The sequence below is a fragment of the Lynx canadensis genome, chromosome B2, assembly GCF_007474595.2.
Source record: "Lynx canadensis isolate LIC74 chromosome B2, mLynCan4.pri.v2, whole genome shotgun sequence".
NCBI lineage: Eukaryota > Metazoa > Chordata > Mammalia > Carnivora > Felidae > Lynx > Lynx canadensis.
This window is the reverse complement of record NC_044307.1, coordinates 139085577-139157665: the sequence shown is the minus strand read 5'-3', so window position 1 is coordinate 139157665 and position 72089 is coordinate 139085577.

Below are 72089 nucleotides of genomic sequence, written 5' to 3'. Positions count from 1 at the left end.
TATGCCCCTAATGAGAATTCATACTCACCTTCTTGCTTGGAAATAGACCAAAACAGAGGTCAAATCCTAGCATAGCTTGATGAGATGTTCTGGGCCTGCTAAGGGAAGACAGGGGCTATTCACCAGTAGACCTGCCAGATCTGCTAATACATACGAGGAGGAGCTGAAAGAGTTTGTATGGGAAAGGATACCAGTGATATTGGATCAAGTGGTAACCTATAAATATAGGACATTCTTCTCTGATATAGGTTTTATCACCCCAAGGACTCTGAGACATGGCCCTTATTAATTTTTTAAAAAGTGATGTCTCACATTAAATGCAGTGGAGATGATAGAACTATCAGGATTGATAAAGAAAAAAAGGATCAATAGACTCAGAAAAGTGATGTACAAGGGTAGGTATATCAGGTTGGAAAACCCACTTGCCTACTAAGTTCTACAGAGGACATCTCATTTACTAAAGATGCTGTGCCGGTGAGAGGGGCATTACCATCATTGAGAAGGTCTGTGGCTAGAGCAGGGATGCAGAACTGGACTCCCTGAAATAAGACAGATCAGGTGAGGTGTTTAACTACCAGAAGCATGGAGGGGGTAGCACAGTTACTGCAATGAGTAGAAGGACCAAAATTGTATCTAGAGAGTCTCAATCCACAAGGAACTATGGAGGTGGTCATAGAAACTGAGTTTAGGGGCAAGGTAGATGGGACACTAACAAGAGTATTGCTTAATGCTATAACCAAAGGAAATCAACCGAAGGGTTAGATGATTAGATGTCTGGATGCAATCGCCAGATTCTGAACCTGAGATTGTTTAAGAATTGGAATCCCTCTACTGAAGGAGAGGCCAGGTCTCTAATAGGAAAGAATCTATAATACTGTGACAAGCATAGTCAGCAGGATTTCCTTTACTCGTCCCCAAGGGGGAAGATCCCCAAAGGGATCTCTAGCTATTTATACAGGTAATTAAGCATTGGGAAAAGGGCAATACCCTCCTGTGTCTGGGATTGTGAGAGTCTAAATTGACATTGAGGCCCAAGTACACAAATACTGCTTTAGCCCCCCTGTTTGAGTGAAGGGAAGGCATGGAGAAGCCAGGTTATAAACAGATTCCTGGCCCTGGGTTTACAGACCTTCTTGGTCTTAATACATAGTCCCTGAGTTTACAATTGGAATGGATATAGTTGGTAGCTGTTGTTGTCTTGACCCAGGGCTGGGGGTGGAAATGGTGTGAAAGCACTATTATAGTGGCTTGCAGATGACCTGCTTTCCAAGTAAAATAGCAAATCAAAACGAACATTACATCCCAAGAGGAATGACAGAAATCAGTAATATTTTCATTGATAATGAAATTTATATTTCATATAATAGGTCACTGTTATATCCTCATTTAAATTCGCTGATCTGGCTTCTATTAAGACTGGGTGGATAATGGCAGTTTACAATGGACAACCATAAATTTCAACACATAGTTGCAGCTGCTGTGTGAGATGTGGTAACTTTACTAGAATAGATAAAGACAGCATCTCTTGGAGATGCATTCTTTTCTATTATGTCAGAAAGAAGATTTACAATCTCTGCTAATGTCCTGGCTAGTTGGTCTGGAGCCTGAAAAGAGAAAGATTAGAAGCCCTGGACAAGATGGTCAGAGGAAGAGGCACATGAATGGACATATAGGGGTGGGCACAGAACACGAAGATCTCTGTATCACAGTTCACAGATCACAGTGGCCATCAGAGGAATTAAAATACCAAGACCTCCAAAGTACTAGTCACTTGTTCATCTGGAGCAGTGGTATATGCTGAAAAGCAATGACATATGGACCAGTATCTATCAACTGGCCACAGAGCTGGCCATATGGACACATAAATGGAGTAGCCATGGTGGCAGAAATGGTATCTAAAACCCAACAGCATGGACATTCACTCAACAAGGATGATTTTGCCATGACTGCTGCAAAAAGTCCAATTTGCAAGTAGCAGGCAAATTATTTAGCCCTCAGTATGGCCCATTCCTCCACGGTAAGCTAACTCACTAAAAAGTTGGCTGCATTGGATATCTTTCACTCTTGAAGAGGCAGTAATCCATCCTTAATGGGTTTGACACATAGTTTGGAGTTGGGTTTTCTTTTCCTATAGCAGGACCTTGATACGCATCACTATTAAAGATTTCTAGACATTGATATGCTAACATGGGACCCTGCTTAACCACTCTTTACATCAAGTGAACTAGATTGTAACACAGTTATATACAGACACTGCAGTGCACACAGGACCAAGACTTCCACTTTTTTTTACAACACGTGCTGTAGACTGGATGGTATGTTCCCCTCCCTGCCAAAATCCATATATTGAAACCTAATTCCCGATGTTATGGCATTAGGAAATGAGGCCTTTGGGAGGTGATTATGATATGAGTGTGGAGCCTTTATGAATGGCATTAGTGCTCTTAAAAAAATACCCCAGAAAGTTCCCCCATCCCTCTCATCATGTGAGAACATAGAGAGAAAATGGTCATTTTGAGCTAGGAATCAGATCTGCTGGCCCCTTTAGCTTGGATTTTCCAGCCTCCATAACTGTGAGAAATAAATTGCTTATAAGATGCCAAGTCTATGGTATTGTATTATATCAGCCTGAATGGACGAAGACTGGTGGTTCTCATAAACCAGAAGCTGTCAGTCTGATATATCAGTGGAATGGTGCTTTAAACATGCAACCGAGGTGCCAGCTTGAAAATCACACCTTATAAAGATGGAGTGCCATATCTCAGGACATGGTATACATTGAAAATTAAGGACTATCTTATTGTACTCTGTGTGCTAGAATTCATGGGACTGGGAACCAAAGCATGGAGTTAGAAATGATGTCACTTACCAACACTCCCAGTTTTTCTCTAGGGCATTTGTGATTTCTGTCACAACAGTTTTAGGCTCTGTGGGTCTAAAGATCATGGTTCTCAAATATGTAATGATTTCACCAGGAGAGACAATAAAGTCCCACTAGATTTTAAGATATGTCTTCCAACTGTGGTCTTCTCATAACGAGGGGCTAGCAGTGAAAGAAAGGAGTGAGCAGTGACAGGGGCAGCTGGCTCAGACCGGCAGGAGCAGGTAAGGCTGCTGCTACATGATGAGGAAGGGTAGAATGTGTTTTGAGCTCAGGTGACCTACTAAAGTCATCCAATGTTGGGATTAAATGCATAAGTACAGTAGCCATTATCTGAGAAGGACATGGTAACTACTAGGACTCAGACCTCTCAGGGATGAGGGGCTCAGTCACCCCACCAGGTGAGCCATCAGCTAGCCCAATAGAGGAGTTGGCCAGGGGGAAAGGGGATCTGGCATGAGTCCTGGAGGAGAAGATGATGGGTATCGGTTACAGCCTTGAGATCAAGGACAACAACCCAGCTTGGGTTTCTTTCCATTTATTTTTGAGCTCCCCAACCAACACCCTGGGAAAGCTCTTTCCACACAGGGAAACTCCCTACAAACAGCAAATGAATCTGACAGTGGTTCTTCACTCACAGACCTTCTTCGGGGCTGGTGTGCTCCTCCCCCAGCAGGTGGAAATACGAACTGCTGATAGGTCAAAGCTGTGTCCTTCACTGGGAATTGTCTTCAGGCACAAGGATTGCTCAAGCCGTTTCCAGTGGGCAGCTTGTGACTAGTGACCGGCTCTTGTGAGGATACAAACAATGGACCGTTTCTACCACTTGGGACTGGTCTGAAGGACTATCCTAGCACCAGAACTCCCCTTAGATGGGCAGATGCCTCAGTGGGAACCACACTGCTGGTTGGCTTCTCCTTTGCCCAGCCCAGCCTTCTATACTTCCTTATGGATGTAACCCAAGAATGTGCCTCCTTAAACCCCCTGGCTTCAGTTTACCTTCTTTTATGGACGGAACACTTTTGTTCTCCTAAAATTTATGTGTTGAAGCTGTAACCCCTAGTGTAGCTGAATTTGGGGACGGGGCCTCTAAGGAAGTAATTAAGATTCAATGAGTTCATAAGGGTGGTGCTCTGATCCGATGATTAGTGTCCTTTTAAGTCCTTTTAAGAGACAACAGAGAACTTGCTCTCATTCTCTGCACACATGCACCGAGGAAAAGCCATGTGAGCATGTGACTAAGAAGGTGGTTATCTACAAGCAGGAAGAGAGCCTTCATGAGAGATGGAATTGGCAGGTACTTTGATCGTGGGCTTTTAGCCTCTAGAACTATGAGAAAGTAAATTTCTGTTTTTTACGTCACCCAGTCTGTGGTATTCTGTTATGGCAGCCCTAGAGAACTAAGGTAGTATCTCAGGCTATTACCAGGAAACATCACCTAAGCACCCACTAAAATGTGCCCAGAGGCCATTAGCTCTCTGAGTCTAGAGTTCACAAGACGATTTTTGGCTGTAAAGTTTTGGATATTGTTCTGGACCAAAGAATTCTGGTAATATTTTTTAAAGGATCTGGCTTTTAAAAGTGTACTTGGTGACCCTTTATTTGAAGAGGAAAGAGGAGCCTATAAATGATTTTTAAAATAAATACTTTTCTCGGCAAAGGCTTTACTTCGGCAGCTTTACAGCTACCATGGTAAGACTTCCAAAGAACAATTTTGGCCATACAGTGAGCTGCCTTTTATAAAATTGCTTGACACATGTTTAGTTCAATGTAATGTATAAAACACGTGGGGGTTGAACAGAAGTTATGCAAAAGGATCATGTTCCCTTTAACTTGACCCCCTATAAACTCTCCAACCCACGGAATGAACCATTATTAGGGTCTTAAAGGTAGAGGAAGAGAAGAGAGGTAGAGTAAAGCAGAAGGAGGTACTGAAGGGAAAATTAAATCTAAAAAATGAGATAAAGGGATATGGTAGCAAAGAAGATTTAAAAAGAATCTAAGGTGGACATGAAAGAAATATTGTATTATAGAGCATCTGCTCACATACCAGGGAGAAAGGCCACACATACACTGAAGACTTCTGGCAAGAACACACCCACCCGCCCACGTATGCACGCCCATGCCTGCGCACACATGCACCAATAACTCAATCCTTCTATTTCAACAACTGTATCCCTTAGGATATGTTAACATATCCAGTTTGAAGCCAAAACAAGGGAAACCACTCTACTTTCTTTTCCCTCATATTTCTGAACATAGAATCGGATACAACATGGGTTTTGATGGGTGCATACAAACACTATGCCCTCAGCAAGCCCCTAAGGAAATAGGTCCCCTAACAGAAGTGGCGGTCAGGGTCTCTTTCTGCAATAGGAAATCCCTCCCTCTTATATTAGTTCATTCTATAATTCAATATTGATTTGGGGGGACCATCTCAATATTGATGGAGGAAATTTTCTTCCAAGTCAAAAATGTCCCTTTATGTTTCCCCCTACAATGAATTCAAATTACACTGAGTGAGAAAAGCTGCAGAAAGTGAGTCCAGTTTAAACAATGTTCCATTGCGTGCAAAACCTTTCCTCTTCATCCATAAAATTCATTCTTCACAGACAAGGTAGCTTAGTTCTCCTTGTCGCTACTCCCAAATAATGGATACCGGGTTTAACAGTTTTTCGCTTGCTTTGGATTTAAAAGAGTTATTATGTTTTCTTTTTCCATAATCTTGTTTACGCATTTTAGGGTACAAAGTATGTTGCATCCAAATAGAGTTTCTGAGTCACTATTTTAATGGAAGCCTGTGGTTTCAGATTTACCTGGTTCATGCTTCAGGAGACACAGCTACCTTTAGCATCTCAGAGTTTTCCGTCTGTTAGGATGTGCCTTACATCTGGAGCAATTATACTTCACCTATAAGATCCTTCAGGCAAAGACTTGATTATGTTTCTTTCTCCCTAGAACATAATATGCTGATAAGCGCATAACAGCTACTTTTGCAATTGGAACTGATTGCTTTTTTTTTCTACAATCATTTATTTTCCAATGTCTAATATAACATGTGCCTGGATAATGTCCCACTCTTGCTGCCCTTCTGTTTTTTCTGTATGTTGTGGCACATTTTTCCCTCTGTGAATTCCGAAATCATTCCAGAGTTCAACCTGAAGTCGCCTTAAGCTGTTCCCAGCTTTTAAGACATATTTCATAGTTATTCTTTCTTATTTTCACAAAATTAGTTTGGCCTCAATCTACTCCATGACAATGAGCCAACTATTAAATATTTATCGAGCAGTTTCTAAATGGATAGCAGCACACTAGATGACATATTTAAAATGGAAATTTTTTGTATTTTAAAATTATTGCACAGCCAGAGAGGTTCACATTGTATATTTTTCCTACAGCGGTTTTCTCATCCTGGCTATGGACACGCATTAGTTTCTTAGGTTGGCGGTGGTTCAAATACATTTTTTTCTACTAAATAGTCACTTCTTGAGGCAATTTTTTTTTTTTTACAAAAAATAAGTAAATGCATCGAGCCTGTCCTGCAAACCTCATCACCTTACTTGTGAAGGAAAACTTATATGCATTCAGAATTTTCTTCTCCATGATCACAGATTAAATTCCCTTGAAAACACTTCATATATTGAAACTGAAAATGTTTTCTTTCTCTGAAGGGTCTTGTGCTGCTGTGAGGTCATGGCTCACGGTAATTTCCTTTGACTGTACATATGTCTCCAGGCCACCTTCTGATTCACACACTGGAACCTTCCACCGGGGATTTAGGTCATCTTATTTGTACAGGAATAGAGCCTCATTCTGGAAAGGCTGATATATTCTTAAGTTCTCCTGCAGGTAATATAATTTGCTGGAAGAGGAAAAAAATGGGGAGTAAATACAAATACACACAAGTGCAAAGGGTTTGTGTTTTTTCCCGTGAGTCTGGTACTTAAGATGAGACATTAGCTACTACACAACTTGCCAGTGTCCCTGATTCCACTGCTGCCACTCTAACGCGACCTACTTCACGTTTGTAAAATTAAATCAGAGAACATCACCTAACATTTTTGGGTAGAAAGGTTATTTTCACTGATATTCAATGTGAAATAATGATAAAATGAGCCCTGTGACTGACAGTTCTCCAGCATGGAAAACCTTACTAGTACTTTCTATAGGCGGACAATAAGGAGATTAAAAGAGGTGGAGTACTGACATTAACAAATACTGGGGTCATGAGTAAACATTTTTCCAAGGAAGACATGCTAACAGACATATGAAAAGATACTCAACATCACTCATCACCACGGAAATACAAATCAAAACCACGATGAGATGATGAGATGCCACCTCACAACTGTCAGAATGGCTGAAGTCAGCAACACAGGAAACAACAGATGTTGGCTAGGCTGTGGAGAAGGGGGGACCTTCTTGCACTGTTGGTGAGAATGAAAACTGGCACATCCACTCTGGAAAACAGTATGGAGGTTCCTCAAAGAGCTAAAAATAAAATTTGACCCAGTAATTACACTGCTAGGTATTTGTGCAAAGGTACAAAAATACTGACTCAAAGGGGCACATGCACCCCAATGTTTATAGCAGCATTATCAACAATAGCCAAATTATGGAAAGACCCCAAATGTCCATCCATTGATGAATGGATAAAGAAGATGTGGTTTATATATGCACAATGGAATATTACTCAGCCATCAAAAATAATGAAATCTTGCCACTTACAACAGTGTAGATGGAACTAGAAAGTATTATGCCAAGCAAAATCAGTCAGTCAGAGAAAGACAAATACCACATATGGAATTTAGGAAAACAGGTGCACATATGGGAAGGGGAAGAAAGAGAGGGAAGCAAACCATACGAGACTCTTAATGATAGAGAACAAAATGAGGGTTGACTGGTTTGGTGGGGAGGGAGTTGGTTGGGGGTTGGGCTAACTGGGTGATGGGCATTAAGGAGGGCACTCGTTGTGATGAGCACTGAGTGTTGTATGTAAGTGATGAACCACTAAATTCTACTCCTGAAACTAATATGATACTATATGTTAACTAACCAAAATTTAAACAAAAGCTTGAAACATTAAGAAAAAATACTGGGGTCATTGGCCCTGAGTCCCTGTGCTGTTTCCACTGTGTGGCTATTACTGGACAGCACCCGAAGTCAAGCAATATACTTCCCCTGATGTAGAAAGCAAATTAGAAAGTATCCTGAAACGTGGCAGGGTTCCTTCAGTGTCTCAGCAATGTAAGGTCACCCAGATAGCATTCCTTAGTCTCTCGGAATAGTATTTGCTTTAACTTTACTTTCTCCAAACACACTTACTCTGCAAAGAGGAATAAAAATTTTTAACAGAATTACCATTCTCCTCTCACTTAGCATCTTGCTGTAAAGCGGTATCCAGTCCCTTAGGCTTGTATTTGAAGTGGCTCAAAACAGGTCCTTTATGATTGATGACTTCATGTCTATAGACTTTTTGAATAGCCTACTTTATGCTAAAATTTATTCCTCTAAAACCTAAAACATTCTATCTTGGTGTCAGGAAAAGAATCTTTGATAGTGTCAGTATGGAATAAAGTCTCCTAGCTTGACATCTTGTTGAATAGAATAGGAAGAGGTCAAAGATACTTTGGGGACTTTGAGCCTCCATGCTGGAGAGGAAGGCCACATTTAGAGGGACAATAATAAAAATGAATTTATATTTTTAGGCAGCATACTTAAAAGAGAATGTTGGATGTGCAGTGACAGCCAAAATTTGAAAAAAAATCCTCTGGCCTCTTTGCTAAGCTGCTTTCCTCACCCTTCCATTCTGTGCATCCCCAGGTTATGGGACACATGCATTTGGCAGGAGAAAACAACAGCAACATCTTGCTCCCCCCAAACACCATTTCATTTCTTGTCATAGGTTTATATGGGAACTACTCTATAAATTTAACATATTTTGGACACCATCCATGTTCTAATTTCCATATTAGTCACACCTACATTATTTTGTTTAATTTTTCAAAATAGCTCTATGAAGGAGGCATCATAACCCTATGAAGGAGGCAGTTGCAAAAACCAGGTCGGAGAGAGCTTGGGGAAACTCATTTGAAGTTATAAAACCATTCAGTGGTTGAACCAATGTTTGATTCCAAGTCTCTCCAGGAAATTCTGTGTTGTCTCCATTATCAGTTGTTGCTTTTTGCTCAACTAATTGGTACATCCACAGTTCACCATGTTAGTATTTCTACCTTAGGTTCCATTGATCTCAGTGTGCGTTGCGTGCTTACTTACTGCCGTAGTCTCAAATACCATTGCTCAGTGGGTGTATACTGAGAAAACAGATATCTGGCCTTAGCATCTGCACACTGCTTTCTATTATTCATTTCATGATCCTGTCTCTGATGCTGCAGGTTCATATATCCATCAAGTAGCAATCCGAATTCTTTTTTTTTTATGTTTACTTATTTCTGAGAGAGAGTAACTGGGAAGGGGAGGGGCAGAGACAGAGAGGGAGACAGAAGATCCAAAGTGGGTTCTGCGCTGACAGCAGAGAGCCTGATGCGGGGCTTGAACTCAAGAACTGTGAGATCATGACCTGAGCTGAAGTTGGACACTTAACTGACTGAGCCACCCAAGCACCCCTAGCAATCCTACTTCTAAGGAGCCATTTGAAAAACACTCAGAATCCTCTGTCACAGATGCAATCAGTCATAGAATAGGGCTTTACAAGTGATTTCTCTTGTGATAATATGATACCATAAGAGGGAAAGACACTGAGTATAAGTCATTGCTCTGTTCCCCCTAGAGAGCAATCAGTATTTCAGAGTGGTGGAGGGTGTTATTGAAAATTTTGTACAGGGTCAGCCACCCCTTCTGATATACACACCATTACTCTCTCTAAACCTGATTTTTCCTGTCAGCAGGGATGTGGGTGTATATGTCAGGTGCTGGGCCAGATAGGGAGAAATGAGGTAGAATAGAGTCCCAAGAGGTCAAGTGAAAGACCCAGTTTACTGATTCTGCACAGACTTGGCCTCCCATAAGCCAAGAGAGAGGTAAGAAGAGTAGACATTCTCAAGTTCATATCTTTTTCTCCCTTTCCTTCCATTACTTCCTAGTACGTGGCCTTAATCTTGTCTCTTCCATACTGTTACAATTGCTTGAAAACTGTTCTCTCTGCCTTATGTGTCATCCCATCCAATTACTGAAACATGTTATAATGTTGCTCCTCTGTCTAAAATTCTTTATTAGCTTCCGCTTCTCATATGATACAATCCAAGTGCCTTAAGGGAGTAAACAAGGACTTACATGATCTGGCTTCTGCTTACCATTAGCATTGCCTCCAGCCACACACAAGCGTGGTTGCCATACTGTAACTGTCTCATTTTGTTTTATTTTTCTCTATGCATAAACCTGCTTCATGGTCAGTGGATTTTCTCATGCTGGGTCTTACTTTTTCTGAGCTAGCTCTTCTGATAACTTCCTATTCATACTTCAAGGATCAGCCTTAGTGTCAAACACTTCTTGTTTGAGGTGTTCCTTGATCGCCTCATTGACAATTGCACATGAACTTCTCCACCCTTCTCCCAGGATACTTAGACACATTTTTTGCACCTTTTTCATACTTTATTCACATGTATCTTTATATAGGCTTGATTCTACCCTTAGTCTTTCAGTTTTTCAAAAAGCAAGAACTGTATTTTATTCATCCAATGTGGATGATTTTGTTTCCGAATAAGAAAAACCCCAAGTGAAACTAGCCTGGTGCGGAAATGTGTATAGAGTGGGGGAATGTATATTAGTACATACCTTTCAGAAATGTAAAGGGTAGGGGAAGGATCTAGCTTCTTGCAAAGAGGATTCACGTTTCAGACAATTTTGTGCATTCTTATCTTTTCATCTCCTTTTCCATCTCCATCTTTATCTCTGTATCTCTTGGATCTGTTTGTCTTTGTTGGATTTACCCACAGTCAGACTCGCCTTGAGTTCATGTCACCTTTAAGACTTAAACAACAGAGGAAAAGAGAGGCTTTCTTCTTCCAGATGTTTCCAGGTAAATGGCATGGACAGATTTCGATTGACCAGGGCCAGGTTCTGTGTCTATTCCCATTGCTAAGGTTTGAGTATTGTATTATTATTATTTTTAATGTTTATTTATTTTGAGAGAGAGAGAGATCAGTGGAGGGGCAGAGAGACAGAGGGAGACACAGAATCCAAAGCAGGCTCCAGGCTCTGAGCTGTCAGCACAGAGCCTGACGCGGGGCTCAAACCCACGAACCATGAGATCATGACCTGAGCTGAAGTAGGATGCTTAACCGACTGAGCCACCCAGGCATCCTGCGTATTGCATTATTTAATTATTCCTCTGAACTACATGGATTGGGAAAGTGGCAGTTTTCCAAAGAAGGAGAAACTGAGCAAGAAAATAGAAAACTACTGCAATTGACCTTTGAAGAACATAAGGTTGCAAACGTTTTACAGTACTGAACTGTCAATCTATTTTCTCTTACAATTTTTTAAATTTAATTTATTTTTTTAAATATACGTCCAAGTGAATTAGCATATAGTGCAACAATGATTTCAAGAGTAGATTCCTTAATGCCCCTTACCTATTTAGCCCATCCCCCTTCCCACAACCCTTCCAGTAACCTTCTGTTTGTTCTCATCAAAATAAAAAGCTTCTGTTACAATTTTATTAACAACATTTTCCTTTTTCTGGCTTATTTGATTATAGGAATACAGTGTATAATACATATACAAAATGTGTATTAATCAACTACTTATATTATTGGTAAGGCTTCTGATCAATAGTAGGCTATTAATAGTTAAGTTTATAGGGGGTCAAAAGTTATATGCAGATTTTTACCTGCATGGGGGTGTCAGTACCCCTAACCCTTGCATTGTTCAAGGGCCAGCTGTATACACAAGAAATCTGCAAGGTAAAGGATTTGTTAGATGAATGAATCATTGGATAAAGGTAAGTGTTAGTCTGACACAGAGAAGCATATGGATTAACAAAAGGCGGTCAGGGAATGAAGAAGAGGAGAGATGTTTCCTGGAAGGATTAGACACAGTCTGTGAGTTATATGATTATTGTTAATATTATGATATTATTATTTTTTACAACTCAGTGGTTTTCAGTATATCACAAACCTATACAACCATCACCATTAATTCCAGTATATTTTCATCATCTCAAAGGAAACCCCATAGCCAGAGTGTAGTGTATATATTTCATAATGATATCTTAAAATGCATGCTTGTCTAACTTGCACCACCAGAAAATGGGTAGTGTAAGCAATGAGAAATCATTAATCAAAACAAATGGGGGGAAATGGAATGATTTGGTTGTTTGTGCCTTACTTCTCACTGGACTCCAAGGAACATGGTTATGTGAATGACTAACTTTGGTAAAAATGAAGAAGTCCCATTTCCCTTCAAAGGCTGACTCAACTTCTTCAGGATTCATCTTCCTGTACTTGGATGTTCTTAGACCATATTTCTCTGTAAGGTTGATAGAAAAGGAAAATTCAAACCTCAAAATACATCTTAATCATATCATAATCAGCATATATTTTTATGCCAATCAATTAAAAAATTAGCATCTTGATATAATTTATTAGTGTTCTATAATGAATAGCTATAGTTTTAGACAGTGAAAAGTGTTACAGCAAATAGCATGTTCTCTTGCTGGGGTGCAAAGAAACACTGAGTCTTTCATAAGACCCAGAGTCTGTTTCTGTAGATGCAAAGGTCACCTCTAGTTGTTATTCTAGATTACTGCTCTCCTGATGATTCTTACCTTCCTTTTCATGAGAATTGGATCCAACAATTCAACTTCCACTTGGCTGCTACCACTAATTCTAAGCTCAAGGACACAACCGCCAGTGGAGAAACAGAATTTTAGTTTGAAATACATAAAGAGAAGGAAAGGGAAATGAGAATTGCATTTCAGCATCGACAAAAGAAATTCTGCTCAAACATAGAGTATGGGTTCCAACAGTAGATAATTTAGCCATAGTTCCTTATTTAATATCATCTACTCTGTTTTAAAAACTTGAAACATTAGAATAATTCAACAAGCACTGTTCAAGAGTTGGAGGAAAGTCAATACATGAAAAAGCAGAATATTGTGTCATGTAAGAGAGAGAAGTTGTTTTAATGCTGCCAGTAAGTAGCTTTGTGATTTTTAGCAAACCACTTGATTTTTTTTTTGGCCGTGCTTGTGAAGGGACACAGTCATATGGAAAGAAAATTAGAACTTTCCTGTGCTTCCCCAGAAGGCAGTCAAAATGTACCAGCTGGAAGTTATAGGGAGCCCATGGTGGACACTCAATATATTGCTTTGAATTATGGGGAAACATAAAAAAGACCTACTTAATAATTAGAATTGTTTAACAAAATAAAACAAGAACGTCTCAATCCTTATAAATGTTGCAGTAGAGTTTATATGACTGTCAAGCCTATTTAGAAGGAGAAATTATTGCTAGGAGATGTTACTAGAGAGAAGAGTTTGAATAAGCAATCTCAAAATCACTCTTTAACTTTAAGGTTATAGGGTGCCTGGGTGGCTCAGTCATTTAAGCTTCTGACTCTTGATTTCAGCTCTGGTCATGATCTCACAGTTAGCAGGATACAGCCCTCTGTTGGCCAATGCCAACAGTGTGGAGTCTGCTTGGTATTCTCTCTCTCCCTCTCTCTCTCTGCCCCTTACTCACCTGAGAATAAATAAATAAACTGAAATTTTTTTCAAAAAAAAGTTACCACATATAATAATTATATCAAGAGAATGCCCATGAATCCATAAATATGCTTTTCAGATAATAATTATATCAAGAGAATGCCTATGAATCCATAAATATGCTTTTCAGATGAAGGGGGTCTTATTTTCATGAATGAGTCAGATGTTATTTAGTGCCTACAGAACGATCATTTTTCTTCACAATTTCCTTGTAAAGAGAGCACTAATATTCTTTTGACCCTGGACAGCCAAATGCTTCATCTTGATTTCTCAAAGGTGATCATATGAATTCCAGCCACCTGACAGTAATTGGCCTGGTAATGGACAAGGGATACCATTATGTCCAGTAAGATATGAAGAAAACTTATCTAGGAAGATTCATTGCTGTTAAGAATGGATCATGAGAGGGGCACCTGGGTGGCTCCGTTGGTTAAGTGTCTGACTTTGGCTTAGGTCATGATCTCATGGTTTGTGAATTCAGGCCCCGCATTGGACTCTCTTCTGTCAGCACAGAGCATGCTTCGGGTCTTCTGTCCCACCCTGTCTCTCTGCCCCTCCCCTGCTCACACACACGCTCTTGCTCTTGCTCTTTCTCTTTCTCTTTCTCTTTCTCTTTCTCAAAATAACATAAAATGAAAAAAAAGAATGGATCATGAGAAAAGGATATACATTCCTTAATTTAGGCTTTTGTAAATGAGTGAGGAACTGATGCCTGGAGTCTGTTGCAGCCTATCTCATTATTTCCGTAATATGGGTGTTGTGATAGTTAAGTTTATGTGTCAACTTGACTAGGCCATGGGGTGCCTAAATATTTGGTCAAAAATTATTTGGGCTGATTTCGTGAGAATGTTTTTGGACGCACTTAATATTTGAGTCAGTAGACTGAGTGAAACATTGCCCTCCCTAATGTACATGGGCCTCTTCAATCAACTGAAGACCTGAATAGGACAAAAGACGAACGGTGAGTAGGAGAGAATTCTGCCTGCTGGTCTTTGGTCTGGGACGTTGGCTTATTCTGGCTCTGTAGCAGCTTCTGGTTTTTGAACTTAGCTGGAACATCAGCTCTGCAGATTTTGGACTTGTCTGCTTTCATGATCATGTGAGCCAAATAAATCTCTTTGTCTCTATGTACACAACCTATAGGTTCTTTTTCTGTGTAAATCCCTGACTAATAATATAGGTCATATATCATACAAGGATGATGAACAAAATGTAGAGGATGCCTGGTTTTTTGATGACTTCATCGGCAAATTGATTAATCAACCCTGGTACCAGATTACTGGCATATTTCTTGTTATGTCATAGAGACAGTGTAGGAGAGATCTTTTGTGTTTGGCTCATTTGAAATTGGATCTTCTGTTACTTGTTACTTTAGCCAAAAACATATCCTGACTATTAAGTCATGGAAACTTTATACTGAGTGTTCTCTATGGTTCCTTCTTGCTCTAAAATTTTACGATTTATCTGGTTTGTTCACCTCACAGTGTCATGAAAAGAAAATGAGACATTTTTATGGGAAAATTCACTGAAATGTATAAAGTATGATGCAGTTGTCGACAACTATTAGCATTTCTTTTACGATGACTAAAATATGTCCCTTGGCTCCTGAGTTGACAAATCTTCATGGGTTTTTTAAGAAAACATCAAATATCTGTAGTAACAAAATAATGCAGGCACAAATGAAGAACAAGATGGATTGAAATTCAGCAAAACTACATTAGAAAAACCTATTCTTTGACATTAGTGAGGTAGAATCTTCAACTAAAAGGGAGAGAAATTCCATGAAGGGAAAAATCCCATGAAGATTATCTTGTCACTAAAGACCTAGGTCATGTCAGTGGGAAAAGGGCTACAGTAGGGAGAGTGGAGAAATGTAACAATAAATGCACCATAAATTCTGTCATTGATGAAAACAACAACAACAACAACCAAGCCAAAAAAACCCTGTACCGCTGAACCTTTCCTCTAAGCTTGTTCTCTCTCAATGGTGCTGATTTTTTTTTTTCACAAGTTGAAGTGAACTCTAAAATGATCCTTAGCTATTCATGCACCATAAAATAAAACCATCTCTGATGTTATTAGGTGCTAGGTTAGCCAATAGCTCTTAATTCTGCAATCTTCCTGTATCTTTATTTCTGCTGCATTAAGCGCATTTCCCCCTACACTTTCTGCTCTGAAGCTTCCGTTAAGTATCCATAAGCTTCCTCCATATCCATAAGTATTTCCAGTTGCTCTCCACTGGCTCATAGTTGTTCCCAGATACAAACAGAAAGAGCCCATGTAATTCAGTTTTTATCTTGCTCAGTTATGAATATTGACAGAACTGCAGTCACACTTAAACTATCCCACTGACAAAATCTGGGCAATGAAATGGCAGGGTATTTATTCCCTCACGCCGAGTTGATTGGGCGTGGTCTTTCAACATTCATGGTTTTCAAAGAAATGCAATGTCAACATCAAATACTTTTCAAAGATATTTTGTGAAGCTTCACAGATTAAAAATGTGCTTCAGAGTTGAACGCTTTATGTGAGAATATGTAGAGTTAATTATGCAGAAAGGGCACACCAGTCACAGTTGAATAAAACCTATAATGTACTCTATTAAAAATGCAGGAACAGCTAACATTCATAGAGACCTTATTCCATGTGTATCGCTCACTGGGTACCAACGTGTACCAGTTAGCATTGAGTCAGTGGACAGAAATCACACCGACACTTTCAGCACAGATAAATTCATACAAAGAACTGCAAAGTAGAAATTTAAAAAAAAGAACTAGCAATAATGGAAGCCTTAGCATGAAGGTAGGAACTGTAAGAAGAAGCTATCATTCCTAGGGCTGAGAGAACAAAGGGACAGGTGTTGAAATGATGAAAACATCGAAGTTTGAAGGTGGAACACTGGACTTGAAACTTTGACCTCTGAGGAGGGTTTTTTTCTCTGCAGGTAGCACCTGTGAGGGGAACACGAAGAATTTGGTTCTGTAGGGGTTAGAAAACTTCCAATCTGAAATCAATCGTTGCTGCTGAAATAAATTGTCATTATCCAATTGAAGATAATTTGCGAGGCTGATTCTGACAGGTACAACCAACAGAAAAATAACAGGAAAGAACCAGGAAGGAGTTGTCCTTCTCTCTCTCTGGTGCCCTCTCCCAGCTAAAAGCCTAACAGAAAGCCACGGGGACAGCTTGTCACCACAACACAAAGGGTGAAGGGTGGGTTTGAAGCTGAGAGACCATGTCTTAGTAAGTGACACATAGAGAATTAAAGATTAATCGATATTTACTTTGTCCTCAAAGAGTCCTCATTTTAGTAGGAGATGAGGTAATCTAATCTAAATCTAATCTAAAAATAGGTAATCTAATATTGTACAAAGAATATAAAAAATCTACATAGAAGAGATCCATAGGTGTTCATTTTGAATAACAAACATGAAAATATATGTAAGTTTGTTAATACTTATATTGGTATATTTCTTCTTCATGGGAAAATATATAACTACATAATAATTATAGAGGTTATATCTAGACCAACCCATAAGAAATAATTTGACCCTCTTCCAAATCTTCATTTAGATAAGGGGTTTTTGATATGATTTACCTCAGATACAGTGATGAGCTTGCTTAGGGTCACTTAGACGGTAGAGTGGGGAAAGCGAGCTAGAACTCCACTCTGCCTCACAGCACAGAGTGCCTCTGTGCCTCTGAAGTCAGACAGAAAATAACAACTTTATGTCAATTTTTAATTTAAAAATCACTGCTACCACCAAATATTTCTAACACAGTGCGATATTACATACAAATAAAAGTGTTGTAAGCTGGACAGCTAGCGCTGTTTATTTTTAAATCTTTTTGTCTCTTTGACAGGATCATTCTAGAAGTGCCAATCTGATGATGCTTATATCACCCCGACCTGCTATCCTTTTTTAGTTTAAGTCTGTCTGTATCTGAAAGAAATGCGTAGCTAGAACACATCAACAAATGTATAATGATCTTGCCTAAAGGTATGCCCTAGAATATTTTATCATAAGGGTGCCTGGGTGGCTCAGCTGTTAAACATCTGACTTCGGCTCAGGTCATGATCTCACCGTTCATGGGTTCGAGCCCCTCATCAGGTTCCGTGCTGACTGCTTAGAGCCTGGAGTCTGCTTCAGATTCTGTGTCTCCCTCTGTCTCTGCCCCTCCCCTGCTTGAACTCTGTCTCTCAAAAATAAATAATAAACATTAAAAAAATTTAAAAAAGAATATTTTATCATAAAGCATCAATTGCTAATGTATATGTGTATATGTGTGTGTATATTTGCATGTATACAGGTATCTATATACATATATGTATACAGATACAGTGAAGAGCCAATATTCTATGTCTTTTTCTTTTCCTATCACAGTTCCTTAAATATTATATCATTCATATTTGAGAGACTGGATATTGGTAGCACCAGACATCTAGCTAGAACTCACTAGCTCTTGTAGAATATGTCAATTGCCCAAAGCTTGTAAATATCATATAAAGATATTGCTTCAGTTATTCAAGTTTTTCTTCTAGTCAGCTGTTTAGTTCACTTATATATGTCTATTTATTTAATTTTAATGATAATATAGACGTTTGATATTCCTCGAAATTCAGATGAATGAATCTATTTATTAATGGAATAAAGTTGAATTCTTACTTTTCTGTTACTGGATTACTTCTTTTCTGGGTGTTCAGCATGTATTTAGAATTAGTATTAGGGGTGCCTGGGTGGCTCAGTCAGTTAAGCGTCCGACTTCGGCTCAGGTCATGATCTCACAGTTTGTGAGTTTGAGTCCCACGTCGGGCTCTGTGCTGACAGCTTAGAGCCTGGAGCCTGCTTCGGATTCTGTGTCTCCCTCTCTCTCTGCTCCTCCCCTGCTCATGCTCTGTCTCTCTCTCTCCTTCAAAAATAAAATAAAAACATTAAAAAAATTTAGAATTAGAATTCAAAATTCCCATAAAAACAATAAAATGAAGCACAGTACAATTTTGGAGTTGACCAAATGCCTTTTTGCAAGGAGACGGATTGAGACTTTTAATGACTTTATTCTAATGTCCTCACCTTCAGTTCTGTCTATGGAAGGTAGGAAGTGGAGACATGTCAGAAGGCTGTCTAGCATCTCTAGTTTCTGGTGGCAACTCTGGGGCCTAGGCAGAGAGAGCATGCATCTGGTATTAGATACGGAGATACTCTCAAAAAGGACCACACGTATTTCTTAGCTGAGAAAAGAGAAATAGTGAGGACTACGTCTGGGAACATATTCTCCAGGAAAGTTTTAGTGATTCCAAAAGAATAGGAAAAGGGGAACCATATAGAACTTAACCATGTACCAAGCACTATTTTAAGAATTTTGTGTTTATAACTCATTTAATCTTCATACAAATCCTGTGACGTTGGTATTACTGACATCACCTTTATTTTACACATAAAGGAACTGAGACTCAGAGGTTAAAACACAGTTGGCTATAGGAGAGACAGGATTGAAACCCCAGAGGCTTGGTTCCAGTATTTGTGTACTTGACCACATACACTACTGTTTTCCAAATACTAGAAAAATAAATAAGCATTTCCTACTTTTCAGGTCCTGTGCCGATTCGTCTAATATGTTAACTTATTTGTTTCCTGACATTTAAAGTAATATAATTAGACACTATAAGTAATATTCTCATCTCCATTTCACAGGTGGGGAAATAGAAGAACAAGGAAACCAAGTGAGATTCCCAAGATTCCAGGACTAGTAAAGCTGGAACATCAGGACAGATCCCTATGTCCAGAAGTGTTGAGTCCGAATTTCTGGTGGCAAAACTTAGGGTTGGCATTTTCTCCAGCATTCTGAGCAGTTTTTGTAGATGCTAAAGTTTGAAAATCACTGCTCAAAGGCCAAGATGCCTCTAATTTAGAATTGGTATGAATCTTTTTATTTTACATTAGAATAGCACCATTTACGTACACAGACTACTTTTAATCAACAGTTAATTAACTCAAGATACTTTTAATGAACTCCTGCCATGTCTCAAGCACTAGGCTAAATTCTTAAGCTAGGAAATTGAGTAAGAAATTGCCCTTGCTCTCAAGGTCATAGGAAAATAGTAGGAGAGCAAGATAGAAAAAAATATGTACTTATAACGTAATATGGAAAGCATTATAATGGAGATTCAATTAAAATGCTGTATCATTAGAGAGAAGGGAATAGAGAGAAGGGAGTGTCCAGGAAAATTCACAATGAAAATCACATATAAACTGAATCTTTAAGAATTCATAGGAGATGCGGGGCGCCTGGGTGGCGCAGTCGGTTAAGCGTCCGACTTCAGCCAGGTCACGATCTCGCGGTCCGTGAGTTCGAGCCCCGCGTCGGGCTCTGGGCTGATGGCTCAGAGCCTGGAGCCTGTTTCTGATACTGTGTCTCCTCTCTCTCTGCCCCTCCCCCGTTCATGCTCTGTCTCTCTCTGTCCCAAAAATAAATACACGTTGAAAAAAAAAAATTTTAAAAAATAAAAAAAAAGAATTCATAGGAGATGAAAGAAAACAAAAGGCTTTCCAGAGAGAGTGCAAATCAGGTGTCAAAGTATAGAAATATGAAAGGATGCAGTGTGTTTAAGTTGCTGTGGCATATTGAACAAGGATAGGTGCATAGGTGTGTGAATGAGAGCACAGAAGATGTAACTGATGTAGGGATGCAGGACTGAAGGCATTTTTCCTGGGGCCATTGTTGTATTTGGTGCCAGCAAACTTTTGCTGCAGAGAATGAAACACACAACTCAAATTGACCTATTGATGGTAAAGGTGTTTATTATTTCCTAAATCTGAAAATTCTATATTGAGTGTTGACTGGTTCATGGCCCAACAGTGTCATTGACGTCCCAGTTTCTGTGTCTTCACTGTCCCATCTGGTGTTTGTTTCATCCCAAGTCTGGTTTTTCTTCTCATGATCGTACCTAATCATGATCAGTGTTACAATCTCCTACATAGTGAAGTGAGTATTTCTATCTTGACGGGCCAGGAAATCATCCTAAGATTCATACTTGTTAGGTTGGCTATTAGGTACAGTATTAGCTCTCTGTTACCCTGTAACAAATAAACTCAAAACTTAGCATCTTAAAACAATAAATATTAATCATCTTGCATAGGTTGTATGAGTTAGGAATACGTGAGTGGCATAGCTCAGAGGTTCTGGCTTGAGATCTTTCATGAAGTTGCAATCAAGATGTCAGTTGGAGCTCTGAACATCTGAAGACCTACCTAGCTGGGTAAGAGGCTCAGATTCCAAGATGGCTCATTTGCATGGAGAGCAAGTTGATGTGAGCTGTTAGCAGGAGGGTTCATCTTTCCAATGGTCTAATTGAATGTCTTGAGTGAATGAGAGCAAGGAAGAAGCCCCAATGTCTTTTATTACCTGGCCTATAAAGTCACACTCTCATTTCTACAATACACTATTGGTTATACAGATTATCTCTATTCAGTGTGGGAGACTACATTTCACAATTTATTGCAAATGCCTTCTTGTGTCTTGAAATTTACTTTATGAAAATTATTTTAATGACAATATTGTATTAATATCATAAAGATACACCAATTGTAACCAATTTTCTATTGCTAGGTATTATAGGTTACTATTGTGATTATTATTATAAATCAAATAATCATTGCTGATAAATATATGTCCACAGTCTTAATCTTTTTCTTTAGGTTAATTTTCTAAGTTTTTTTTTGAAAAAATTTTGATATGTATGCTTGATTGTCTTTCAAGATGATTTTTTAAAATCAATTTCAGATCTACACATAGCCCTAGATATTATCATTTGTAAGTACCACCAATATCATAAAACTTTGTTTTCATTTTATTTTTTCATTATTGGTGAGGATAAATATTTTTCATATGGTTAATGTACATTTGTCTTTCTTCTATTATTAGCTATTCATGTTCACATCCTTGGTTCTTTTTTTATTGGGGGTATTAGTTATTTTCTTTCTTCTTAATTATTTCAAAGAGAACTTTTTATTAAAAGACTAGATATTTTTGCCATTTATTCTGCATTTTAAAACAAATTTTTCATTTGCCTTTTATGTGTATTTATGAAATTTTTAATAAACGAATATTTAATTCTAATTTATCATAACATAGTTACACTTTCCATTATGATATTTTTGCACTGGCTCACATGCACGTTTGACTAGATTTTTAACTAAATCAGTTAACATTTATCTGCCTTTTTACATTTAACTCAACATTCCAATGGGAATTTATTTTGGTGTACAACGTGAGTTAAGGACCTATGTTTTTCCAAACATAGATAAATTGATAAAATGTAGAAAAGTAAGTTTGTATAAGCTTTTTTTAAGTAATAGAAAAATTCTGAGTCAGTAATCCTGCTTCTTTGTCTTCTTACTCCTGGCCATTGTAATCCTATGTATATAGTTTTATTTTAGGGAAGTAACACATGCAACCAAGATATACACACAAAAATATGCATAACATTATTTATTAATAGCAAAACTTAGAAGCAACATAAATATACAACAATAACATTAAATAGTTGGTAAGTTAAAAATTATAATAAGAACTATGTAACGACTGAAATCAGGTATTTGAACAACATTTAATTATCTTGGAAAACTTCTTAAGATATAATCTTAAGTAGAAACAGCAGGCCACAGAGGTGTTTTTGCAGTATAATCTACCTTCCATAGATTACATTCAAATTAAATTATATATATTTATGTATATATATATATTTTTTTGTTTGTTTGTTTTGTTTGTTTTTGAGAGAGAGAGAGAGAGAGCATGAGCACGGCGGAGGGGGGGGGGTGGCAGAGAGAGAGAGAGACACACACACACACACAGAATACAAAGCAGGCTCCAGGTTCTGAGCTGTCAGCACAGAGCCCGACGCGGGGCTTGAACTCGCAAACCTCGAGATCAGGACCTGAGCCGAAGTCAGATGCTTAACCAACTGAGCCACCCAGGTGCCCCTACATTCAAATTATATTTTATTTGAGATATGTCCTGTGACATTTAGTTTTTCAACATGACTATTGCTACACCAAATTTAAAATGTGATGATGATTTTTGAAAAATAAATATATAATTATAAAAGAAAAAGAAATAACTTTTTCCTTTTGGATATAACTTTGTAATGATTAATTTGAACTTGTTTCTGATTTTGGGTAGCCTCAAGTGTACATTCCTGCGTTTAGTCACTGTAATAAGCAAACAAGCATGTCTTGTAATTGTAATGACAGAAGTATTTATTAACTCATTAAGATTTATGATGAAACATAGTCAGCGGTAATTTAAGAAATGATTCCTGAAGCTGTTTCAAGCAGCAAAACAACAGAAACTTTTATATTGGAAGCTTCTCTAAAAAAAGAAGAAGAAGAAGAAGATAATATCTGGTTAGCACTGGAAAGCAGGATTGTTCTCAGGTTCAAGTACACTCTATAACTGAATTAAATTTGCTTTCATCTGATCTGCTTCTCTTTTTTTAAATTTTTTTTAACGTTTATTTATTTTTGACACAGAGAGAGAGAGAGAGAGAGAGAGAGAGAGAGCATGAATTGGGGAGGGTCAGAGAGAGGGAGACATAGAATCCGAAGCAGGCTCCAGGCTCTGAGCTGTCAGCACAGAGCCCGCCGCGGGGCTCGATCTCACGAACCTCGAGATCATGACCTGAGCCGAGGTCAGATGCTTAACCGGCTGAGCCACCCAGGCGCCCCAATCTGCTTTGCTTTTCATGGAATATTTTTTTATAAAGGTACTTTTAAATATTGTTTTAATTGTTTCTTTCCTTGTATAGTCATTGCCTTACATGTTACATAACATCAGTTGTATGTGTAATCAAAACACATGTCAATTCTTTTATCTACTGGCACAATGACCTACACATAACAAGTAGGAAGTAAATGTTAATGAGTTAGATTTTAAACATATATGATTGTATTCAGAGCCAGCTTCAGAGGCAGCTGCACAGACTCCTGCCCTTGGAGGGATCCCACCCTTGGTTTCAGGCCATGCTGTTGGGGTGTTAAGATTTTAATAATTTTTGGAAAAGGACTCTGCATTTTACTTGTGCACTCAATGCTACCAATCATGTAGGTGATCCTGACAGTATAGGTTGGGAATTTTTTGGAGTAAGCAACAATAATGTCACAACTGTAACTACAACTAATCTAAGCCGAAAGAGGAAATTTGGGGAGGGGCATATATCAAATGTTTTCAGAGTGGATAACTTCAGGTGACACCTTATGCAAGGCTCACACTGTGGGGATCAGTTTCTGCTACCTCCAGGCTGGCTTTGTTCTCAGACCCACCAGTACACAGGTTTTGGAAACTAGATTACTACCAGCAGCTTCTGGGACTGCATGGTCTATTTTCTTTGCCAGGGGGGAAGACTATCTCTTCTCCAGGTCTTTAACTCAAAGTTCTGGATTTCACTCTGGTTAGCTTAACTGAGTCTACTACTAAAAAGATCAGAAATCACTAAGACAAGGAAAGGTAGCGTGTTGCTATCTGGCTCAGGTCTGAATCATAGGAATGCCTCTAAAGATAGTATTGGGTTGTCTGTTCCTGAAGTTGCAGGACATAGGAATGAATGACATCGGGAAACTCTTACCAATAAAAGAGAAGATGGGTGCCAGATGGATAAAATTTGTTTGGATGACTTTATAGAGAAATTCAAATTTTATTGACAAAAAGAAAAATCCATGTCACTAATTTAATTTCATTTGGGAGAACTGTTTGAGAGAGTGGGAAAAGGTATGTTATTGTCTGCGATGTAGCTGAAATGCAAATATGTGATGGTTGGCTGACCAACGTGGATTCAATAAGCTGGAATGAGATACTTTTACATATTAACAATACAGTAAGAATAGCATGCTCCCTTGCTACACAGAGATAAAATGATCCATTGAAAGAACAGAATATATATAAGGCATCTGCTAGCACTAGGGCAAGGTATTTCGGGATTTAGGGTATCTGTAACTTACCATAACTAAAGGCATGTCATACAGTCTTTTATTTTGTACAAAGCAATGAGGAGCCACAATGTTGGAGCATTCTTCTTGCAAACTATAATTAGAAGACTTTCTTCTTTCAATGAAACTAAATGCTGTATGATTTGTAAGTCAGGCTTACAACATTATTCTTACTGTACAAGGTGTAATAATTTTCCTTTTCCAGTGACATTAATTTGCTTAACTAACAAGTTAGATTATTGTTTTTTATTATTATTTAAAGATTTTTTATTTTAGAGAAAAAGCGAGAGAGTGAGAGAGAGAGAGTGAGAGAGAGAAAGAGGGAGAATCTCAAGCAGGCTTCATGCTGAGTAGAGGCTGATGTGGGGCTCAAACCCATGACCCTGGGGTCATGACCTGAGCTGATCCCACACTTAATCAACCGAACCACTCAGGAGCCCCAAAGGTATTTTATTTCTAGTGGAATGGTCAAAGTGAGGAAAAAGAAGTTAACAGGAGGGTGAAAAAGAGATATCAATCACATAGATAACTTCATATTGGAGAAAAATCAAGAGCTCTGGGAAGCATGTCTTAAATGGGTGAACAGACTCTAGAAGGGAGAAAATTATCCCTTCCCAGGTGTACAATGGAAATGAGACCCAAAGCTTAATTTTCTCCTTTCAATGCCATTGTATGCACAGATATACCCTGATCTTTCTTACACTTTCTGTTTTCTTTATTTGAAACGTACTCAGTCCACGTTAATACCTTCTGGAGATGATGGAAGTGCCAACATTTAGTTTTGATTATCATCTCAAAATTGAAGCCCTATAATAATCACCAGGTGCTTGAGATTTTGAGGTCCATAGCATAGGAACTGAAGGGTATTTAGCTAAGGGACAAAATGGATATGAAATTGTACAGAAAAAGAAAGCAGTATGTGCGTTTCTTAGCCATTCATTCCATAGGCACTTCGAGGATACATGATCTGTCCCAGGCATTGTGTTAAGACAAGTAGAGTTTCCATCCCTAAAGAACCTTGAGATTACAAGAGGGAAACAGTCATGTAAACAAGTCTAAAGTAAATATAGATGGAATTAATATAGATTTTAGTAGATAACAAAACAGATCTGCTCATTTATATTAGAAGTAAAGAAGAAAAGGTTTCAAGGAGGTTGCCATGATTATATTTTGGGGGTTGTCTTGGGTAACTGAGAATTTGAAGACAAGACAAATGTTCTCTGCCCCATTCATTACTATTCGGCAACTAGTGGTATTAGTGTCAGCCACAGAAAGAAAAGGTCTAAGTTAAGGGGATTCAGATACTACCTAAAAATGTGCTTTTACCCACCTAGTACATCACATGGCACACAGAGGACACCCATGGTTGATAAATGTGGGATAAATGAAGGAACGAATAAATAAATGGAATGCCCTTGCTTTCCATGAGCTCAGGGTCTCTAAAGGAAATATGAATCAGGTCTTGTATGTAAGGCTGTCCGAGAAGTAGAGCTAACTGGCACAGGTGAAGGTAAGATTTCACAGAAGAGAGTGAATTCCCAAGGATGAGTTGGAGTTTATCAGGTGGAGGGGGAAGAGGACTTTTTGAGGCTGAGGGAATCATTGCAGAGTCTTGGAAGAGAGGGAGGACTTGGTGTGTTGGGGGGTTGGGGTGGCGAGGTACAAAAGTGCATGAGGGAAGAGCAGCTTGGTGATGCCATTGACTAGGTGGGTAGAGAAGGAGTTTATTTGTATGCAATAGCAAGAATGAAATGAAGGCCAAAGAGAAGCTTTTAAAAGGAGGGATGTTCTTGGAAGTTTTTATGGCTCTCAGTCTTCAGGCTCTAACTGTGTACTCCTGAACCCTTTGCTTTTTGGTTTATATGCATTATCTCATTCAAATACCTCCCCCCGACAATAAGCTGGGAAAGTAATTCTCTTATCCTTAATTTACTAATGGGTAAACTAAAGACTGAAGAATATAATTTCCCAAAGGACACACAGCTTGTAAAAGGCAGTAAAATGCAAAGTAGCAAAAAGGTGACATTCACCTACATGGGCACAGGCACATGTCTGTGCAGCTCCAGAGCTGGCCAGTGCAGGAAAGCATGTTATGGATGGAGTTTACATTTTCCTTCCCTGCACATTGCATCCACAGCCCATCATCCCTGTTTGCGCACAGGCTTTCCTTTCTCACAGTTTATATTGTACATCTAATACATACATATGTATTGTACGTACGTAATATGTACGTTCAGTTTATATTGTATGTCTATTGAAGCTCCTCCTTGCTGTTTGAGGCCACAGTTCAAATTGCTTTATCAAATTTTAAGCAACTATGTACAATGCTGTTCTGCACAGAGAGTAGACATTTTAATCTACATTTTAATTTCATTTTGTTACCCTCCAGGGTCTTACTTGAATGCCATCTTTTACTTGGCTAATTCATTGTTCATTTGTCAATGTGACAAAGTATACCCAGTGCTCTCTTTCCAATCTCTTCTTTCTTACTACTTAAAGACCCAGGGCAGCTCCAGGTATATATGAGAAAACAAGAGTGGTGATGGTTCAATAATTTTTAAATTAATGTGTCTTAGTAATGGCAATCTGGCTGGAAGGATTAGAGGACAAGAGGATTGTCTTGAGAATTCATTTGCATAGTTAGATGACTCTGTGTGTGTGTGTGTGTGTGTGTGTGTGTGTGTGTGTGTAAAGCGTTGTTCTGAAGGCTTTATCATTATAAAACTATAATATAATGAACAACATATTTGTTAAATCTTTCCACCTCTCATTTTAAGAGCACAGCCTGCTTTCCTGAAATAAATCTTTTGCAACACCTTTCCAATTTTTAGCAGCAAAGAGCTCCGTAAGGGGTATGTCCTGGTGAGAGAGTCAATAATTTGTCGGTCCTGAATATCTGCCAAACCTCTGTTCCTCCTAGAACTGATCTATTAAACAAAACCAGGCCCAATACAAGGACTCTGAGAATGAAGGACTCTCCGATCCTTACCAAAATGTTGTTTTCTTCTAAAGCTTTGTTTTCATCATTTTCAAGGACATGTCACTTACAATACCTGTACTTTGTAGCAAAATGTCATTTATTCCAGCTCCATTAATCAGTCAAAGCAGACAGTTTCCGGCTGTAGTTAACCTTTGAAACCAATGATAATGAGCAAGTGACAGGATAAGCATATTTCCAAAATGTTTATCCCACCTTATTTAGAAGGTCATATTTTTAAACACTTCAAAAATTTCTATTTACAAAAAGGTATATAATTTGGAGATTATCCTAATTTCTTAATGTCACAGTTTCAAGATAATCTTTGACCACACCAGAAAAAGCGCTGGAAATCTGAGCTGTGCTCTTTACTATTATGTAGCTTTGCATAAACCAGTAAACATTCCTTATCTATTTCTTCTTCATTTTTAAAGGATATAGTGTTTACCTCCTAGGATTTTAGTGAGAATTAAAAACTATCCGTGAAAACCTCTGAGAAGTAAGTAATACTAATTAAAGATAAAAACATACGACTTCTCTGAGACCCTTTTCAACACCATGAAGAAGTAAGCATTCATGTATTTTGGTCTCAGAACTTTAACATCAATAGATATTGCTTACTGCCATATTACTATGTCAACTTTGTATTTTTCTGGTTCCCCAGTTTCACCAAATTGCTTGAAGTCAAGCCTCATCGTCTTATTGATTTTCATCCTCAAAAGCTAATTCACTTAGTAGGCACTGTTACAACAGCAGCTGATAAAACAAATGGGGTTAAGCAAAAAATAAAAGTGGTCGACTTTGTGTTTGATGTTTTTCCAGCTGCCTTTAGAGATTGTGTGTCTGTGACCGCTCTTCCCATTCCTCCCTCCCTCTGTCTACTTTTGATGAGTCCGTCTCTCAGGCAGGTGCTTACTCATTCCTAATTAACTGGTACACAGTTTAGGGTGTATTTGCATAGTTTCAAACTTTCAAAAGAAGAAAACTCTGAATTCTTCACAATGACTATACAAAAGTGTAAATTCAGGCAGTATTTTGAGTAGTGAAAGTCAGAAAGGGCATTTAGGTGTTGAGAGGAGTGAAAATTATACCTAAAACATGGCCACCTTCTTCCAAGATCCATGCTGCTTTTTTGGGTATTCCAGCCACATATTCGTAGCATCAGCTCTGTATTCAAATAGATTTTGGTGAAGCTGATTATGATAATGTAATTAAAATGACCCCAAAATGAAGAATTTAAAAAAAAAAAAAAAGAAAGAAATGATAATGAAGCATGACGTTCTAATTTTAGGACCACAGGAAGAAAAAAAAATAATGTAGTTATCTGTTTTTGGAGAAATATGCATGGATGAAAATACAGCAGCTGAATTTTTAAAGTATGAACTTTATAAAAGATATTCCCTTATCTATTTTTCCATAGTTATAACCTTTACCATCAGCTAAAATAGGTTTGTGGACCACAGTTTGCAAAAAAGTTCTGGCATGCATCCACAAAATTGTGGCAAACACTTCACATTTTCATTCTCCTCAAAAAAATATATTTACCACAGGTGTATAGATATTAAACTTCTAAATTTTTAGATACTTTGTTATTGACAAAAGCAGACATTTCACTTATATAGACACCTTTGGCAGTATATTTTGCTTGTAAATTGAAGGACATAATAGTTTAAAATGCTAGGGAATACATTATAGTCCATTTCACATATTAGAACAAGTATGTGAATGCTTTAGAAAAGTGCTCTGTGTTTTGACAGGTAAGAGACACATTGTACAAAGTGCTGAAAATGAAAGCAAAAAATCTTTTTTTAAGAAGTAAATTTAGGAAGTTATTTAAAAATTTTTTTTTTCAACGTTTTATTTATTTTTGGGACAGAGAGAGACAGAGCATGAACGGGGGAGGGGCAGAGAGAGAGGGAGACACAGAATCGGAAACAGGCTCCAGGCTCTGAGCCATCAGCCCAGAGCCCGACGCGGGGCTCGAACTCACGGACCGCGAGATCGTGACCTGGCTGAAGTCGGACGCTTAACCGACTGCGCCACCCAGGCGCCCCAGGAAGTTATTTAGAAAAAAAAATAAAGCCCCTACAAAATTTTCATGGTGCTTTATTTTTAAAGCCCATACACTTAATAATTTTCATTCACTTCTCATCTCAGTAAAAGGGGGTCCTGAAGAGACAAGTAGGGCTTATTTTCAATTTGATACATCTTCAGTGTGTTCACACAATGTCCATCTATGTGGTGTCAGCTGTTCTAACATGGCTGTTGTCCTAGGTGCCATTCTTAAACCCAGAACAGAATGAATAGAAATCAAACAAGCACAATTGGGACACGGTTACATTTTTAAAAATTGGACATAGAGTTGTTATTAAAATAGTTAATGTTTAAAAACCTCTTGAAACTAGAGCAAACGTAACACTAAGAATCATACACTAGCAAAATGCTTCAACCTCTTAATCTTATTTATTTATTTATTTTACAGAAGTAAAATAACTAAAGCTTTGAGAAATGAAAGAACTTGCCCAAGATACCACAGTTTCTTTGTAGCAGAGATGGAGTGAGAACTCAGGTGTTCTTTTTCCAATCCCAAATCTTTCATGTGATGGAAAGTTATGAAAGAAATGTAAAGTACATCTGGAAAATGTGCATGGTAGCATGCTAAAAGTGCTTTACAATTACAATAAAAAGAACAAAGATAAAACACATTAGTGAAAGTCCATAATTTGCTCTTAAAACAAGATGCTATCAACCAGAAGGAAAAAGAATAGGCAAATCCAAGGTAATTCTCTAGAGAAAAACAAACAGACTTGGCATTTTTTCCTAAAGGATAAGAACACAGTAGGAACAAAGCTGAAGCCTAAATTTTTAAGCTGGTTGTCAAAATAATCATGGATTTGCTTATAGAGATTGATTAATTCAAGGGTTGGAAGCCATCACTAACCATGAAAAAAACTTGCAATTTCTACTTTAGAAGGTGGAGTAACATGAAGTTAGATTTATCTTCCCTCCAGAAACAAATAAAATGCTGGACAAAATATATGAAACAACCACTTTCAAGTCATTGAACATTAGGGAAACAAAGGACAGTTATCTTTGAGAATGGCAAACAAATGAAGTGAGTCCTGTTATTGCCCCAGATTACTCCTTGGAGAAAAATTACAGGTGATAACTCTGGGATAGAACACCTAGGTAGAGTCTGGTAATCTTTCTCATTTGAAAATATGGAGTTAGAAGTCTGGGAAAGCCAACATGACTAGAATTCTCAGAGCAGAGAAGAGAGAGCTACACAAGGAGAGAACTTGAGATCTACAGAGCATGCACTTGAAAGTTCATTTGAGAACTGATCAGTGCATGCATGTGGGGAAACTGAGGCTGGGAAAGATCCACCTGTAAGGATTAGAGAGAACAGTGATTTAACAGGTCTGGAAATACCACCTGTTTCTGACAGCCAAAGTGGAGAACTTCATAGTTTTCAAAACACTGATTAGGGTAGGGTTTTTTTTCCTTCTAGGACAAAATTCTCCTGAGATTAAATGTTCTGGTTCTGCCTAACAGTGTAAAGGAAAGAACTGAAAAGGAAGAAGAAGAAGAAGAAGAAGAAGAAGAAGAAGAAGAAGAAGAACTAAGCTGTTTCCAAGTTACTTAGCTGAATCTCAAAACAAAGCTCAGGATTTACTTTTAGAATTCAAAATTATCTAATAAAATACAATTCAAGGTGTCTGGTATCCAATGAAAAATTGCCAGAGAGACATGAAAAGTAGCATTAATGTACAATGCATTCTGAGGAGATAGATTATTCATTCAAAACCTATTCAGAAATAATGTGGATAATTGAAGTAGTAGAGGACATCAAATTATTATAATTGTCTTCCCCCCATTTGCTGAAGAAGACAGAGATGAGATGAACATGCTAATTAGAGAGATTAAAGGCATAAAAAAAAAAGACCAAAACCCAAGTACTAGAGATAAAAGCTGCTATGTGTGAAATAAATGCACTGGCAGATTAGATCTTGCAAAATATTTAGCAGTGGCAACTGTACAAAATAAAATACACAGAGAAAACTTGGGAAAAAGTAAACAGCATGACTGAACTGCCAGACAAATTTAAGTTGTTAAACATATATGTAACTGGAGTTTCTGCAAAGGCTGGAGGTGATTTTCAAAGAAATAATGGTTTAAAATTGTCCAAGTTTGAAGAACACTATAAATTCACTGATCCAATAAGTTCAGTGAAACTCAAGCGCAATAAACATGAAGAAAAGTGTGCCACAATGCATCAAAATCAAATTCCCTAAAGCTGCAGGTTAAGAGGAAATATACCAGTCAGAGGTGAACAAAAAAATTACAGAAATGAAAAAAAGATAAGGCTGATAAAAATAAGACAGACTTTTCATCAGATGAATGAAAGCTAGAAGCAGTGGAACGATATCTTTAAAGGCCTGAAAGAAAAAATAACTGACAACCTAGAATTTTTTATGAAACAAAAATACATTTCCAAAACTAAGGTGGAATAAAGATTTTTTTGCACATATAAAAGGTGAAAGAATTTATCATCAATACTATAAATACACTAAAGTTAAGAGAAATATACTAAAGTTAGAGAATATACTAAAGTTAAGAGAAATATACTAAAGTTAGACAATCAGGAGGAAAATAATACCAGATGGAAACTTGGGTGTACAAAAAGTAAAAAGTTTACCTCTAGACGACTTTGAAAATATGAGCTACATGGGGAAAATCATATGTAAAATTTTAAATCTCTTTAAAATATAATCATTAATTTAAAGCAAAAATAATAACAATGAGTTGTGGGCTTTATAAAATTTGTAGAAGCAGAATGCCTGATATCATCACAAAGCCCCAGAGGGAAAAAATGGAAGCACACACTTGTAATGTTTATATACTATATGTGAAGTAATAATAATCCTGAGAGGCTAAAGATGTATATTTAAACCAGAAAACAACCATAAAGTCTAAAGTCACATGACAAAGAATTACTCCAGGTAATCCAACAGAAAAGATAAAATGGAATTATGAAAACCACTCAATTAATACAAAATAAGGCAGAAGGAGAGGAAAGGGGGGAGAAAAGAATAGACCGAACAAGTAGGTAACAAATAACAGGAGTATAGATTGAAGCCTAGTCATATCAAAAGTCATACTAAATGTAAATGGGCTAAATTTTCTCATTAAAATAGACTGTCAGTTCAATTAAAAAAAAAGCCTGAACCATATGCTGCCCATAAGAAACTCATTTTAAATATAATGACAAAAAAAAGCTTTAAAGTATGAAAAACAATATGCTATGCTAATACAAATTGTAAGAAAGCTGTAATAGCTATATTAATATCAAACAAAGTAGATTTAAAAGGGAATGAAAATTATTTCATAATTTAAAAGTGTCAATTCATCGACATAAAACAACTCTAGATTGCACCTGAGAGCTTCAAAATAGATGAAGCAAAACCTGACAAAACTGCTAAGAGCAATAGACAAATTCCCATTTACAGTGAGAGATTTCAGTAACCCTCTCTCAATAACTTATAAAAAAGGAGGCAGAAAAATCAGTAAGATTACCCACCTGTATACACTTATACAGTTAAATGACCTCATAAGCCAATTGACCTCACTGAAATTTATATGGGAAATAAGTCTCTATAATTGAAAAATATTCAAGTAGTACAATTGAATTAAATTAGTAATCAATAACAGGAAGACTTTGGGGGAAAATTACTAAACATTTGGAAATTAAATCACATAATTTAAAATAACCTATGAGAGGGACATCTGGGTACTCAGTTGCTTAAGTGGCCAACTTCAGCTCAGGTCATGATCTTGTGGTTCATGAGTTTGAGCCCTGCATCAGGCTCTGTGCTGACAGCTCAGAGTCTGGAGCCTGCTTCAGATTCTGTGTCTCTGTCTCTCTCTGCTCCTCCCCTGCCCATGCTCTGTCTCTCTCTCTCAAAAAAAAAAAAAAAAAAAAAAAAAAAAAAAAAAAAAAAAAACTAATAAGATAAAAATAAAATAAAATAACCCATGAGTAAAAGAAGAGACAAATAAGAAATTAGAACTTTTTTAAATTTAATGAAAATAAAAACATATAGCAGAATCTGTGGGATGCCATTAAAGCAGCATTTGGGGGGAAATTTGCAATACTAAATGCCTGTGTTAGAAAAGAAGAAAAAGTTTCAAATTAATGACCTCAGCTCTTAGTTAAAGGAACTCAGGGGCACCTGAGTGGCTCAGTATGTAAGCATCAGACTCTTGATTTAGGCTCTGGTCATGATCTCACAGTTTGTGAGATCAAGCCTCCCATGAACGCAGAGCTTGCCTGGGGATTCTCTCTCTCTCTCTCTCTCTCTCTCTGCCCCTTCCTTGCTCTCTCTTTCTCTTTAAAAATAAATAAATGAACATTTTAAAAAATTTAAAGAAACAAGCTCAAAAGAAGAGCAAATTAAACACAAATAATCAGAGCAAAGGAAATGGTAAAGATTATAAATAAAATTAATGAAATAGAAAAGAGAATTTCATTGTAGAAAATGAATACAATTTTTATCTTCTTTGAACAGGTAAATAAGATCAGTAAACTTCTGTTCAGAGAGATCAGAGCAAAAAGAAAGAAGATACAAATTACCAATACGCAAATGAGAGAAGTGATGCCATTACATATTCCAAAGATAGTAAAAAGATAAGGAGACCGCGGGGCAGTACTAAGATAATATTAGGCATGGTGAGAGATTGGTAATCAACAATTTTATGACAATAAATTAAACAACTTAGATTAAGTGTACAAATCATAGAAAGACACAAACTAAAAAACGTCACTTTAGAAGAAATAAATGGGGTGTCTGGGTGCCTCAGTCTGTTGGATGTCAGACTTCAGCTCAGGTCATGATCTTGCGGCTCATCAGTTCAAGCCCCAATGTCAGGCTCTGTGCTGACAGCTTAGAGCCTGGAGTCTGCTTCAGATTCTGTCTCTGTCTCTCTCTGCCCCTCCCCTGCTTGCACTCACACACACACTCTCTCTCTCAAATATAAATAAACATTTAAAAAAATTTAAAAGAAGAAATCAATAATACAAATAGCTCTACATTTATCATAGACTTTCAATTTGCAGTTTATAAACTTCTCACAAAATAAACTCCAAGCCCAGGTGATTTCACTGGCAAATTCTACCAAAAAAATTAAGGAAGAAGTAATACCAATTCTACACAAAGTTCCTCAGAAAAGTTGCATGACCAAAGACCTTATAAGAAGAGAAAGTTAGTATTGTCTCATGAATATAAATGCAAAAATTCTTAATGATATTTTGTAAATATAATCCAACCATTGATAGAAGCCTAACACATTATACCAAGTAGATTTTCTATTTCCAGGAATGCAAATTTGGTTTGCCACTAGAAATCAATCAGTGCAACTCACTATAGTGACAGATTGCAAGAATATAAAACATATGGTCACTCAAGAGACTGAGGAAAAAGCATTTGGAAAATTCATCATTAATTCTTGATAAAAACTTTCAACAAACCAGGAAGAGAAGGGAACTTCTTCATCTCAATAAAGGGCATATATTAAAAAACATATAGCTAACATTATTCTTAAAGGTGGAAGATTAAATATTTCCCACCAAGATTAGAAACAAGGCAAAGGTATCTGCTCTAGTCACTTATGGTAAACATTTTCCTAGAGATTATAGTATTTGCAGTGGGCAAGAAAAATAAATAAAAGGCATGCAAGTTGGAAAGTGAGAAGTAAACTGTTTTTATTTGGCATCTAAACAAAGTGAATAGAACTATTGAATGAGTTTAGTATAGTTAGTTTGGTGAAGTTAGAATGATATAGGTTAATTATACAAAATCAACTGTATTTTAATATGTTAACAACAAACATTCAGGAATTAAAATTTTGAAAACACCATTTACAATATCATCAAGAAATGTGAAATACTTAGGACTAAATATGACAGAAGATGTGTAGGATATATGTATGAAAATACACAGCATTGTTGACAGAAATTAAGACCCAAATAAATAGATAAACCACATTCCTGGATTATGGGCGAGAAGATTTAATTTTTCCCTTACTCTATCTGTATATTCAACGCAATTTCAAATGGAAATATAGTAGGATATTTTAAAAAAAAATTTAATGTTTATTTCTGACACAGAGAGAGAGAGAGAGAGAGAGAGAGAGAGAGAAGAAGAGCATGAGTGGGGGAGGGGCAGAGAGAGAGAGGGAGACACAGAATCCCAAGAAGGCTCCAGGCTTCAAGCTATCAGCACAGAGCCCGACGCAGGGCTCGAACTCACCGACCGCAGATCATGACCTGAGCTGAAGTCGGGTGCTCAACTGACTGAGCCACCCAGGCACCCCAGGATATATTTGATAGAAATTAAATAAGCCATTTCTAAAACTCATATGGAAATGCAGAAGATTTTGAATTGCCAAAACAATCCTGAAAAAGAACATTGCTAGAGGGCTGATAATACTATCTGACTTCAAGGCTTATTATACACTATAGTCACCAAAACAGTGTGATAGCGGCATTAATATATAACAATAGATTAATGGAACAGAATAGACAGCCCAGAAATAGACCTATACATATACGATCAATTGTTTTTTGACAAAGTTTCAAAACACAATTTTGCCTTTCCACAATTCAGTGGAATGCGGGCAGTGTTTTCAACTATTGGTCTTTGAATAATTGGAGAGCCACATGTAAAAAAAAGTCCCCAAAGCAAAAAAACTCACTTTATTCTCTGCACCGAGTAGAAGAATTAACTCAAAGCTAAAAACACTTTGTTGAATATGGTCCCCTAAGAGGTGTGGCAGACTGTCACTATTGCATTTCATTTATTCTCACATTTTTTTTTCATTTTTAAAAACATCTTTGAAATTCATTTTGTGATTAAATTGGTGACAACTTATAGTTCCTGTCAGGTGGTAGTCCCCACACAGTTGTGATGTCCTGCACGTGTGTGAATTTGATCACAGTTACAATGGTTTACTACAATTCAGGCGATAGATGTATCTTAACATAAGAAATGTAACTTGACTTTGACCATATTTAGAATTGGCAATCTATATTTCATTTTGAATTTTATTTTTGCCAAATTATTCGGAGCTAACTTTGGTGAATAAGATTGGGCATCCATCCGGGGAATTGTTTTAGGTCAAGAGTGATATCACTATAAAGAGAGAGTATTTCTTGTGTGGTTTAGCAACTGTCTCTAACAGCAGTTCCAAAAAAGTGTTCCTAGCATATTTTGTGCAGTACAAGACTTACCTGAATCTGTATTCAGAACTTCATGAAGAGAAAGACAGCATTTCTTTACATGTAAACATAATGATATGTATACAAAAAAGCTTATTACTTTGTAATCTTGCTTCAAGTAGTAATTATGTAATTACTAATTTTATCCAACCAAATAAAAATGAGTGACTACTCTGTAGGGTCATCCTAGGAACCATAGGGAAGACGATACTAATCAGTAATAATATCAGTCATGGATGAAGCAATATTTTGTATTTAAAGAATATAGTTTTCAAGTATTTAGAGACATTTGTTATCTCATTTAATCACTACAAAAACCCTGTGAAAAATGCATTATTATTCTCAATTTCTAAAGGAGTTAATGCAGAAGTTAGATAATGTTCCCAGCATCACTCAGTACTTAGTTAAGACGAGAACTAAGTAGTGAACTTCAGCGTGACTTGTGAAACTCAGATCTGAAGTTTCACAGATCTGAGTGAAGGGATAAGTGTTGTAGAATAGGTCATGGTTTCAGAAGGAGATCACATCTGGAAGGAGTTAAAAGAGGACATTTCACGAAGCTAAATTTTTTAATTTTCTGTTTATTTTAGAGAGGGAGAGAGAGAGCATGCAGGCAGGGCAGAGGGGCAGAGGGAGAGAGAGAGAGAGAGAGAGAGAGAGAGAGAGAGAGAGAGAATCTCAAGCAGGCTCCACACTCAGTGCAGAGCCTGAGGCAGGGCTCATCCCATGACCCTGGGATCATGACCTGAGCAGAAACCAAGAGTTGGATGCTCAACCAACTGAGCCACCCACGCACGTCTCATGAAATTAAAATTTTAATTGAATCTAGGGACACCTGGGTGGCTCAGCGGTTGGGCATCCGACGTCAGCTCAGGTCACGATCTCACAGTTTGTGGGATGGAGCCCCAGGTCGGGCTCTGTGTTGACAGCTCAGAACCTGGAGCCTGCTTCAGATTCTGGGTCTCCCTCTCTCTCTCTGCCCCTCCCCCACTTGCGCTCTGTCTCTCAAAGACAATGAATAAACGTTATTTTTTTTTAAATGTTAATTGAATCTTGAATTATTTCAATAGGTATATCCAGAAGGAAGAAACAAGGTAGTGAGAAGGGTATTATAGGAGAAGAGGCACAGAGGTCATCAAATGCAGGGCACGCTTGTAGAAATTACATTTAACTCATTGATTTTATAGCATGGGTCTTTGCCTTGAAAGGAAGGTGAGGACTCCATATTCTAGTGTCTAAACACAAAGGGAAGAGCCCTTTGTCTATTTTATTAGGTTTGAGTAGAAGAAAGGTGTGTACTCCAACAGCTGAGTTTTGTTTAAGAAGCTTAACATGGCAGTTGAATATAGTCTGGATTAAAGCAATAAGTCAGGAAGAAATATTAAGAGGCTGAGCTATGATAATGGCTTTGAAAATGGAACCACAGGGATATTAAAGGCAGATAGTGTATTTGTATGAGTAATCAGTGTGCTACCAGAGATCATTTTTTTTTTGAGAGGGAGAGGGAGAGAGAGAGAGAGAGAGAGAGAGAGAGAGAGAGAGAGGTGGAGGGAGGAGGTATGGGACACTTACTGGATGACTGTTATTCCTTATGAATTCTTAAAGTTAAATTCTGATAGAAAATAATTGTTTTTTCTCTTGTATCCCGAAAAAGGTACCCTGTTGAAATAGTAATCTAGTGTTTTAAAGAGTATGCAGCTGTAAAGAGATAACACATTATTCTTGGGTTATCTCTTAGCCATCTATTTACTATCTATCTATCTATCTAGACTGTCATCATCTATCATCTACCTTTAGTTTATTGGTTAGAGGCTGAACTTCGTGCTAGACAGATTTTTTTTTCATCTCTGAAATTTCTAACATATGTCCTTGTGCAAAATTCCCTTACTGTGTTTAGCCTAAATTTTCTCATATGTAAAATGGGGACATTAATGGTGCCTTCCAAATGAGGTTATTATGATTAAATGAAATAACACATGCATCATATTTATCATACTCTTTTGTCATAGCACTAAAAATAAATGAGCATGCAAATACGTGCATATTTAAAAATGTATAAATACATTTACAGATGGGCCATTGATTCTACTGCCTGTGTGTTTATTTCTTTTGGGGACTAATTACACTAGTGACCAAGGCAGATTGTTGAAAATATTATCCCGTGGGGAGAGTTAATGTTTCATGCCTTGTCAATCCTTTTCCATTTCCTTTGGTGGTTCAAGCTAAAGCACTGCCAGTTCCCTAGGACCTCCCCAGGATTCTCCCTCTGGCACTATCTTTCAATCGTTCTTGGTATCAAGAGACCTTCCTAATCTATCCCTTTCATCAATAGAATCAGGTTTTATTCTTGGACATCTTTCTCAAGTACTTAATAAGATAACTTTATGTATGTATACATGGATTATGACTGCTTAGTGAGTTACTCTTTCCAGATAATGGATTTTTATTTAACCAAATTTAGTAGTTGAAGATGATGGTTTTCTCAAATTTGGGTCTGCATCAGTATCATGTGAGGTCAATAAAGCACAGCTCGTTGAACCCCAGTCCCATCAACTCTGCTGAGTAGGGCTGGAGAGAGACCTAGGGATGTGTATTTCTAATAAACTCCTAGGGGGTTCTGATGTTGTTGTATGGAGACCACACACTGAGAACCTCTGCTTTGAGCTAAACAGATACTATTATAAAGAGTTTCTAGAATCACAATTAGGTTACTAGGGGAGGCATTTGGTGGTAAGAGAGACTTTGAGCAGTACTTCTAGAGAATAGTTGGAGATACCCTGACAGTCAAGTGACTTCCGCTGTTAACAGCAAAGATTTTTGTGTGCCTTTATTTATTTATTTTAGCTCCCTGGTGTCTGATGAAGATTCAGCTGTCAGAAAAATATATTTTATATTGGAAAACTTGGAAAAAAAATTTTTTGCCATAGTTAGTCCTGAGGTTTCTTTGCTCCACAGAAATTTCTGTGTGTATATACCACACTGACTTCTCCAATTTGCATGCATTAGCAATCTAGTGCCTATTTCTAAACACATTTTATTTAGATTTATATTTGTTTTCTAAAGTTTAAAAAATCTGAAAAAAAGTCCATGCCTTCTTGAGTTCCCTCAGTGATCCCTGTGTTGCCATTAGAATGGAAAGGATGAAAGATAAATTTGGAATTTGTATCACTGCATAAGAGAGCTACTGACATGGGAGCTCCTGGGTGGCTCTGTCAGTTAAGCATTTGACTTCAGCCCAGGCCATGATCTCGTGGTTCATGAGTTCAAGCCCCACATCGGGCTCTCTGCTATTGGCACATAGTCTGCTTCAGATCCTCTATAACCTCTTTCTGCCTCCCTCTGGTGCTCTCTGTCTCTCTCAAAAATATTAAAAAAAAACACATTAAAAAAGAAGAGAGCTACTGACCTGAATCCCCAACCTTAGGGCTTGTTGTTTTTGGAGTCCATAGTGAATACAGGTGAAATGAAAGGGAAATGCGCCCAGTGTTACAGCGTTGCCTTAATACTCTGAATTGTTCAGATGATTGTTTCTTTGTAATTGTCCACATAATAACTTCAATTTTCTACTTTATTTTGCTTACATAAGCCTGGCTGAAATCCAACGACTGAATTCTTTAGGACAATTATCAGGAGTGTCTTGTAACAGTTGGCAATTGCATGGAAATTCATGTTTCAAAAAGAATAATTATATGCACAGGTATTGAACAATATGTATTCTGAAGTACTCATTTGAAGCCATTATAAACGATTGGCCAAATTACACTGAACTTTCCTACTCTGAATGCTCTGTTCCAATCCAGTCCAATGCTGAGTTCCAACCCAACTCAAGCTTAGCTTCAAAGCCTCCTTTTGATCTCTCAATGCCCGCCGAAAATAGTTCATCTACAGATATCCGTCACACTAGCACATGCTTTCATCTCCTCTTTCTGTGTGCCCCGTCTCCTCCCCACAGCAAACTCCTATGTCTCACCAATTCTCCTTCCGAAACATTTCCTTGTCTCTGTGAGATTTCATTCATGTATTTGATGCTATGACATGCTTTCTTGGTACACATCTGTATCTTGCTGCAATTCATCATTTGAAAATGAGCTTGACTGGCCTCGATTTAGCTTTAGATTTTCTTCAGTGTTTGAATTTAATTTCCTGTCGGTCGTCGCACCTGTCTGAAACGTCGTAGATATGTTAAAAATAAATTATTTAAAAGAGATGGCTGTTATATTTAGGTGTACATACTCACCTCTTTCATCCTTCCCTGCTTTTGTTTTCTCTAAATCCAATCTGTTTATATCGGCACACTTTATTACACTTAAGTCCCATCTGTGCTTCTCTTTTGTGCATCTCTTCCTACATGTAAGAAACTGATTGTAGATATTAACAACAGAGATGAAAATACTACTTTTCTTCTTTTTCTTCCACGTTGCAGTTTCTTTAAGCATTAGGTCCTTTTGCAAAGGGAATGATGGTCTTATTAGCTCTTTGTGGAAATGGCCTAAAATCCTCTAAGGAAGACAAAGCTGGAGGATGTGCTGTTCTCCTGGAAATATCACCACCATTAGGGATCCGTAGTTAATAATGTCAAACATACAGGTGGTTTTGAGATACCTTGAATCTTATGAACTTGTTCCTCTTCTTTCCATACCTTTCATACCTTGTGGATTTATATGAGCAAATGCTGAAAATTCATAGTGAATTATAAAAATAAAGATTTTACAATGATTTTAAAGTAAAAGAAAAACCTTGCCTTGAGTTGACTGGTTAGGGTGTAGGAAATGTGATGACCATAAGGAGAGGCAAAAGGATTTTGTTGAAAGGATTTGAGTGGAAGCATTCTGTGTTGAAGGGGGAGTAGGGAGAATGCATATCTCTCATAGGTTTTAGTCCTGTGGCCAGTCCTCATGGTTTTTATCTCCTCTGAAGACAATTTGTATAAGAATCTGAAAAAGGGATTTGCACGTAAAAATCTCTGTGTGACGAATGAATTAATGGTTGACATAGCTCAGATTGCCAGACCCACAGCTGGTGCTGCTGCATCCATGATCTAGGACCATTTAGGGTCACAGGCTTTCATCATGGGGACAAAGCCAAAACAAATAAATGCTAGAGCCTTGTGGCAGGTAGTAACATTGGAGAGCTGTTGGCTTTGGATGACATGGTTCTCCAGGAGTTCATGCCTCACATAGGTGGAGTAGATTTGTGTTAGCAACACACAGAGCTGTGGTACTGAAGGCAAGACCTGATATTGAAAGTTGTAGACTGCTTGTAAAATCATGAGGGGGACTCTACCAATGTGGAAACGTCTTTCCTAGGGACAAATCATGCACTGGGAGTCTAAAGTGTGGGAGAAAGTTTAGTTCTGGACTTTGATTCACCTATTTGGGAATACCAGCTTACTAGATTGGAAAATGGATAAATAGTGTTCTCTTCTTCTGGAAATGTCATGTGTCCACCTGGGAGAGGAATGAAGGCTTATAGACAGCAAGGTTTGCCCAGTCCCATCTGGCTGGTCTTTGCCACACCCTGAGTAGGAGTAGCCTCAACACATGCTCTTCTTCATAAGTGGTGAAACATTCTAGCTCTCTGGACACCCCGAGGGGGGCAGAACAAAACTGAGCCTATCAAGTGAGTCCACCAGTGGAGCAAGTCCACAGTGTATGCTGTCTACTTCTTCAGAACCTCGTTCTCATGTGATTGTATATGGAACCTCTTACTGAAACTTTCCCTTGCAACTTAAACAGTGTTTAAGTTTTAACACTGTTTTAGGCATCGTGTATCTTAAGAGTCTACCATGATTGGAAATGTGAAAAGTCCATGCAATAAAAATGAAGACAAAAGAAGATAAAAGTGATTAAAAAAAAAAAGAAAAACAAAAATCTCCATGTGAGACTTTGGTGGTGAAAGAGGGTGATCCTTGGCACCTGAGGGATGGTGAGTGAGGTACCTCAAGCACCAGTGTAAGGGGAAGACAAAAACCTCAGTAATCAAGATACATTTTTTAAATCTATAAGGGACAAATACAAAATTTTAAATAAAAACTGGATCAATATTATTGATTTTTCTTTTTGCCTCAATCTCCAATATGGCACTGCTGTTAGGAATTATTGTGTCAAAATGCAGTGTAAATCAATTTGCATATTTATTTGTGGGTGTTGGGTGGGGTAAGGAATTCTGCTTTAAGCTTCACCTCAGCGGAGAATTGACATAATAGGACTATGGAATCCATCAACTGGAAACAACTCTCTTGGAGGAAGCAAAACCATTAGTTTGGGTGGAATATTTCCATCTTTTGGGCGGCAGACAGCACCATCAAAGACACTGAAGATGAAGATAAGACAAATTATCAGCCTGACAACAATTGTTCAGGACAATGAGCTGGAACATTTTGAAACTTCTAGAAACATCCACGGAAAAAGTTGGGTCGCCCTGTGTATTCTCAAGTAGAAAGAGTGTAAGGAAGAGATACATGTACTGCTTTTATTTCCTTCGGGTAAATACTCAACACTAAATGATCTTAGAATCAAAAGAGAGTTTAGAGAACAGAGAGAATGGGAAAGTCAAATAAGCCTTCATCACCAACCTTTAGGGAGAAATGAGCATGTTAGCATCGTCGAGTATTTTAAGCGATGATTCCCCCCACCTCGAGCATGTCTTGACAACATTCTATTTCATATTATGCATTCTTTTGAGCACTTTTTCTTAGATAATTTAGAAAGCTAAACAACCTTTTGGAATTGAATAAAAAAAAAGGGCTATTTTTTAGAACAATCCTAGAAAAGCTAGCGAGATAATTGAAGGTATAATATAATATTAATAGTGAAAAATAATCACATCTATAGTAGTCATGCTTTTGTTATTTCTGGACACAAAACATCAAGTTGCTATTGTTATAGCAACACATATTTGAAATAACAGTTATTGTTCACTTAGAAAACTAGACAGTTATTTATTAAAATAACATGATATGCAATATTCTTCAAATTTAGGTGAATAGTATATGCATATTTAGCAACATTGTCAGATTGACCTTGTGGGATATCCCACAGAAAGTTATGAAAAGAAACTGAAACGTGGTGTATTGTACTTTCCCTGAAGAGAATATATACTAGTCCCTATTTTTCTGTATAAATTATGCTGACATTATTGTTGCTTCACAATTTGTGTTTGCTGGTTTCATTTGCATGTTGTCTAGTGTGGAAAGACCTTATAATTGACTCAGTTTATCCTTTTAATGTCTTTTGGCTTTGGCCTCAGAAAGTTTTGGGTGACTTCTTCAGCTCCTGGTGTTGCAACTGTTTCAACAAAATATTTTTGAGTGCCTTAAAAATGTCAGACATCTCTCTGCACCCTGGATACACAAATATTAATAAGACATATTCATTGCCCTAAGGAGCTGAAATTCTCTTGAGGACAGACAGCACTGTAAGGGTTATAACAATAAGAAACACAATGCTGCTGAAGTATGAATGAATATTTAATCCCCTGCATTCTGAATTATTCACTGTTGTTGCCACTGTCTTGACATAGCTCACTCTTTCCATTTCCTCTTTGTGGTCATATGTGATAATAGTGGACAAATACCAAGTTCTAGGGAAAAATGCATCCCACAGATATCTTGGATTATTTTTAAAAAAATTTTTTTTTCAACGTTTATTTATTTTTGGGACAGAGAGAGACAGAGCATGAACGGGGGAGGGGCAGAGAGAGAGGGAGACACAGAATCGGAAACAGGCTCCAGGCTCTGAGCCATCAGCCCAGAGCCCGACGCGGGGCTTGAACTCACGGACCGCGAGATCGTGACCTGGCTGAAGTCGGACGCTTAACCGACTGCGCCACCCAGGCGCCCCTATTTTTTTTAAGCTCAATACATTACGCCACAAAACAATTTTTCAAAGACCACCAACTTATTTTTTAAAACGTTCTATAGCATTGAGAACATTCTTACAAAAAAAATAAATAAACGATTTCAAAGGAATACTTATATTGAAAGCATTAAAGAAAAAGAACACACCAACTTCTTCATCAGCATGGATCAGAAATTGTCACAATGAAATCTAATGCACTTTAGTATTTAGCCAACAATGTCTATAAATATGTGACTTATAATAACTCCCATGTATCAACCAACTAATGTTCAGCAGTATCGTCTAGTAAGAGAGTGGCCTTGAAGTACATGTTTGTGCTATTGTAAAACTACCTTCTATTGTAATAATAACCATTTGAGACTGAAGGAGAGATTCTAAGCCATAAGAAAAAAAGGAAATCACTTCTGTTTTGCTGCTGAAGATATTTTGCTTCTGTTTACACAAGCACGCGGCAGAACTGAGAACATTTTAATTCTCACATTAAAATTATCTTTTTTCTGAAAATGTTTTTAACAAACTCCTTTTCCACTCTAGTGTAGAGTATATCTTGCCAATATGTTCAGAGAATCACGAATATTGCTGTTACCAACTCAGGATATTAGTAATACTGGGACTGTAGTTGTTCCAACAACTATAATAGGGTATCAAAACACATTTTTTCCCAACAATTTTTTTAAGGGAAAGATCTTCTCACTGTTTGGAGGCAACGATGATGAAACTGTTCTGCCAACAGTGGGGATGGAATCAGGAGGGGAAAATCCTTGCAGAGCAATGTTCTCTGGGATTTCAAGGTAGGTAAATGTGGCACCAGCAGGGGATTTCAATAACCAGGGCTGGCTTTGTGGATCATTTTATTATATGCTTGTGCAATAAAATATTTAGGAGAGGCAATGAAGTTCAGCCTTTCTATTTCTGTGAAAGATCGCCATTGCTTCTTGTTTACCTCTGTGTAAATACCGGTTGGTATATACAGAGATTGCATGACGTGTGAATGCGCTACAAACTAATTCTGTGCTTTAGGTTCCAGGATTACAGGAGTGTCTTTCCAGGCTGGTGAAATCCAAAGAAATTACTTCCGATACCTTTTTAGTTCTTCTGCCACAGTTCGGTGTTTGTTAAAAAGGAAATTAAAAGACCAAAGTTGGGGCGCCTGGGTGGCGCAGTCGGTTAAGCGTCCAACTTCAGCCAGGTCACGATCTCGCGGTCCGTGGGTTCGAGCCCCGCATCGGGCTCTGGGCTGATGGCCCAGAGCCTGGAGCCTGTTTCCGATTCTGTGTCTCCCTCTCTCTCTGCCCCTCCCCCGTTCATGCTCTGTCTCGCTCTGTCCCAAAAATAAATAAAAAACGTTGAAAAAAAAATTAAAAAAAAAAAATAAAAAAAATAAAAGACCAAAGTTGGCAGCTTTACACTGTGTCGGTTCCCAGCTCCTTAATAACTTAGGTTATGTCTTTGTATCTCTAGCGATAGGTTTAAACTCTTTACTCATTTAATTTTTGTTTAGGGATGCCATATATGCGAATGATTTGAAGTGTTAACATATTACTTATATGAAGTGCTTAAACATTGCAAGTGCTTAAACATTCCATGCAAGTGCTTAAACATTCTCAGTAACTCAAGAGCAACTATTTCAGACGGGGATTCATTGCTTTATTGGATTCCTCTAACAATTTAGAAATTCTACCTTATGCTACACTTGAATCTGCCTTCTTACACCTTTTAACTATGACTCATTTTTTTTCCTGTAAAAAAAAAAGGTCTTTCTTTCTCTAAACATTAGAATTTACTTTTTGAGCCTATATTTAACCCTCTTAAGGAATTGGTAAAGCACTTTAAGATGACATTTTTTGACCTTGAGAAAGGATTTTGATATTAAAGTCTATATTTTATTTCATTTTAAAATTAAAAAGCAATGTCATAGGAGTGTCTTTTAAAATAAAAATTGAAATGCAGCTTACAATAAAATTAGACTTTTTGCATACTGTGAAAATGTTTCAAAACCATTTATTTCATTAAAATACTAGAAGAATGACTTCTAATGTAGGACATTAAGTATCATTAGAAACATAAAATTTTACATACTTCTAAAAATATTACATTATTTTATTTTTCTTCTATGCTATAAAATTTAAACCTCCAGGTAAAATTTTGCTTTTGATTTCTAAAACCTAGCTGAACAATATTACGATGGACTACAATAGTGATTCAGACTCTCCAGCTACACAGAATTTGTCCCACTAGCTATTTATTATTTAAATAAAGTAAGTCTACTACTGAGGCTTGTCAGTTATGGTGTCACATGTTGTTTGGGGGTCAAATGATATTAGTTGTGAAAGAATTGAATCTGCACAATCTCTTTTCTTCCCTCTGTCCCTCCCTCCTTCTTTCTTTTCCTTCTTCTCCTTCCTTCTCCTTCTCATCTCTCCCTTCTCCCTCTCCTTTTCTCCTCCTCCTTCTTCTTCTTCTCCTTCTTCCTCTTTTTCTCTCCCCCTCCTCCTCCCTATCCCCCTCCTGCTTCCTCCTCCTTCTTCTTCTCTTCCTTCTCTTTCTTCTTCTTCTTCTTCTTCTTCTTCTTCTTCTTCTTCTTCTTCATAGTTTAAGAGCAAGTCTTTTCTCTTGCTCCTTGTATTTTTCAGTGTGTGTGAATTAAGGAGAATGTAAACATTACCTTAAATTAAACAAGTAATTATCTGAGGATCATTGAACAAACCTAAACAGATGTGGTCAATTTTTCTGATCACTCTCCATTTATCATTTATCTGTGTAGTAAGAACTGAGTCATTGCCTTCGGAGTCAGCAGTTTCCAGACCTCTGCTTCTCCTCAGATTGACCTCTTTTTTTTTTTTTTTTTCAAACTGACCTCTTAAGGATGAGTTAGGCTAAGTGTACTGGCTGTATAATTGGAAGACTCTTTGGCATTTAAAAAAATTGCTTTGGGGCGCCTGGGTGGCGCAGTCGGTTAAGCGTCCGACTTCAGCCAGGTCACGATCTCGCGGTCCGGGAGTTCGAGCCCCGCGTCGGGCTCTGGGCTGATGGCTCAGAGCCTGGAGCCTGTTTCCGATTCTGTGTCTCCCTCTCTCTCTCTGTCCCTCCCCCGTTCATGCTCTGTCTCTCTCTGTCCCAAAAATAAATAAACGTTGAAAAAAAAAATTAAAAAAAATTGCTTTTCTCCTCTACAGATTTGCATTAAAGACCATGTCCATTTACACAAAAGGACAAACATGTTCCACATGTGTCACCATTTTTGTGCATTCATTTTCTGAAGGCTTGTCGTTTTTACTTTGTAGTATGGGTAAATGTTAATTATTAACCATATTAGTATAGAATTTGAAATAAAACTTTTTCCTAAGGTTACATTAGCTTCATAACACACATACACACACACACACACACACACACACACACTCACTCACATGTACCCACACACATGCACATATGTATAATATAGTCCAAATAAATATTTGGCTAAACACATTTTCTACTAGAGAATATACTTTTCAAGTACTTATCAAGCACTGATTTCTTCAAACAGTCCATTTGCTAACTCTTTACAGGTCGTCCCTGTATTAAGCAGAAATTCTGAGACTGGAGGGCAAGCTCCAGTTTCACAATTACTTGACCATAAACTTGGACAAGTTACTTAAGCTTTTTGAGATTTTGTGTGTTCTTCTGTAAAATTAGACTAACAATACATAACCTACTTAAATCACAAAAGTACTAAGTGGATAAAGTGAGATGACAAAGAATAATGGAAATAACTAAGAAAATTTAAACTATTACTAACTTTATCATACCATCCTGAACTCAGTTGAGAATGTTGTTAGGATACCATCAGGTGACTGATGGACGTGTGGTCAATGGCATATGTTGCTAAGACCAGACTGATTTAATGAATTTCTGTGAGGCCCAGGTTTAGAACTTGTAGCTATGGGGCACAGCTTACTCAGACAGAGCTCCTGAACACATTATAATCTAGTGAAGGAGGCAGGCATAAACTGAAAAGTGTTATGATGGAGCTTTTAAAAATGAGACAGAGAACAAGGAAGGAAAATGAACTCTAGTGGGAATATGAGAGGATCTTGTGAAAAAAGCAGGATTAGCACTTGAAAAAATGGATATAGCCGACAACCATCAATTGTAAATCGAGAAGAGAGTAGATTTAGGTTTTTCACAGAATGAATAAATTGCAATTTTTTTAGTGTAATGACTTACTGTTGGGATTAGGACATCCCAAGGTTTTTTGTTACTGTTGGATCATAAACATACTTAGATAAAAATCATTGTACGTATAACTTCGGTGAGATATTTGGGTAAATGAACATGAATTACTTTGTACCTCTTGATTACCTAGATATAGCATCAGAAAAATTTTAATAGTTTCTCTTTTCTTATCCTTGGTTTTCTTGCTAATTGGCTAAAAGAGATGCTGCTGACTATCGTGAAATGATTCACCTACTACTTGCTCTTGAATTTGGGAGATTTTAGAGCCTCTTGGAAATTCCTTCTTCACATAGAAATTTGGAAAAATGCTTTCTAGAAATGTTCTGATGTTTAAATAAAATATAGTGAGTCTTTTAGCAATTGCCTATTTAGCAAGGTTTGATGGATAGGTGTTAGTATTTGTTCCGGTTTGCATTTTTAAAACAGATTGTAGTGATGCTGAAGGTCATCTGAAGAAGATTTAGATTTCTCAGTGTTGTTGACACTTTTATGCCTACTGCCTCATGGCCATGCGAGGGTACTAGCAGTAGACATTACTGAGGAGAAAGGGATGACAGATCCGGGCTCTCTGGTCTTTTGGCCAGAAGTTTCCCTATCTAGGCCACTTTACATTAGTCTCCACTTTTTTTTTTAAGTTTATTTATTTATTTTGAGAGACAGAGAGAGAGAGAGGGAGGGAGGGTGTGAGTGAAGGGGGGAGGGGCCGAGAGAGAGGGAGAGAGTATCCTAAAAAGGCCCCATAATCAATCAGCTCACAGTCCAAAGTGGGGCTTGACAGGGGGCTTGACCCTGAGATCATGACCTGAGCCAACATCAAGAGTCAGGGACGCTTAACTGACTGAGCCACCCAGACACCCCCAGTCTCCGCTTTTAAAGACTCTACTGATGGACCACAGCTCCTTCAGTAAATTGTTTTCACATCCCCAAACTGATGATTACAGTATTATTATTACTATTGTTATTATTATTATTATTTTAATAAGGGAGGCATTTCACATTCTTCAGTCAGTTGCTTCACCTGAAATTGTAGTTACCTTTTGAGTAGCTACCTAGAATTTAAAAAAAAAGTGACCTTTATATGGTCCAGACAACTGTGCAGAAACTTGATCCTAGGGTTCATGGCCAAAGCTCTTGTTTGTTAACAAATAGCTGCTTTACCTGTTTCATCTTCTTTGTATATAAGCACCTGAGGTTTCTCCCAAGGGCAAGAGAAGACTGGGAACAAGTCATATTGGAAATATTATTTGAAAATTGTTCAATGTTACTTCCATAGCTTGTTTAGCTTTGAGAGACCCTGCCAATATGTGAATGGGGGGCAGCAGTTTAGAGACAAATCCTGGACCAGGATGGGTCTATCATGAAATGGACAGTATTATGGCACTGTCATTTTTAACCTTTGAAATTTAAATATAGGTGACTGATGTCTGGTGCAAGATTAGTTATTTCAGTCTGTTCCCTCTTCATCTTGACACTATCTAAACGCCACTAAAGGAGCTATCAGTTCTCGTGATGAGTGGGCCGGAAGTAACCTACCCGGTGCTCTCAATTTAGCTGCCTGTATTATTGATTTGATAGCCCAGACCCGGAATCTTGGGAAGCAGGACAGCAGAGACACAAGCGAAAAGACAAACCTTTGATGATTTAGTGGCCTGTATATGAGGTATCAGGATATTCAGATACCCCTCTGTCTCTTTCTGTGTGAAGGAATTATAATGATGGTTCGATAAAACACACTTCCAAAGGAGAAAAATTTGCCCTTATATTGTTGTCTCCTAACCTTTTGCTCAACCCCCCAAATAATTCTAGGAAAATTAATAACCCAATTCATCCCGTTCTAAGATTTTGAGTAGATATTTTCGAGAAGACTAATGTTTTGTATTCAACAGTCAGACACATGTGAATCATCTTCTGTGTGTTCTCTCTTTTGCTCATGCAGCAGCAGAGAGCTGACTCATGACTGGTTCTCTTCCAAACTGGAGCTCAAGATTTCAGACCAATGAATTCCAGAACAGGAAATTCAGCAGCAAACATTTTGGTGGAAATGTCAAGGGTTTCTCTGGCTCCTGCAATCTTCAACGGCTTCTAAGGATATGGAACTCTAAGATTACCTTCTTCAGTATGCACAGTGCTGAGGGCTGACTGTATGCAGTACAGAAATGGGGTGATTCAGACTTGGGAAAAAAAACCCTGTTTCTCATTATTCTTAAGTTCTAGAGCTGTTTCGAAGGTTTGTTTCTCTGCGTACCTTCATGAGAAGAATGTGAGACAGAGCCCATTAGAAATGGCTAGCCACTTTTACCTGGGTTCTTTTAGTTACTGACAAACGTAGAAAGAATGTTTCCCTGCAAAGCTGAAGAAAGTGAGAGAGTTGCTTATTTTTCTATGACAACTGAAATACTTAAATCAGATAATCATTTAAATATTGATATAATTTTAAAAAATTGTTTACCTATATACCTATCAGGTAAACAATTAGCTCCAGGTGAACAAAACAATTTTCATATAAATCAGCTCTAATAAACTGTTTATAAAGCCAAGCATACAGTGATAAAATTTGACCTTCCTAAATGTTGTCTTTTCCTATGTCTTGTCTTTATCAGTGAACATGGAAGGACATGGTCAGTACCTCTGCTTTTCTGGGTAAAAATAATAATGAACTAACCACATGAGTTAGTTTGGAAAAGACTTCGTTGTCTGTCCACACCTAACACAGCTGACCAATGTTATGACATAGAGCACTGTAAGATCTCAATGTAAATCACAAAATGAACCGGAATCTAGATCGGAGGTCTGCAAGCTCCAGGCCCAGGACAAATCTGTCCTGCTGCACTGCTTGTGTTCATTGGAACACAGCTACACCCATCATTTTGCTACCTGTTGTCCACAGCTACTTTTACACTATAAAGGCAGAGACGGAATGGTCAGGAAATCTGAAAATATTTATTATCTGGACATGTAAGGAAAATTTTTTCAACCCCTGCTCTTGATCAACAACTTTACGATACACAAAAATCAGGAGGACCTATTGGGTGATACCGGTAAAACCAAAAGAGAGGCAGAAGGAAATTTTAAAAAACAGAAAAGGAACATTGGAAAAGGAAAAAGAATGGATTGAAAGATATCAAGAAGAGAAATGAGAATAAGAAAATGGGAAAAGAAAAAAAAGAAAACAAATCCCTTTTAGTTGTGGGTTGTACAGTGTCCCTGCCTAATAGATTCTATAGAACCTCGAGTATCTGCACTAGAAGCTTTCTGATTTTAGTTTAACCAAAGAACATGTTATGTGGCAGTAAACTTTTCAGAGGTTTTGAGAGGAAAGAGGTATTACTGACCAATGGATGGTGTTCAATCGCGTATTCTCCAATACCGTATCAATTTGCTATTTGATTAATTATTGAATTAATCTGAAAAAAATATTTAACGAATGTTGCCAAGTTTCAGTTCCAGTCAGCTTATCTCTTTGTGACTATGAGATTTCTTAAATTTTTAAAAAATGTTTATTTATTTATTTATTTTGAGAGAGAGAGAGAGAGCGCGTGAGCGGGGGGAGTGGCATGATGGGGTGGGGGTGGGGGGGAGAGAATGTCAAACAGGCTCCATGCTGGCAGTGCAAAGCCCAATGCGGGGCTCGATCCTACGAACTGCGAGATCATGGCCTGAGCCAAAACCAAGAGTCGAGGGCTTAACCAACAGCCACCCAGGTACTCCACGTTAAAAAAAAAAAAAAAAAAAAAAAAAATTGAACAGTAATCATTCCCAAAATGCCAGGCTCATCAGTTCTTAGAAACAATTTTAAAATTGGGCTTTGAATCTGACAAAGCCTTAATAGCAGCTCCAATGGCACTGGTTTAATTTAAACTGACAATATAAGTTTTTTTTTTTTTTTAAGTTGAACATTGATTCTCAGTTCAGCTCTGTTTTTATGAAAAGAGTAAACATTTTGAATATACTAGAAGAAAAATACATCAGTGCAAGCAAAAACAGGCTTTGCTTAAAAAGTAGTGTGAGACACCATCACCCAGAAAGATGTTTGTCAGAGTAGTAAATATTCTTGGAAGATAATTTTGTGAGGGCTGACGCTATTATTTTAAATGCTTTTAATGAACATGCCTATAGAAAATTAGGGGAGGATCGTGGAAAGAGGTAGACAGACAAGGTCAAGGTTTTCTCCTATCACCCACTAGTCATTTGACTTTTGGTGAATCACTGTGTACATCCTCGTGAGTAAAATCAAGTACGCCACGCCCTATTTTGTGAGGAGTTGTAAGAGAGTAAGTAAAATAATTCACAAAAATCATTTATCACAGAACTTAGTATACAGCTAACACAAATAGATCATGTATAGTTGCTTTTATTATTTTTTATATATCATGTCCTAATAAATACAAATTTGCTTTTTTGTGAATTTTAGAAATGATAAGACAATTGGAGCTATTTTCTTCTATGATAATACAAAGGAGTGAGTTGCTTCTATGTATTTGACTTTTTAAAATTCCACCTAGAAGTGTGATCATGCAGTATTTTCTTTCTGTGTCCGGCTTTTCTTGCTTAGCATAAGGTTTGTCTTCCAGGTTCATCCATGGGGTAGCAAATGGCAGAAACTCCCTTTTTTAGAGGTTGGATAATATATCATTATTTATACGTTTGTACTTATAGACGTGTAAAATCTCACAATTTCTTTTTCCATTCACCTACTGGTGGACACACGGTGTTTTCCCCCGATCCCTTGACTACTCGGAATAATGTTGCAATGAATGTAGGACCACAGATATCTCTATGAAGTACTGATTTTATTTACTTGGGGATTATACGGAGAAGGGTTGCGGGATCCTATGGTAGTTCTAATTTAGTTTTTTTGAGGAACCTCAGACTGCTGTGTTAATTTACATTCTAACCAACAGCGTGCAAGGGGGCCAACTTTTCTATATACTTGCCAATAAGTGTTATCTTTTATTTTCTTGATAAAGGCCATCTTAACAGGTATGAGGTGATATCTCATTGTGGTTTTGATGTGCATTTCTGTGATGGTTAGTGATGCTGAGTACCTTTTCTTATTCCTGTTACCCATTTTTTATGTCTTCTTTGGAAAAATGTCTATTCAGGTCCTTTGACTATTCATCCATAAACACACTTCTTTGGAGAGTAATTGCTTCTAAACCTATTTTGGTTATGCTGGAGTCCTTTTGATTACTTCTACACTAGTGGCTTCTCTGGATGATATCAGTTAATATTCCTTCCTCCTGTTTGTTAAAAAACAAGCAAGCACAAAAAACACCCCAAATCCCACCATTTTACCTTTAGTGCTACCTGTTTAAAATATTTTAACTAGAAATCACCTCAGATATTTACACAATTTAAATAATACTAAAATGTCATACATATGTATATATATATACATATATATATTAGAAAAAGTCAGGCTAGAATTAATATCTCTTAAATATTATATAGCAAGATCTTTCCTAGAACTTCTCCCCAGGAATAATATTTTTGATTGAATGATTTGGGAGAAAACATTAGAAAGAAAAAATACAATCTATGTAATATGCTATGCTAAAATAAAATTATTATATGAACCTATAGCATTATGAAAATTGGTGTTAGTTTGCAAAATGTGTTTAGTAAAACTGAGGCAGATGTTTTTTGCATTGTGAAATTATTACAACAGTAACCAAAAGTTTGTAGGAGTTCTGGTAACTGAATTTGTAGAATCAAACAGAAAACAAAAAAACCCTGGAAAATTAATAATATGAATTAATTCCAACATTTAGCGCAAATATGTGTTTGGGAAAATTATTTTCTTAGCAATCTTTATTATCAATTTTTGTCCACAAAAATTGAAAGACACAGAGATTTCAAATATAAATAACTTCTAAGTGATATGAAAACCAAAAATAAAAGCTCATGGAAAACTGAAAATCTTCTGATTTTATCTTTTAAGTTCTAGTGTTGAACATTTTCATGTTTTTGATTCTATTGTACAGTGTTTTCACATTTTAAAACACCCTACCATTCATTACATTGACAATACCTTTAGATAGTTTATTTTCAGGAAAAAAAATTTACCTTATTCACACATTATGTGAAATTTCTGCTGCTTACTATAAGTAACAGGTGTTACCTTTCATTATTCCCACTTTGTTTCACAGTTTTTAATTCTATAATGTTTTACCAACTGTATTATAACATAGAAGACTTAGGTATGTCTTTTACAAAAAACAGCACTTTAAAGAAGCCTACTGATCTGCTATTTCTCTCCTTTGAACAAGAGCCTGAAAAGCCAAATTTGAAATTTTGAAAAATCACATTCTTTCATCCATGTAATGAAAACAATTATGTAAGCCATCCTTACTAGGGCTTCAAAAACTGAAATTCAGCACTGAGATCTGAGATTCATTACCTTATAGACCTAAAGGGACCTTTGATGTTACACTGCTCTATTTACAAATGTCTTGGGGCACTTTTGAATTAAAACAAAACAGCCAACTCACTTAGTTGTCTTTTCAAAAAAATAAGAGTAATGTTATCTCCAGGAGAAGGAAGTTTTTTTAGTTACTACACACAGATCAAGAAAATATTTTTGGTGGATTTAGGCATGTTTCAACCAAACAAAACATTAATATTAGACATTTGGCTTTGTCTGTTGATGATTGCCTTTGAATTTTAGAAATCAGAAATCTTTTGGAAAAAAGAAATCAGAAATCTCCTTTTCTTTTTTTTATCATTATAAGGGTGATTTATTATGTTTGTTTAATGATAATATTCTATATTTCTTTTTTAATTATTGCTAATTCTTCTTTCCACTATTTTTAATAAACCACAATTTCTTTTACTTTCATAACTTCTAATATTTTGAGATGCAATATTAATTTATATTAAAAGCTGATTTATATGTTTTAAAAATGTCTTAGGCTTATATTTCTGTATTTTTAAGCTCAAATATAAAATAGTTACTTTGTAAAATTTAAATTCAAGTTAGTTAACATACAGTGTACTGTTGGTTTCAAGAGTAGAGCCCAGTGATTAATCACTTCCATATAACACCCAATGCTTATCCCAACAAGTGCTCTCCTTAATGTCCATCACCCATTTAGCCCATCTCTCCCACTAGAGAGATGCTAGATGCTAGTTGCTCTAGCAACTCTCAGTTTGTTCTCTGTATTTAAGAGTCTCTTATAGTTTGCCTCTCTCTCTGTTTTTATCTTATTTTTCCTTCCCTTCACCTATGCTCATCTGTTTTGTTTCTTAAATTCCACATATGAGTGAAATCATATGTTGTCTTTCTCTGACTGACTTATTTTGCCTAGCATAATACACTCAAGTTCCATCTATGTTGCTGCAAATGGCAAGATTTCATTCTTTTTGATTGCCAAGTAATATTCCATTACATAGATACAGATATAGATATAGATATATAGATACAGATATAGATATATAGATAGATATAGATATAGATATAGATATAGATATAGATGATATAGATATACAACATCTTCTTTGTCCATTTGTCAGTTGATGGAAATTTGAGCTCTTCCCGTAATTTGGCTATTGTTGATAGTGCTTCTATAAACATTGGGGTGCATGTGCCCCTTTGAATCAGCATTTTTGTATCTTTTGGATAAAAATGTCCCCACAAACAAGACTCCTGGGCCAGAGGCTTCCCAGAGGAATTCTACAAGACATTTAAAGAAGAGTTAATACCTATTCTCAAACTGTTCCAAAAATTAGAAATGGAAGGCAAGCTTCCAAACTCATTCTATGAAGCCAGCATTGCCTTGTTTCCAAAACCAGAAAAAGACCCCACTAAGGAAACTTATAAGCCAATATCCCTGCTGAAACTTGATGCAAAAATTCTCAACAAGATACTAGCAAATTGAATTCAAGAGTACATTAAAAGAATTATTCACCATGATCAAGTGGGATTTATTTATGGCTGCAGGGCTGGTTCAATATTTGCAAATCAATCAAAGTGATATACCACATTAATAAAAGAAAGAACAAGAACTGTATGATCCTCTCAATACATGCAGCAAAAGCATTTGACAAAATATAGCATCCTTTTTCAATAAAAACCCTCAAAAAAGTAAGGATAGAGGGAACATACCTCAACATCAGAAAGGCCTTATATATGAAAGACCCATAGCTAATATCAATGGGGAAGGATTGAAGGCTTTCCCCCTTAGGTCAGGAACACAACAGGGATGTCCACTCTCACCACTGTTTTTCAACATAGTACTGGAAGTCCTAGCCTCAACAACCAGACAACAAAAAGAAAAAAAAAACCATACAAATTGGCAAGAAAGAAGTCAAACTTTCACTCTTCACAGGTGATGTGGTACTCTACGTGGAAAACCCAAAAGACTCCACCAAAAAACTGTGAGTACTGATACATGAGTTCAGCAAACTTGCAGGATATAAAACAACGTACAAAAGTTGGTTGCATTTGTATACACCGATAATGATGCAGCAGAAAGAGAAATCAAGGAATCGATCCCATTTACAATTGGACCAAAACCCATAAGACCTAGGAATAAACCTAACCAAAGAGGTTAAAGATCTGTACACTGAAAACTATAGAAAGCTTATGAAAGAAAGTGAAGAAGACACAAAGAAATAAGGAAACATCCATGCTTGTGGACTGTAAGAACAAATATTGTTGAGATGTCTATACTACCCAAACAATCTACACGTTCAATGCAATCTCTATCAAATAACACCATCATTCTTCACAGAGCCAGAAAAGAGTCTCCTTAATGTTCCATTCTCCTACTTATACTAAAATCAAAGATTAACATGACTTTCACCAGATTTACACAACTCAAGATTAAATTGAGGAAAGATGGCTATAATTATATTTCTATAGTGAAGGAACTTATCCTGATATTTTTGAAAAATCCTTAAATTCTACCAGAACCTAACAAAAAAGCATAGAATACATTTCTCCCTCAAAGCTCTCAAAAGGAACTAAGACAAATTATATCTTGATATCTCATTTCTAGCTTCCTAGCTGTGAGACAATAAATTCCTATTGGTCTAAAGCACTCAGTTTGTGGTACTTTGTCCTCACTGATCCACATTAATCCATCAAAGCAACAAGTTGGAGTCTTGCTTTGTTAGATATTTTAAGAGATCTTATAATTTGGTTTATTAGTTCATCTTATATTTAGACAAGAGTTATAGATTTATTTTCTAAATTGTGTTAATATTGATAAAGTTTTATCAATTCTTATGGAAGCTAGGGAAGCCAATTTTATAGACCAATAGAAATGGAAGTGTCAACATGTATTAAGAGTTGTCAATCATTTAAAAATATAAAAGCATTAATTACTCCCATTAGGTCTTTAGAAAAGTGTAGTTGAATGTCCAAGTGATTTTGTGACTTTTTAAAATTTAGTGGAACAGGCTTTTCATGTTTTTCTTTACTTTTTCCTTAAAGTTGTAGCAATCACCTATCTTTACCCTTATTTAAAAAGATCCGAAGAAACACTAATTTTGAGTCATTTTATCATTGAAAGTGTTTCAATCTACAAAAGTTAACCATTGCATACTAGAAATTTGGTTTCTTTCTATTCAAAAGCTTTCCTTGAAAGAGAAATTTATATAGGTAAAAAGACAAACCATATAACCAGAGAAGATTCTACCAATGATTAAAAAAAACAACAAAAAACATGTTACTTCTTTGTTCTCATATGTCAGGAAATATCAGAAATTTAAGACAAACACAGATACACAAATTAAATAAAGACTAATAAGAAAATGGGTCCAGATTTCTTGTCCAGCTGACAGACTCAATTTCTGACATCTACCACATGTCAACTGCGTAATTCAAAAATCAGATTTCACCATGGTTGTCACCACAAACAGACTTGATTATAAATAGAGTTACTGAGTAGAGCTAAAAAAAAAAGCTCAGTTCTCATTCATGATATTTGCCAAAGGACCTAAACAAAACAAAGCCTAAGGCTTAGCTGGCATAGGTCCAGACAAGGTAAACCATCAAATTTCACATTTCTCTTGGCTTTCATGGCAGAACAGAGGTATACTATCACCTATGGAACCTATAAGAATGACTGTCAAAGACGATTCAGAGACAAGTGCAATTAGAAAAAAACATCTTATGAAGAACACAAGGGAATCAGATTGCAGAAGAAAAGATTTGTCAAATATAAAACACAACAAAGAAGAAATATAAATTAAGATGATTATTGAATGTACATTCATCAGCTCATGTTGACACACAGTAATTTTTCAAATTATCATATATTCATAAATAATGTGTCTTCAAATATCAGGACATCAAGAATTAACAATAAACTTGTCTTTGTTAGGAAGTCCAGTTTAAAGGAAATATTCAAGATTTTATTATTGTGGGGACAAGAACCAATCAGAATGACTTCTTTATTTTTAGCTGATCATAGATGCAGGAGAGGACAACTTCTGCAGTGATGTCCTTAAGTAGATGAAGATCGGCAGATGGGATCTAGTGCCCAAGTAGAAACAGGGCGTGGATAGGGACATAGAAGATATGTCCATATAAGCATGAAACAAAGCACGATACGTGGGTGCAAAGTATTCAGGAGATGTGGTAGAGGGGACTTTTCTCCAGACTGCTTGCATTTACTCCACCAACTAAGAAGCATCTGGAAGTGAAAATAAGGAAGGATGTATTAGAGGAGGGGAAGGTGTAATACTGCCATCTCAGAGACTAAACTGACAGTGTAGTAGGACTCTGAAGGCAGAATCTGAAATACCAAGGATTATGGCAGAGAAAACATTATTGACATAGTCTGAATATGTTATTTTTATGTTTTTATGAGGTTTTAGATTCAAGACCAAATTCCACTTTATGTTGGACTTAAATCCTATAAACTTTATAGAATTCCACCTTATAGAAGTGGCTATTATAATTTCTATTCTTTCTTGTATAGCATTATCCATTGGAAGATTTTGGCTACATTTCTAAAACTTCAAAAAAAATTTCAGTGGATAAAAGCACATTATTTTATATGTATACCTGCTTTATGGATATCCATGAATTTGGTTTTAATGGTAAAATGCAACAATAAAGAAATTTAGCAACAGTGAGGGGGCCACCTGAGCTTACTGGTTATTAATGAAAAATGAAACCAGTCACACAGGTTCTATGAATAAGAAGACAATAGATACTTGGACCAAGATAGAGCTGAGAAAGTTAAAGTTACATGCAAGAAGTTCACATAGAGGTGAATTATATAATCTCAGCTGGATAAAAGAGGAAGCAGGAATATAAGTGGGTAAGGTTCAAATATGTTAGGATCAACGGATGATAGAAAGGGCTTAGTTATTGACAATGGCCTGTTCTGGAAGAAGCTGAGCTAAGTTAGGGGATGATATTATGCAGAAAAGAAGGCAGGATCTGGGAGAACTGTATGTTGGATGAGTTATCCATATACATGTGGGAATATCGCCATCTTTATTTCAAAATAAAAATATTCAGGTGTTGGTGGAATCACATCTTTATGCATCCCTAACCTTAGAAAATACGGTTCAGCTTATATTTTTATTTGTTTTTATTACTATCAGCTCCAGCTATGCCAGTCTTTTGAAAAGGAAAATTCATAGTGAGGTAGCCTTTTCACTTTTTTTTTTTTTAATTTTTTTTTCAACGTTTATTTATTTTTGGGACAGAGAGAGACAGAGCATGAATGGGGGAGGGGCAGAGAGAGAGGGAGACACAGAATCGGAAACAGGCTCCAGGCTCTGAGCCATCAGCCCAGAGCCTGATGCGGGGCTCGAACTCACGGACCGCGAGATCGTGACCTGGCTGAAGTCGGACGCTTAACCGACTGCGCCACCCAGGCGCCCCGCCTTTTCACTCTTAAGATGGTACAGAGATAATAGTTTTTGATGTAATGAAGACTATAGGATGGAAATGAGTTCTGGATATTTCCCTCTTAACACTCAAGTCGTTCATTCTCAATGTACCCTGTATCTGTTGTCAAGTGTCTTCTTCAATCAGACAATCAAGTGTCTTATTCCCTCTGAGAATAGTAATTCATTAATTTACTCTCCCTAAAGAATAAATTGTGAGGAGTTTGATATTTTTTAAGGACAGTAATTTGAAATTGCCATTAATAGCAGAAAAGCGCCAAAAACCATAGGAGAATAGTAGAAAAAATAGTGATAAATCTCCTTGGGCTTTAATTTAAAATATTTAAAATGTTAAAAACAGATTTCATAAAATTCCTCTTTTCTTATATGAAATAGTATTTGGTAGGTCACTGATTATTTAGTTTATAAAATAAAAGCTATGTAAAACATTTCTAAGCTTGACTAATGAAAAGAAATATTATAGACTCTTATAAGAAAAATATTGTTTGAACAAGATCATTTTACCTATCTGTAGTGGTATTCTTTGCTCTACTTTGCTAAAGAATGACAGAAGAGAAGCCTGCACTCTTATTAGATTTTGTACTTTCATGTTCAAGAACCTATTCTTTGAAGCTGAATCTGAAATATAAAGTATTACTGCCAAGAGCATCATTGGCATAGCTTGGACATTTTGTTTATATTTTCAGAGTGGATTAGATTTGTGCCCAGTTTCCACTTGGTATTGAAAATAAATCCTGCCAACAGCTTCGAAGAACTGACTGTAGTGGATTTTTATTCTTTGTTTTCTTGTCTATATTTAATTAAAAACAAAGCAGTCATTTATCTACTGGGGTGTATTTATCCAGTGATAGTCTTTTAAAAAAAATTTAACCTTTATTTAGTTTTGAGAGAGAGAGAGAGAGAGAGAGAGAGAGCGCACGAGCACGGGAGGGTCAGAGAGAGAGGGAGACACAGAATTTGAAACAGGCTCCAGGCTCTGAGCTGTCAGCGCAGAGCCCGACGCGGGGCTCGAACTCATGAACCTCAAAATCGTGACCTGAGCTGAAGTCCGATGCTTAACCAACTGAGCCACTGAGGCGACCCCAGTGCCTTTTACTCTTCTTTTAAGTTTTTATTTATTGGTCTTTTATTCTTCTTTTCTTTTAAGTTTTTATTTAAATTCCACTTAGTTAACATACAGTGTAATATTAGTTTCAGGTGTATAATATAGTGACTCAACACTTCTATACATCATTCGGTGCTCATCACAAGTGCCCTCCTTAATCCCCAATGCTTATTTAACCCATCCCCCCCCCCATCTCCCCTCTGGTAACTACAGTTTGTTCTATACAGTTAAGAGTCTGTTTCTTGGTCTGCTTCCTTCTCTGTTTCCCTTTTCTTGTTTGTTTTGTTTCTTAAGTCCCAAATATGAATGAAATCATATGGTATTTGTCTTTGATTGACTTATTTCACTTAGCGTAATATTCTCTAGTTCCATTCATGTTGTTACAAATGGCAAAATTTCCTTCTTTTTTATGGCTGAGTAATATGCCATTGTCTATATGTACCTGACCTTCTTCATCCATTCATGAGTCAATGGGCAGCTGGGCTGTTTCCATAATTTGGTTATTGTAGATAATGCTGCTATAAACACTGGGGTGAATGTATCCCTTTGAATTAGTATTTTTGTATTCTTTGAGTAAATACCTAGTAGTGCAATTGCTGGATCACAGGGTAGTTCCCTCACACGATATTTTAACTACAAACTTAAGCTCTTTAAAAGTAATTGTATCTGGGGGCGCCTGGGTGGCTGAGTCAGTTAAATGTCCAACTTCGGCCCAGGTCATGATCTCACAGTTTGTGAGTTCGAGTCCCGCGTTGGGCTCTGTGCCAACAGCTCGGAGCCTGGAGTCTGGTTCGGATTCTGTGTCTTAATTTCTCTCTGCCCTTCCCCCACTTGTGCTCTGTCTCTCTGTCTCTAAAAAATAAATGTAAAAATATTTAAAAATATATAAAAAAATAAATAAAAGTAATCGTATCTGGCAACAAACAGTACTTTCCATATGTACCTAATTAATATGCTGTAATTTGTGTCAGTGCTGAAAAAAAGGTAGAGGAAATGTTGGCAGAACTATAAGAATTTCTGTAAACAATGACAGTTTATAGAACATTGTAACATAACTTCTTCATGCATAAGCCTATAACATTTAAAATTAAACTGAGCTGGGGCACCTGGGTGGCTCAGTCGGTTAAGCGTCCGACTTCGGCTCAGGTCATGATCTCGCAGTCCGCGGGTTCAAGCCCCGCGTCAGGCTCTGTGCTGACAGCTCAGAGCCTGGAGCCTACTTCGGATTCTGTCTCCCTCTCTCTCTGCCCCTTCCCCGCTCATGCTCTATCTCTCTCTGTCTCAAAAAATAAATGCATATTAAGAAAAAAATTTTTAAATAAAGTTCATTATCTTGACAAAAAGGCAAAATTAATTCTTGTCTGCATCTCGATATCATAATGGGCTTGACCTTTTGGGTCTTGTTTGATTAGAAAGAACTAGGGACATCTCAGTGACTCAGTCGGTTGAGAGTGCACTTCCGGCTGAGGTCATAATCTCAAGGTATGTGAGGTTGAGCTCCTGCTGACAGCATGGAGCCTGCTTGGGATTCTCTCTCCCTCTCTCTCCTCTCCTTGCTCTCTCTCTCTCTCTCTCTCTCAAACTAAATAAATAAAAACTTAAAAGAATAGCAAGCATGTTTTAAGTGTTAAATGGTATTATTAATTCTTTTAAATAACTAAAGTAGTTGATAAAGTTTTCAACAGGCTAGTGAAACAATCACTGACTTTATTCATGTTTACTCTTTCTCCGATGTGTAAATCAGTCTGGTTACACAGAGTTAAAGAAGATGCGACACTTCCTCCCATGCAAATGCATGGGAATGCATGATTTGCATAAGTATGCTCTTTTCACAAGGAAGTAAGGCATTTTGCCTCTTGAAATCTCTGTGAAATATCATGGATTAAGTTTGCCTACAGCAAGGACAAAAACCTAAAATAAAAAGAGTTTTATTTCATGAAATGGCCCTATCTGGACAATAATTTTCTCTTCCATATTCACTGTATATAAGGAATCTCTTTTATGCATTTTATTTCTTCTTTCATCTTCTGTATGAAGCCAGGATTGGCTACCATATGTTCACTTTCTGTAGGTAATGGGCCAACCCTCTCAGCAGGTCCTTGAGTATATTTGAGCCCCTTTCTTGGTTTCTTATGGCACACTCTGGGCTGTGGACAGAAAACCGCATTTTCCCAAGATCTTCAGGAGTCTTTGACATAATCTGAAAAGGTGGCTTTCCCTTTTCTGGTGAGAGCTTAGAAGAAATTCCTCTTCTATCTCATTAAAAAAGTGGACATGTACTCTCTTGCTGGAGGTAGAGAAACATTCACATATCCTTAAACACAATCAAATCTGTGAATTCAAATATGCTTAGTTATCTTTTTAAGGAGGCTGATGAAATTCGTTGTTATATGAGAATCACGGTTGGCAACAGGTTGATAGCGATAAGGACTGGAGGGAAAGTATGACTTGCTTCTTAATTTCTGCTTTTGATCACCATGAAGGAAGACGCTGTAATCCATAATACACTTTGAAATCACGGCAGACAGAAATTCATAAGAGGCCTCAAATAGTACTTTCACTTGATATCAAGTGTTATACAGGAAGAAAACATTATCTAATACAATAACTTCCTAAGTTTGTTCGTTCCATTTTTCACACACCAGTTCTCTACCTACATAGTGCAGTACGGTTTTAATGGCTCAGTTCAACTTTTAACAGCTCTCACCAGCGTCATGAGCTTCTACAATTAGAAGAATAGAGGCAAGAAACAAAAATATGTTTGTACTGCTTTCATTTTTACCTATGTTACCTCTACTGGTGCTTTTTATTTCTGCACATGAATTTGAGTTACTATCCAGTGTCATCTTATTTCAGTCTGAATGTGAACAAAACTGGTGTTGTGGGCTGAATCATATTTCTCCATAATTTGTATATGGAAGTCCTAGCCCCCAGAATGTACCTCAGAATGTAACCATATTTGGAGATAAGTTATTTAAAGAGGTAATACAGTGGGTCTTAATCCCATATAACTGGTGTTCTCATAAGAGGACACTTTGACATTAATCCAGTGTTCCTATTACTTTTATGGAGGGGAGGATTTTAATATGAATGCCAGCTTGGGATTTAAATTGTCTCTTCAATGATTTTAATTCTGCTTTCTCCCCAACACCAAGGCCAAGACAGGCTGTATGTGTGTGTGTGTGTGCATGTGTGTGTAGGTTTTATTTACTGTTTACATTCACTTTTAAAAGAAGGCTATAACTCATGAGATCCACACGTATGCATGTATATTCTTTTTTTCTGCATTTTCAGGAGGGAGCACTAGGCTTTATCACATCTTCCCTTTTTCCCTCAAAGCCAGAAAAATGGAAGGTCAATGCCACAATGATTGGGCCCCTCAACACTTGCTTTTTTCTCTAAGCCTTCCATTGATTTGACTTCTGTCCTTTATTCATCCTTCAAATTCTTGCCATTTATGCAATCCTCTTACTAGGTAAAGTGCACTTTTTCCAGTTTCAGAGTTGACTTGCTTAGAGTTGTTCAAACTTTCTCATGCACCAAACTGTCAGAAGTAGAAGTCAGAAGTAGACCTTTATTTTTAATGAACAATATTCCCTAAAACTTCTCCTCTCTTGTTTCATCTCCCGGTAGTAATAAAACTTTAAAATCAGAGTCTCTAAATTAATTTTGCAGTAATACTTCTTTTTCACTTGGCATAGTGTTTATGCCAATGCTACTGTTCAGAAGCACCAAACATTTTCCATTTACATTTAGTTATTTCCTCTAATCTTTAGAAGAAAATCACTTAAGTAAGGAAGGTGTCCTTGACTTGATCGGTTGCATAGTGATGAGTAGCCATGACTAGTAGAAAGCAATCTTGGTCAGAGATTAAATGTGGCCATTGTCACTTACATGTGTAGATTAATATATTCATGTATATTATACTTTTTGCTCACTAGACAAAGATAAGCCAATATTACATTTAGATATTCGTCTAGTCCAGAGGTATAAAATTTTATTTATTATACATATCTTGCCACTTTTGCTTTTCATGGACATTGCAATTAAAATAGATCAATCTTGACTGTTTTACCCTCTATATTCAGGCATGGCCTTCTAAGCCTTCTTAACATGGTATACTGGGTGGTCTCTGGTAATTGATCATAGTTGGCACAGCATGTGAAACTGCCATCCATGATTGTTGACTACCATGTTAGCATTCGGATTTTAAAATTCTGCAGAGAATGGCTCCTGGGTGGCTCAGTCGGTTAAGTATTCGACTTCTGATTTCAGCTGAGGTCATGATCTCAGGGTTCATGAGATCAAGCCCTGACAGCACGGAGCCTGCTTGGAATTCTCTTTCTCCCTCACTCTCTGCTCATCCCCTGCTCACTCGCACACTCTCAAAATAAATAAATAAACATTTAAAAAAATTCTACAGAGAAATAACCAACTCTGTTAAGGTATCTAAAAACAAAGTCATCTCAAATTGTTAAAACCAGAACTATTTTATAAAGGTATTTTTACTCCTATTGATTTGTCATATTTTGTCATCATTTTTTAAGATTTATTTGTTTTTGAGAGAGACATGAGTATTTAAAAATTATATGATATAGTCTAGCTCTTTCACTTTTAATCACATATAATGAAAACTTCTTGGTTCAAGTTCCTAAAGAATGAGCCCTGGGTGACAGGTGTTGGAATAGCTTGGCAATGAAGGTCCAATGCATATTGTTGCCAAGTCTGGGAAAACTACAAATTGGCACAGAGTTGAGTCTGAGATGAGAGAATTGGTATTATAAGAGGCACCTAAGATAGATTGCCAAGATTTCATTTGAAGATGCTGTAAACTTTGCAAAAGAGATCCTAAATATAGAATTGTAAAGTTAAGCATGGGTCAGGATTTAGGAAAATAGCCAAGGTAGGAGGAGATCAGATTTTCTGCACTGCCTTTGTAGGGTGACTGGACTTACCTAAACGATACCTCTCTTAATGAAGATATGCTTTTAAAAAACCATGAGGCACTTTATAGCTTTTGTCCTGTAGAATCTTATATTAGGCAACATTTAGAATATCCTTTATAACATATCTCATATATACTGTGTAAAAAATCTTTGACAATACAAAATATCATCATTTTGGGGGCACCTGGGTGGCTCAGTCGGTTAAGGGTCTGACTTCAGCTAAGGTCACAATCTCATGGTCTGTGAGTTCGAGCCCCGCATCGGGCTCTGTGCTGACAGCTCAGAGCCTGGAGCCTGTTTCAGATTCTGTGTCTCCCTCTCTCTCTGACCCTCCCCCATTCATGCTCTGTCTCTGTCTGTCTCAAAAATAAATAAACGTTAAAAAAATATCATTTTTATTTTACAAGTTTATCCGAGTAGCTCTGCTACATGAGCAACAAACATCTCATCACATTGATGGATGTGCTAAATAGAAACACGTTTGAGAGCTTAATTACTCTTCTTCTCATATGTAATTAACTAAAAGTTATTTTCAATTTTGGCTCCTGAAGTATTTACATTTTTTTTAATGTTTCTTTATTTTTGAGAGAGAGAATACGAGCGGGGAAGGGTCAGAGAGAGACACACACACACACACATAGAATCCAAAGTAGACTCCAACTCACTAACCATGAGATCATGACCTGAGCCAAAGTTGGACGCTAAACCAACTGAGCCACCCAGGCGCCCCCAGAAGTATTTTGGCTTGTCAAGATTCTATATGGTATTACTATGGAATGCATTGCCTCTTCTTTTTGACATTTTAAAATTAATTATTCTTCCTCTGGTTGGTTGTGTTCCAAACTGTGGTCCTGAATCTCAAAATAAAAAATATATTATTGAACTAAAATATTAGATATGAGGTCAAATCCAGATAATATTCAATTATAGATAAGTCAGTCAGAGAAAGACAAATACCATATGATTTTATTCATGTGGAATCAAAAAAACAAAACAAAGAACAAAGAAACAAACAAACCAAAACCAGACTCTTAAATACAGAGAACAAACTGGTAGCAGAGGGGAGAGGGGAGGGAAACATATCAGTGAAGAGAAATAGAAAATTATTGAGTGTTTCCATGATGGAGCATTGTGATGGACTAATTTAATTGTGAAAAAAAGAGACATTTTCCCTGCCTTCTCAGAGTTTATAATCTAGTAAAGAATACGGAAAATAAAATAGATAATTACAATAAAGGTTGATGTCAAAGAAAAACAAATCTGGATTCAAGTAAGTAGAGTCTTTATTAAAAGGATAATTGCAATAATGGGACAGAAATATTGTAATAGATGTAGGGAGACTTTGGCAATAGGGAGAGACTTCTGACCATAAGAGCTAACATTGTCTCAAAGGGCGGGCAGAAAATGGCTTTTCTTTTATTCAGAGGAGTAGTAAATAAGGCAAGAAAGAGCCAGGTAGGGGGATGGAAGTGAGGAGGCATGATTGCAAAGTAGATGTTTTTTCCCTAGGATCAGTGATTCTATCCTCGGGAATTCTTTAGAGATCCTTTAGAAAGGACTGTTGTGTGTTCCAATGCTCTAGGGTGGGCCAAAGTTCAGGAGTCTGGGGTAAGGAGAGAAACTTGATTAAAATTTGGTCAAGTTAGTGGACATTTTGTTCTGACTGATCAGTACAAACAATTGAGTTCCTTGGTTTTGAAACAAAGAATGGGCATTTGGAGGGGCTGTGTCTGGCCTTTCCCTACGTAAACAAGAGGGACTCTCCGTGAGTTTTAAATAACTCATATGGGTATGTGTAGTTCTTTGCACTAAGTCATTTTCCAGAACACAAAGGGTGGGAGGATTTATTTAACCGTCCCTGCTTTCCAGGAACATGGTACTCAGGGAAATTTGTTCCTATCATTCTATATGGTCCATAATAAAAACTACACTGGCAGAATTGCAGAGTGCTATGGGAACACAAAGAGGAAGTCTGGGAGGAAGTGAGTCTAAACTCTGATTCTAAGAATCAGTAGGACTTAAAAAGGACAGAGGGATCAATGAATTAAAAGGCAAAGTGCAGGGGTGCCTGGGTGGCTCAGTCAGTTAAGCTTCCAACTTCAGCTCAGGTCATGATCTCGTGTTTGTGGGTTCGAGCCCCGCGTCTGGCTCTGTGCTGACAGCTTGGAACCTGGAGCCTGCTTTGGATTCTGTGTCTCCTTCTCTCTCTGCCCCTACCCCACATGTGCTCTGTCTCTCTTTGTCTCTCAAAAGTAAATAAATGTAAAAAATTGTTTTTTAAAAAGGCAAAGTGCGTATCTTTTACAGGCAGAGTAAATGACCTTGTAGATGGCCCATTTGAAAGAATGAAAAATACTTTCTCCACAGATTCATGAACTTGCACAGTTAGGTTTTCAGTTTGTGTGTGTGTCCTTGCAAATGTAGCTTCATGTAAGCAGAGGCATTTGGGAACCAAGGAGTATTTGATGCTCATCCAGAAGATGTAGTCAACGGCAGGACTTCAGGCCCTGGTACTGAGGCTGACATGAATTATATGGGCACCAAGGCTGAACATCAAAACACAGTCCTGTGTTAGGTAAAGCGAGGAGCATATGCATGGCTGAGACACAGGCAGTGAAGGCAGAGAGTAATGGAATTTGGCTTCTCCAGCATCTTAACTCCTGAATCTGGGTGGGAAGAGTGTTGGGGAGAAGAGCACGCAGTTTGGATCAGCAGATCCCAAGCCTGGGGGAAAACAGCAGCAACAACAACATTTATTTCAAGACATTTATTGTACTTTTAGGACTCTATCTCCTAAATAGTTGCCCATTTCACTCGGATTTAACCCAGGATTCGAGGCAGCATTTTGCCATCAGTGATGATGGTTAAGCAGAGTGGTGGACAGTTTGTATGTATTATACTCATTCAATCCTCCTGCCAACTTTTTGCATTAAGCACCATCGTTACCTTCCTGTATTTAGAGGTAAAGAAAGTGGGAACGGAGAGATTTAATGACTTGCTCAGTGTCTCTGGGTCACTAATGATGGAGCTGGGCTTACAAACTCAGGCAATCTTGCTCCTGACTCAGCTCTTTAGCGCCACAACCATGTCGCCAACTGGCATCCACACGCCGTGTTGACCAAAATCAGACAGACAAAGGGATTTACTCTGGGCTTGTTGAGATGTGATCTAGTCTAAAGATGAGAGCGTGCCTTGACTCAGGTCCTGGGGCTCTTTCCCGAGGTCTGTGACTCAAAATACTTTTACTAGAACGGAGGAGAGAAGACATCAATCCTTTCCAAATGCAAATGGTTCTTGATTGATTTCTATGTCATCAAATCTTCAATGCTCATTTTTCAACTCTTTTCTGGCACCAGGAGGAAGATAGAAAACCTTAAATACCCCTAAAGAGAAGATAAAAAGCACTGGGAAGAGAAGAATGCAACAAGGAAGGACCTTCCCCTCTCCCAAGTACAATCTAAGTTGGGCTCAGTTCGACAAGCGAATCTGTAGTCAGTTTGCTGTATGTCACAGCTGCTGCTGCTATGAGGGACGGAATGGATGGCCCTATCTCTGATTCTCACAGTGTCTCCAGAGTAGTAAATCTGCACTGATATGTGTTATCTGCATTCAGTTCCAACAAACCTTCAACCTTTTAAAACTCGGAAATAGTACTTTGTGTCTGAAGACAAAATGTCATAGGATACTCTTTCCCTTTGGATTTTTATGGAAGTCAAGTTTTGAAACAGCCGATCCTTCAGGAATTACAAGGAGATGCATCGTCAGTCAACTGACTGAGCTACCGACTCAGTTTGTTTTTCTCTTTCCATGAGACTCTTGATTTGAGAATTCTTGAACACAGTCCATAGAGTTCTAGTGCATTTACTTTGATTTCATAGCAACTTTGATCTGGGGGCATAACAAGAGGGATTCTGTCAAAGTTTTAAGAACTCCTTCATCTAGTAACCATTATATCCCTCTTTCCCACAAACATTGTTTTAATATTTTTCTACTGAACCTACTTTTTATTTAGGTCTTAGAAAAATATGATGTCTGACCTTAAACACCAATATAAAAATGTGATTTTGCCCATAGAAGAGGCATAGAATGCATGATCACAGGGAGGCTATGTTTGTGCCAGGTAACTCTTTTATACTTTGAACTTATTTCTGGCCCTCATAGGCATAGCAAAAATGCTTTACTGTGTCTTTTAGGTGACTTTACCATTCTCACAGAGCTTGTTAAATATCTCTGCCTTTAACAGCACCCTGCCTCAGGAAGTTAAAAAAAAAAAAAAGTACAACCAAGTCTGGCAAAATTACAGTGTTGTTGCAGGTGAAGCAGTCCTCAGCTGTCAGCAGCTCAAATTTTTTTTTTAATTTTTTTTAACGTTTATTCATTTTTGAGAGACAGAGTGGGAGTGGGAGAGGGGTAGAGACAGAGAGGGAGACACAGATCGGAAGCAGGCTCCAGGCTCTGAGCCATCAGCACAGAGTCCGATGCGGGGCTCAAATTCACAGACAGAGAGATCATGACCCGAGCTGAAGTGGGACTCTTAACCAACTGAGCCACCCAGGCGCCCCTCAACTGTGTTTTAAAACTAATATTTATTTGCCATAGCAGAATTACAGAAAAATATACGAAAGAATGTAATACACATTTAGCGACTCTACCTAAATTAACAGTTGTTAGGACTATATTATGTTTGCCTCATGTCTTTAAATAAAAATTATATTTACACATGCATATATATTTATATAAGGTTGAAATTTCATATATCCTCGATTTCCAAAATTTCCCTTCATCTCCATATCCCCAGTCCCCTGGTAACCACTGTCAAAAATATCATGAGTTTCCTGTTAAGCCAGTTTTTATACGCTTTCATATCCCTACAGGTGACTATAAATAAGGCATATTTTTGCACGTTTTGGCTTAAAAATAACCCCAATACATAAATTGTATATATATATCATTCTATAATATTCTTTTTGTTTCAACATTTTGCTTGTGAAATCTGTAAAATACTCCAATCTTTTTATAATTACTAATGTCTCTTTAAAACAAGCACCGATAGTAGTGTTAATAAATGGGCTCTGCAATATTATTATTAAAAATAGCATTAAGCGGGTAGATTTTCTGCAGGTAATAATTATGAAAAGAACATAACGGGAAGTGTGACTGAACCACGGAGCCAAGGTGGAGGGGTACAGATGCAGTGTTCCATACTAATGCTAATCATTATAGAAATGCTGACTTGAAGGATATTTT